The sequence below is a fragment of the Bidens hawaiensis genome, unplaced genomic scaffold (assembly GCF_021521415.1).
Source record: "Bidens hawaiensis isolate Kalapana, Puna unplaced genomic scaffold, B.hawaiensis_p1.1 tig00043665_1, whole genome shotgun sequence".
NCBI lineage: Eukaryota > Viridiplantae > Streptophyta > Magnoliopsida > Asterales > Asteraceae > Bidens > Bidens hawaiensis.
In genome coordinates, this window is record NW_027505856.1 from 56,227 (window position 1) to 128,315 (window position 72,089).

Sequence of the window (72,089 nt, forward strand, 5' to 3'; positions counted from 1 at the left end):
TTCTCCTCCGCGGGTTTCTCAACAATATGGGCTAGAATTGCCGGATGACCCTTTCGTAGATACTTCTGCGCCTTCATGAGGGTGATGACGCTAGTGGTCATGCCGCTCTTCTCGCCCTGGACCGAAAAGATCTCGCCGGAAGGGGTAGTGATGTGGACTATCTTGTCGTGACATATAATCTCCGCTCGGTTCTCAGATAACCAGTCCATGCCGACAACGACATCGAAACTACCAAGCGTAAAAGGTATGAGGTCGATCTCAATAGTATGACCTGACAGTTTCAACTTACATCCCGCAAGTACATGAGTTGTTTCTATAGACTTACCGTCATCTAATTCAACAGGAAACTTAGCATCTAACGGGGTTGGAATTAAGTCTAAGAGTTTACTAAAGGCTTTCGACACAAAACTCCTATCAGCTCCAGTGTCAAACAAAACAGAAGCAAAACAGTCGTTCACAGGAAACTTACCGGTCACCACATACGGGTCGCTGCGGGCTTGGCCCGACCCAATGACGAAGCTCTACCTTTACCATTGCTTCTGCCACTGCTGCTGCCTCCATTGTTCTCATTCTGCTTTAGTTTGGGGCAATCCTTCCTGAAATGACCCTCTTGACCACACTCGAAGCACCCTTTAGTCGCCATGGGTGGTTTAGGAGCACCCTTTGCCGCTAGGTCTCCCCTATATTCCTTGGCCTGATGGCCCATTTTTCCGCATCTCAGAGACTTGACGCGGTCACACGGGCCAGCATGGTGATAGTTGCACCTGTTGCATTTCGGGTGTTTCCCAGCATAGCCGCTCGAACCTTGCCCGCTACCGTTGTTGTTACTGTTGGGACCCTGATTATTGAAGCTCCGAGTGAGTTCGGGCTTACGGTAGTGTTGTTGCTGTGGGGGGTTCGATGATGAGGACCTGGTGTTGTCAAATTTCCTCTTTCCATTGCTCGGGTTGTTGTTGCTGTTGTCAGTGCTCGTGTTATCACGGGTTTTAGAGGTCGAACCTCTAGGTGGTAATGCACCTTGGGTCACTGCCTGATCCGTCAGTTTGTGAGCTAACTGGATCGCTTGTTGAATCGTAGCCGGTTTAGAAGACGTCACCGTACCCTGAATTTATGGTACCAGCCCATCGATGTACATCTCGATCCTCTTACTCGGCGGGTCTACCATCCGTGGACACATTACTGCTAGCTCGTGAGAACGAGTGGTGTAGGCTTCAATCTCGGAACCCACCATTTTCAACGACCAAAACTCAAATTCCAGCTTCGCGATCTCCTCTCTATGGCAATACTCTTCTCGCATCATATTCTTGAACTCCTCCTAGTTCATAGCGTTTGCCAATTCCAATCCCAGAATTTGCACATTTGAATTCCACCAAGTGAGAGCAGAATCTTCCAGTGTTCCAGCAGCAAATTTGACCCTACTGGCAGGTGGACAATTACACATCTCGAAAGCTGATTCGGCCTTCTCAGCCCAACGCAGGAAACCTATGGCTCCCTCCGCGCCCTTAAACGAATTGGGCTTGCAATCCAGGTAGTTCTTGAAAGTACACGTTCAAGTCGGACCTCCAGCTTGATTCTGAACATGTACGGCTAAAGCGGCCGCCGCGTGGTCATTCAGTAAGGTCTGAAGTTCTGCTGCGGTTAAGTTGATGTTACCGCGACCGTGTCCAGCGTTTCTTCCGGCCATTTCCTTGAATCACAGCATAAGATGTCAGACATGAATTTTCGGTTTCATATGCAACACACCATACATGTAATAAAAAGATAGGTAAGAAAGAAATATAAAAGAAGCAAACATCACATCACAACCATATAATAATCCAAATAATAATTCATGATTAAAACCATTGTATTCGCTACAAAGTATTTAAACCAATCCTTAAAATCATAGAAAATAATAGTTTGGATGAGACATCCCCTCCATCTAGGTGTTATCATCCTTAGATGTCATCGTCTGAGGACACCTCTGAGTGTTCCTCCGGCTCAGCCGGTTCTTCCTCTGGTTCCTCTTCGGGATCTTCCTCGGGTTCCTCTTCGGGATCCTCCTCGGCTTCCTCTTCAGGCTCTGCCTCAGGTTCTGCTGCGTTCTGAGCAATTTGCATTTGTAAGCCATCGCAACGCTCTAGAGCTATCTCTGTCCGGGTCCTTGCCACTTGGAGTTGCTCTTGCAAGTCTATCATCTCGGCTTGCATTTTTCTCATAATCTTCATCTGTTGATCGCTAGCATCTTGCATTTCCTTCATAGCTGCTGTCAGGCGGGAGATTTCCTCCTTAGCCTCGGTTCCATCTCTTATCAATCCGGGAATGTCCGCTCTCGCCGAGCGCATAAAACCCACGTCACGCTCTAAACAAGATACAACAACCGCGAGAACTCGCTCCGTTGGTTCGGTTATGGGTGGTAGGGTGTTGGGGTAAGCAGGACGACTCGGGTGGGGTAGCGGGGGAACTTGTTCGCGATAGACCATACGTCTGATCAGACTCGGGTACCAATCCCAGTTAACGTCGTCGTCGTACATGCCTCCAGACAGGCGATACCTCTTCGGTGCAGGGGCTTCTAGTTCCGGGACTACTCGGGGTGGCGATGAGGTAGGTAACTGCGGTTCCTTTCCATGAGCATGAGTCATCTGGTCAGATGATGATGATGGTAGCGTCGACATCCCTACAGGTAAGTCGTGTATGCGCGCGTATGAGTGAATAAGGTAAAGAGATAGAGATAACGAAAGACTACACAAAACATATGCAGTGCGTATAATTATAACTAATGGGTCGTTGCGGTTATAGTCTAGTATGCATGCAATTTCTAGTTCACTATAACCAATGGCTCTGATACCAATCAGTCACACCCTCAAAATCCACTAACGGAGTTTTACCGTCAGAGGGTGTGAACTAACAGGATCGAAATCATTAGTTATAATAAAACCATAAATAAAGTTTTCAAACCACGAAAACGTTTAAGTGTAAATAAATGCGGAAGCGTAAAACCTTTAACCAAAAGTTGCGTCACGCAGGACGACTTAAAAACCCAAATAATAATAGTTTAAAACAAGTTTGCATAAACAATAGCGTTTAAAGTAATGCATGATCCTATACCGCGCGCCCGCCTCGGCTACCTGAGAATAACATACTAAAAGTGTCAACACGAGGTTGGTGAGTTCACAAGTTTATATAAAATAAAGCGTTTAGCGTTTTGCGTTACCAAATAGTGTTAAATCAATTATATATCTATAGGTAGCTAGCCAATAAAGCAAGTATTACTAAGTGTTCGACACCGAAGCTGACTGTTTATCATGTGCCTTGCCACCAGGTCTATCCCGACCATGGTAATGTGTTAGCCAAAATTACACCCACTCGACCTCCAGTCAAGCTTAGCGTTGGGTGGGGTTTGTTAAACCCAGTAGTACTACTCAACAGTGACTTGCTATTATCCAATACTAAACGGTTCGATGTGTAGGACTTCATTTGTTTCGTTTGCCACTTAGCCTTTACAAGTGATATATAATCTAATAACAAAATCTAAAAGCGTTTCGGAGTATGTATTCTCCCCCAAGTGAAAAACGTTTAAAAGAGTTAAAAGGGGAAACGTGAAACTCACTGTTTGCGAAGAATTCCAAAAACAAGTCACCCAAGTGATGCGCGTCACAGAAAACCCTCACTAGAGTTCTAAAACAACAAGGAGATTTTCTAACTGTTGGAACTATTATCGAGTCTCTAGACTCGGCACATAATTCCTGTGCATAAAATACGTTTCGTGTTTCGTTTGTGAATTGCATGTGTCTCAACAAGCACATTGATGATACGTTACATGTGTGAACAACTATTTACATATCATGTATTAATATTGTACATTACTAGCAATTATCCCCACAAGGGCAATTTGGTCATAAACGTAGCAATTATTTAACAACAAGCATGTTTCATGTATTTTCACATAGTTCAGCAGCTAGTTTTATCAAGACAGAATCCTACTTGAAAGATTACTATATTCAATAGATCACAACATATCAAATAATTCACCAAAAATCGTCACAAAAACATACATGAGTTAGGTTTCCAGAACATATTTTATTGTATTTTTATTCCACATAGATTTCTCACAATGACCAAAACATTACAGCAAACTCACAGCAGTCAAAATCATGCGCAACAGAATGTTATTTGTTATTACCGTTAAATGAAAAATCCAATTAATGCAAGACCAATTGGGTAAGGTTCTTAACTCAACAAGTTAACTTCCTGAAGTGGAACCAACCCATTTGGTCTTGTAGTTCATGAGATATGATAATTACAAAACAACCTAACAGCAGGTCTCACAATTCAGATTTGCACTTCAGTTTTGTAAAATAATAAAAGTTAACTTTTGCTCGTCCAAAAATTACAATTTTGGACTTCATAGAAACTAGACTCAAAATAGTACCCTGTAGTGTTAACAACCTCGACTAATTTCCACATTAACATTTAGTTACAGTTGTCTAAACATAACTTACAATCTGTCCAGTACCAGTTTAGACCTTTAATCACATTTAAATCGTTTGAACAACCAAAACACCTCCAAATTAGGCGTGGTTGGGTTTTCTGGAAACTAGACTCAAAGTACTACCTTTTAGACTCATAAATAGCTCAGTTTGCTTTTATATTTAACAAGTTACATGTCGTTCAAGTTTAACAATCTCTGCTGTCACAACTCAGCAAGCACGAACAATCGTCTAACATGCATCCTAAGCATACGGCATAACTCCAACATGCAATAAACATCATTAAACATAAAAATCAGTAGTAACCCTCTAGGGTTTACAAACAATCAATGATTTAACAATCTTTCACCGTTCAAAATCACATGTGATTATCTAAACCAATAACCAACGCATAATCAATCATCCTCAAATCAAAATCAAGCATATAAACCCTTAATACATAATTTACAAAGTTAGGGTTTCATGTTTATACCTTAAAAACACAGAAACAACCAAGAGAAACGTGAGAGATGCTTAGAAACGAGTGTGGGATGCTCCGATTATGAAGAACAAGATCAAACGAAGGTGATATGGTGGTGGGTGGTGGCTGCCGATCGCAAGAGAGGGGAGGGGGGCTGCCGATCGGGTGTGAGGGAGAGAAAGAGAGTTAGGGTTTTGATTAATATTATTTAATAATAATATGTTACATCAAGGCCCCTCCACTTCTAAATATTATTTTTCTAGCCTAAATTAACTTGTTTGCATCTTGAGTTAACGTTTCATACAATGTTATCACATAACACATAAGTCTAACACATAATTATCACATAATTATTGTTTTGATGTTTTTTGTTTATTCACCAATGGTTTGCGTCAACTCGTTTGCGTTTCGGTGCAATTCCCGAAAGACTACACATGTAGTAATTGTCAAGCGTCATTTAAAACTCTATTTTAAATGTAATGAGATGTGCGTTATAGATCAAGTGATCTTAAGTTTTAATTGACGGAGTTTGGATTAACGGAGTTAACCTGAAACTGACGAGTGTCACAGACCAATTCCCAACTCTACTCAATAAAAACACAGCTACTATACAGTGGCAGATCCACTGCTTAGGCACAGGGGTCCGCCGACCCCGATGAGAAGAAAATTGATGATATATATATATATATATACACACACACATATATGTTCAAATCACGATCGACCCCATTGAAATTTTGATGTCCACCCCTGTGAAACTTTGAAAAAGAAAATATAAGAGTTGTGTTAGGAGATTTGTGGGAGACTTCCACTAAAAGTTCTTCTTATTGCTGTAAATTATTCATAAGAAGAAGAAGATGATAATGATGATGATGATGATGATGGAAAAACAATTTATTAATAAAATAAATGGTTAAAGTGAGATTTTTAATGTGAAATACTATTTATATTAATAAAATATAAGTTGGTTGTGACTCAATGGTAGAGCACTCACTTTACAAGTGAGGGGTAGGGGGATCAAACCTCACTACCACCAACTTATATGGGAGATATGGGGGATGACCCTCACTTGCCAGGGTTCGAGTCCTGATCTCACCCGGTTTTACCGGCTCCTCGCTGTCGTGACGTTTGGCGGGCGTGGGGGTCGGGTTTTATCCGGTGAATCCCTCAACAGGTGGACCGCTAGGGGCTCCGTCCATCCGGACTAGTGGCCGGCTTGGGCTACCTTTAGCCAATAGAGGCCGCGTACGGGGTACCCGACGTTACTTAGTTGTCCGTTCAAAAAAAAATATATTAATAAAATATTGCATAACTTTTTGTTAGTCACCTCACTTGCTTTCCCTCACTCGACCTTTCAATAATTCAACGTGCATTATGAAAAGTGAAATATTATCAATATTGTTTTAAATAACAATTTTACATTAAGTTTATTTCAATTTTAAGCAATAATTAAAATAGAGAAGAAGATATGAATTTATGTATTGTATATATTAATATTAGATAAATCAATATGTGTTTTCTTTTTATCTTTTTTTTTATTATTATTTGTATTACTATAATAACTTGACAATTAACAATTATAGATTTAGAATGACGATTTTTTTCAAAGAAAAAATTGCTTTGAAGTGTTAAACTAGATAATGTTATAGTTAAATTTAAAAAAATGAAAGAAAACATATAGATAACAACTGTGTATATATTGTAATTTCAATTATGCATTTTTATGGCGTTTTAGGTGTTTTTTTTGTTATTTGATATTTTGTTGATTATCAAACAAGAATGGCCGAACTAGACCAAAAAATATTGTGTACATTTTTAACCAGACCCAAAGGACCAAACTAGACCGAAAAAATTTATATATCGATAGTCAACTGAGTACCGACCAAAAAAATTCCGACCACTGTGAAAAAAATTTCTGAATTCGCCAGTGCTACTATATGGAATCCTTATATTCCTTCTTTTAAACGCCTTCTGGATTAGTATTTTATTCATATCAATCCTCCAAACATAAATCTTTCACTACACATGGTCTAAAAAACTTTGTAAAAAGATCAAAATATATCCAACACAATATTTTAATATAAAAAGTGTAATTCAAGTTTCAAATCAAATTCATTTAAAAAATACATAAACCGGGAGATCCTTAAATCACAGTAACTTAAAAGTGGTACAAATAGCAAAGACATCCCAAACTAAACTAAAAAAAAAATTTGCAAAATAACATATTTAAATTAAAAAACAAAACAACAAATTAAATGGGTAAACCCTAGCCTTGTGGCCTCTAGACGATGCGAACTTGGTTTATAGCAGTTAAACTCGTTATGGTATCGTAAATAAAACAAAAATAATTTTGTAAAATAAAAATATCTAAAATAAATAAATAAAAACCAAAAGAAAAGATATATTAAATAAAAAGAATTCAAATAAAATATTACAAAATATCTTATAATGCAACAAAATGTAGGGGCTTTAAGGTAAAAAGGTACTAAAATTTCGAACACGTGACCTTTTAGTAAATATCGTTAAATAACCTGAGACCAAAGTTAAGTGTGCCTTTAATATATCTAAGAACACCTTTCGAATATTGGTAATGGTCGATGGTGGGTTGTTGTAAAAACTGACTGACTTGATTTACTGCATAAGATATGTCTGGCCTAGTAATTGTCAGGTATTGTAAGGCACCAACAAGATACGATAATGTGTAGGATCAGTGTACAGTTTGCCATCCAAATGTAAGGATTCATTGGCAGCCAAGGGTGTGTGAACTGGATTACAATCAAGAAGTGTGGTTCTCTCGAATATGTCACGCGCATATTAAGATTGACTCAAGAATAGCCCATCATTAGTGTGAGAGATTTCCAAACCGAGGAAGTAGTTAAGGCTGTCAATGTCTTTGATGGCAAATTCCTTGTGCAACTGAGTAATAAATGAGGTCATAACCGTGTCGTCATTTCCAGTTAAAATTAAGTCATCAACATAGACCAACAAATACATGATACATGTGCCATGTTTGAACACAAATAGAGAAGTGTCTGCGTTACTACTTGTAAAACCATTGTGAATAAGGAATGAGTTCAGCTTATGAAACCAAGCACGAGGAGCTTGCTTTAGCCCATAGAGAGCTTTGTTGAGAAGACACACATGATTAGGAAATCGGTGGTCAACGAAGCCAGACGGTTGTTCCATAAACACAGCCTCAACTAGTTTGCCATGAAGAAATGCATTGTTTACGTCAAGTTGATGCAAATGCCAACTGTGTATAACGGCCAAGGAAAGAACTACACGAATAATGGAAGCTTTCACAATGGGACAAAACTCGTGAGAGTAGTCCAAACCGGGTATTTGGCTAAAACCTTGTGCAATAAGTCGGGCCTTATGATGTCAATCGTACCATTCGCACGATACTTAGTTCGAAATAGCCATTTAGAACCAACAACATAATGTGTTTTGGGGCGAGGAACTGAGTGAACCTTATATGAGCCAAAATCTAGCCGCTAACCCGATATATCAAATCAATACAATTAACACGAGATCGATACGTTAAATAAATGCTTTACTTATAACTTAGAAATGAATACATTATGGTGGATAATAACTTATAGATGATAAATTATGGCTTAGATCTCTCTCTAATTATGAACATGAGCTGCCTATTTATATGCCAAAGCTTACATTCGTTAAGTTAGTATCATTCGTTATACTGTAATAACAAATGAGACACCATTAGTAATGCCTCCATAACGAATGGGTAATAACTTAATGAATAAGTCATCATTCGTCGTGCCTTCATAAGGAATGGGGCCTCCATTCGTTATATTACATAACGAATGGGCATATAACTTAACGATTAGTCTACTTAACTAATGAATGTACCTCATTCGCTATACACCTCATAGCGAATGGGCCATTTTACAATAAATATTCAACCTAGACTATCTATAACTTATTCGATCGCTACGGACACCAAAACTGTGCACTAACATGAACCAACGTCCCTGTATTGTTTTTTAGTAAGGCCGCGAGTTCTTTGTCCATAACTTCAATCCACTGGGGGTGTTTGGCAGCAGATTTAATCACTTTAGGTTTGGTAGCGGAGGATAGAGCGGAAAAGAATACATTATTCTTGGTGTGGGCAAGGTTGGCTTGGTGCTTTGGTTTAAATATGCTCGTCTTAGAACAAGTTACCATTTGGTGAGTGGAGGACCCCGTTGGTTGAACCGGTGGGGCAACAAGTTCGGAAGTGAGCACATCAGTGGCATTGGGCTCAGGTTGAGTATGAGATTGATTTGGTATTGGAGCATTTTGTGAAGTAGGAGATCTTGGTGATCAGTGGCACCAGAATCAGCACACCAGTCGGGTCCGGAGGATGTAACGTGGCATTGAGCAAGGATAGATTGGCCAAATCAGATTCTGAAAGTATAGATCGAGAGGCATAGCTTGGAAGAGTTGGACATGCATTAGCAAGATGAGCATTTTTTTGACACAGTTGAGAAGGAGGAGTCCTTCGACCCCTGCCAGGAGCATTGGAATAATTCCCACGGTTGAACCGACCACCACGACCCCTAGAGTTGGAGAACTTAGAACGTTGAGAGTTGAAAGCTACAGTGGGTGTGCTAGACCCATGAAGAGAGCAGAGGAAGAGTTCATGACTCTCCGCTAGAACTAGAAGATCACGAAAGGGGGTGGTGGCTGGATTACACGAGTAGAAGTCAAAAAATTCTCAAATTGAGCACCGAGACCGCATAAAAACCAATGGAGTTTGTCATGCTCTTCGACTAGACGATCAACTGCAGCCAACTGGTCACACAAAGATTTAAACTTCTGGTCATAATCAGCAACCGAAAGGGTTCCTTTAACTGTTTTCCGAAGTTGATCACGGAGGTTTTGAAACCGTTCAATCGAGGCATTACTATAAGGCCATTTGAGGGCGACCCAGATTCGATGCGCAAAAGTCAGACCTAACACCTCAATTACCACCTCCTTAGAGAGAGAGAGAGAGGAGTTGATGATGATAATGGCCCTCTGATCTTTGGCAAGCCAAGTCGAATAGTCAAGATTGGGAACCGATTTATCCCCCTGTTTAGTTTCAGGAGCTGGAGCAGCAGCAGATCCATCAACATGGGCAATCATATTCTGAAAAGAGAGAAGCGGGATCATTTGGTTCTCCAATAGAGGAAGTTTGGTGAGGTTAATTTGATAGGGAGCATGTGGAAGGTGGTGTTCATGGAGATAGCAAACTCTAAGGAGGAGGAAGATGTTGTGAGACAGAAATAGATGATAGAGGGAGCAGAGTTAAGAAGAGGATCGGGAGGCTAATGATACCATGTGAATAATGAAAAGGCATGCCCCTCACGAAAGGGATCAGAACCATATAAACAAATATAAAAGAGGTTACAAATCATACGAGAATACAAAGAGATGCATATAAATACAAAATAAATATAGGAGAGTTAAATGCATAATTTAATTCTATCTAACATAAACATATTTAAATTAAATAAATAAATAAAAAACCAAAAGAAAAAGTATATTAAATAAAAAGAATTAAAATAAAATATTACAAAATATCTTAGAATGCAACAAAATGTAGGGGCTTCAAGGTAAAAAAGTACTAAAATTTTAAACACGTGACCTTTTAGTAAATATCGTTAAATATTTTATTTTCGAAATAATATTGATACAATCTTTTGTGTGGATTGTATGGATCTTTCTTTATATAGTATCCGAAGGGGAAAGCTTATTGATTATGACATTATGTTTTCTTCTTTAATTTCATAAGTTATTGACGTGTTCTTAAGTGATTACAAAAATTGATAACTATTAATCACTATTACACTTGACATGTATTATAGGTCACTTGCTATGATAAAAAAAAGCATGTGCGCTCATCATATAAATTGTATAGCTTGGGTAAGATACCAAATATCATCTAAGGATATAAAGTTCTCAATAATCGATGTTGGTCATAGTTCAATGAAATCAAATAAGACGCGTGAAGATGCGCAAAGTAACAAGAATCTGTGAAATGTGACAATAATCAATCGCAAAGAATAACTTAGGACTAATTTCATGCTCAATGATATAATCGATTTCTAGTTATGAATTCTCAGAGGATCAATGTTTCAAAAGTAGAAATGGTTGCACTTAAGGTTACCAAATCATACGCCTCTTCAAAAATTTGTTACAGTCAAATCACATGACAACCACCTAAAATTTTAATATGAAGATCAAGTGCTAATGTGTGTTAGTTAATAAGATGAGAATTAAGACCCCAATTACGGGTATCAAATTGGAAAGTTTCCACAGTTTATAAGATAACAACCATCTCAATGTTGGAATTAAGATATCAAGATGGTGGCTTTAGACAAAGGGGTTTAACCTAGTAACCTATGCAGTTAATATAGGCGATATATCGGTTATCGGACCCTAGGAAAAATATCAGTCCAAAATATTGGTCATAATATCGGTCTCGATATTATCGGCGAAATGACCGATATATCGCCGATACTTTGCTTCAGTAATATCGGTTATATCGCCGATTTTCTTGATTTGGCCATTTTTATATCCACAACTTAAAAACACGTTCAAAATCTGATTACTTGGTTGCTTCAAACCTACTTGGCGATCACTTATCGATCAAATAGAGAACTCCGACTGTTAATTACAGCGAATATTATGACGGAAACGAGCAAAAAGGAAGACATCGGCGCCATTTGGAAGCGAGAGAGAACGATGGATGCACTTTTGGACTTTTTAGGTTAAATAAAGTTTAGGTATTTTATCATTTGACCCTCTCTTTTTCACTAGTTTACATTTAATATCTAAACTTTACAAAATTTTACATTATAAGTGTAAAATTAGTTTGTATAGTTTAACAATTAACCCCCTTTATCTTCATTAGTTTACATTTGGTCCTTAAACTTATAAATTTATACATAAAAAAGTATAGAAATAACATTATATATATATATATATATATATATATATATATATATATATATATCTCACAGATATATCACTGCGAAAACCGATATCTCAGATATCGGTCCTTGACTGATATCCGACATTTTTTTACATTAACTACATAGCCACTAATAACCATGGACCTTTGGTTTGGTGCTCTCTCTTCAAAAGGTAAAACCGAGTATTTGCACCAAAAGTATATATTACCTCTTAATGGAAAGCAAGAACTTTAAAATCAAATTCACAAATCACAACTTCTAACCACTATTTATGTTATGGTAACAAGTTAAAAGTTTAATTTCAATGAAGATAGATCATCACTTGAAGTCACTAATACAAACAAAATCAAATCTATATATGAAATTAGTATCATCTTCCCAGAGTAATCAAAGAATTTAATCTAAGATTGCAAATTGATCAACAATTTCATTCTTTATACACTCATAATTAAAATTTATAAGAAATGACTAAACCTACGAATCAGTCAGCAAACATTTTACTCATTAAACTTCAAAATAAAGCTGACTGAGAATTTTACCAATTGATTGTCCCTTCAACCTCGGTATGCCACTCACGCATCACCTTCTCGACCCACCACCACCTCCTACACGACCAATCACCACTACGCCGACGTACTCAACACTGACTTAAAGTCTATTAACCATTCAGACCTCTAAATAATTTAGAATTTTCTGATATAAAGGTTTACCAAACAGCCCTTCAAACACACGAAAATGATAATTACAATATAATAACAAAGACCGCTATATATCTCATTTGGTTCACTTAATTTTATAATATATTAGCTTTATAGAAAAATTACATTGAATTAAGACAACTGAATTTGAGTTACTTAGAATTTTCTTTTGCTTATCTTCTTTTTATTATTTTTTATTCAGGAGCACAATCAGTAAACATGGTTATTGGTTGGTACCTTACCTTTTATTATTTTATTTATATCAAGTACACTCAAATATTAATTTAATTAAAGTTTTATAAATATCTACCCGACTTCAAAATGTGAAGTACATTTCTATTTATTTTTATTTTTGACATTGATGTATTTTTAAGTCAAAACGTAATAAAGCCATTTACAATTTGGTAACAGTTTTTTCCGTGACGGTTTGATAGAAAAGATTACAATAATTATCCTTATATTTGTATCAAATTCAAGTGATTAGCTTTTATTTTTAAAAAGTGGTTAGCTTTTATTTTTAAAATTGATACGATTTGTATTTTATTAACAATTACATCTATAAGATCATGTGTAGTGTGGCTATAAATGTAGGTGACATGGGCGAGAACACCACTCCCCTAGGTGATAAAAGGGGCGACAATGGGTGGGCGACACAAACATGTCGCAAGCTTGTGTTATGGTGATGATGACGTGGCTATCAGTTATTGGTGGGAGGGGCGATTTTTGGGCTACAACACCGTCCCGGGGCTACATATCGCCCATTTTTGCCACGTGTAAAAAATCGTCTCATTTTGTAGCCCCTCCACTACACATAGCCTAAATGTCACCATCCCACCATCGTCACCATCAACCTCACCACCATCATGGCCATTAACACCCCCGCTACCGGTAACAACTTTGTTCATTCATAATTCGGATGGCTTTGTACACGACACGAAAACTTATCGTGCACATGTAACCCAAACACGAACACGAACATGTTACTACCTGGTATACATGATAATACACGATAATATGCCCGACGACCCGATTATAGTACACGATATTTATGGCCAGCTGAAGATGGAATGATGGACATAACTAGCGGCGGAGAGAGAGATGGCCGGAGACTAGAGGAAGGCCGACGATAAGTGGCCGGAGAGAGATATGGTCGGCGACGGTGGAATGGATGATGAGAGGGAAGTAGGTGACGGCTGTGGTTTGGTTTGTAAGAATGATTTGGATGAATTTAGGGTTAGGGATAATTAATATAACTATATATATATATATATATATATAATTTTAAAAATAATCAGGTATTAACAGGTACCTAACAGGTAAACAGGTATTATACCTGTTTAGACACGAAAATTAACAGGTAATTTTGTGTCTACCTGTTTAGTACACGAAGCCTGTTTAGGCTTTACCTGTTACCTGTTAAATTCGTGTAGGTACGTGTCGTGTATTCGCGTCTCATGTATAAATTGTTAGTCCTAGTATTGACTCCAATAAGTTCTCTTTTCTCTACATCCTCGCTTTCTCTCTCTCTCTCTCTCGCTCTCTCTCTCTCGCACGCTCTCTCTATCTCTTATATATATATACTATATTAAAATGTATATAGGAGGGACAAGAAAATAATTTCACACAAAAACTCTTAAATTTAAGAGTTACTACCCTTAAAGCACAATGTACCACATTTGTATACCAGTATGTATATCCTGCTGTTGTTGAGGAGTTTTTTACTAAAATTGGTGGAAGGGAAAAATTATTTACCATAATAGGTGATTTTGAAAGTACTTACCAAAATGAGGTTTTTCTATTTATCACTTATTTACTTTTATTTTTAAGGTTTAAAAGGAGAAAAAAACTACTAATCGGTTATGAGTTTTTCCTCTCTCCCTTGATCAATAATCAGATCTTCTATAGCAGCTCCAATCCACTAGACTTCAATCGTAATTCCCAGGTTCGATTTAATACTTTCGGTTTTTATAATCGATTTTTATGTTCTATTTTTATACACGATTTGATTCAGCTTTTAAATCAATTTTCATAGTTTTCAATCTGCAGGTTGATTTGTATGTCCAATTTTGGCTTTCTATTTGGTATTAAATTTCTCTAAAAATATTGATTTCATTATCGTTATTTTTTATTCTTGTATTTCATTGCTTTTAGAATATGGTTTTCTTACTACCATCTTTAGTGGGTGGAATTATTTTTGTTTGTATTTTGATATTGATTCTTAACTTGTTAAACACTGTTGAGAAATAAAGGATAATTATACAGTAAAAACAATTTTGTGCCATACCAATATGACTACATTTTTAATCGATGTATAATTTGTAACTGGATCCAAATTTATATACAAAGACGATGGATACCATGTTTACAAAAGAAATTGGTTATGGAAAAAAGAAATATAATTAGTTGATTGAAGAAAACAAATTAAAAAAGATGATATAATAGATTAATGGACTAAATAAAAGTTAAATAAACTCTAAAATAGATTATTAGAAAAAGGTATGAATAAAAAACCTTATTTTGGTAAATACTTTGACACAGTTTGCATTTTTCCTTTATTATATATATATATATATATATATATATATATATATATATGTAGTATATCTCACTTAACTAGTGTTTTACTCACTCAACATGTGTTGTTCACAAACTTTTCTATTTTAAACGCATATGCAGTTTATTGTAGAAATTTAATATAAGTTGGTGAATACTTAGTGAAGAATTAAGTTAGAAGAATATTTTAATCAAGATCATTAGAATTAAGCTTACAAATAAAACAACAAATGTTGTTTACAAGGAGATTTCTGGAAACGTAGAATGTTAAATGTTTAAATTTGTTATGTAATTTAAATTGTTATATTCTACAGTAATTGTTATAATGTAATTTATTTTGGTCTGTACTTTAGATTTATGTAGTTAAAAATTGTTTTGAATATTTGTTTGTTATCCTAACTTATAATTTGTTAATTAATTATAAATACCTATTTAATGTTTATATAAACCAAAAATATTCTGGATATAAATCTATATGTTTAAAATTCGTTTTATAAGATACCATTTTTATATTTACTTTTTAACTTAAAGTATTTAAGATATTTATAATACTATCTAATTAAATATTACCAAGTATAGGCTAACTATACATTGTAATTACTAGATAGATTTATTTTTTAACCGCATTGGAAAAATAAAACCGTCACTCATTAATCTGTTTTTTAATTTTCAATTTAAATCTTCTTCTTCTTTTTTAACAATCCAAAGTTTGTGAATATAACTAAATTCCGATAATGGCTACGATTATGAATTGGAGTATCAATTCGTGTTTAGCGATTTACTCACGATAGAAAAAGATAATATTGAATCCGTCATGATGTTCAACAACCTCTTTAAACATCAAATTCATGAGATTGGTTTCAGGAAGAATTTTCCATATCAACAAGAAACAAATCTCATAAATGTTTTACATGATTTCCTTCATGATCTTCAACAAGAGGTTTTACCTTATGAACATGTAAGTGAGTGGTTTTTTTACCCTTATCAAAACAAGGTTGTTATCTGGTTTGAGAATGGAGAGTATTAGAATTTTAAGCCTAAACAACTATTGTCATGTGATGATTTGATCATGTTGAGAGAGCTTGACCTGTTGAAGTTATCTAATGCAAGAAAAGAACTTGCACACCTTAAGTTGAAAACGGAAGTGAGTTTGAAGGTGAAATGGTTAGAAGAATGTGGTAACTATGAAAGTGATTATGAAGATTTTAAAGACAATTTGGAGTCTATTGATGAACCTTAAGGTAAAATATAAATTATTTAGATATTGTTAAATTTAATACAAGTAGTAGATGGTTAACACCTCTTTACACTTTCTAATAACTATAATTTGGAAGTTAATATTTATTGGTTCCATATAACAACTTTAGTAATGTTTTCCATGTTACTAATTACTATACATGTTGTTTTGTTTGGTTATATTTTATATAATATGCTATTGTGTTGTAACAATTTTTAGGTGTGTTAGGAAAAGTGATTTTCTTTTGGTTGAAGTTTTCAAGATGTTGATGATGGTTTAGTAGCAAAGAACATTATTACTAATTTTGTTGATGTGTTTTGAAAGTTTTAATATTAAGACAATGTAAATCTACTAATTTTAGTTTGTATGGTGATATGTTTAGTGACAATGTAAATCTATTAAGTTTGAATAATTAAAGAAATATTATTCATGTTTCTTACCACTACACCAAAACACCATTTTAGTAAGTAATTTTAAACTACACCTTTTTGGTAAATAAGTTTTGTACCTACAACAATTTAACAATTTAGAAAAAAACTTAAACAGGCTGTCTAAACATGTTTGTAATCATGTGGTGTAGAGATTATTGTCGTGGATGAATGGGGTAGATACGAGGGTACAGTAGAAAGGCCCCATAAAAGTAAAATATTGTTTAAATATCATTACCATCTTTTAAATGCAACATATTTTACAATTATATAAAAAGTCATCACGATCGCATCGCCGGACAATAAACGTTAATGTTTAAAATACACAAAATATATTTAAAAAAAATGAAAGAAAGAAAGAAAGAAGTACAAAACTCCCACCTCCCCTCTATATATACAACCAACCTCTATCCTTCTTCCACACCGTCATAACCCTAAAAACACAAGCAACATATTACATATATATTGCATCAAATGGGTTCAATAGCCGAAACAGAAAAGCCACATGCAATATGCATCCCCTACCCAGCCCAAGGCCACATCAACCCCATGATGAAACTAGCCAAACTCCTTCACTGTAAAGGCTTCCACATCTCTTTTGTCAATAACCACTTCAACCACAAACGCTTGCTTCGATCCCGAGGCCCGTCCTCGCTCGACGGCCTGCCCGACTTCTGTTTCTACTCCATAACCGATGGGCTTCCGCCTTCGGAGGCGGAAGCCACTCAGTCGATTCCTGCCTTATGTGAATCGGTTCCTAAGCATAGTTTGGAACCGTTTTGTGAGTTGATCACTAGACTTAACGGTTCAGATGGGCCACCGGTGAGTTGTATTATTTCGGATGGGTGCATGAGCTTTACGCTTGAAGCGGCCGAGAGGTTCGGGTTGCCGGAAGTTTTGTTCTGGACTCCGAGTGGGTGTGGGGTGTTGGCTTATACTCACTATCGTGATCTTGTTAACAAGAAGTATGTTCCCCTCAAAGGTAAAAATGTTCAAATCCTGTTCTTAAAGTTAAACCTTACTCTCTTTTTCTTTTGCAATGTTTTTAACTCTGCACTAAATTATTAGGCCTACTAATTACGAATGTTTAAGAATCATTCATCATTAATTTGACGCTGTAAGATTCGAACCTCAAGACAAATTAAATATTGCTAGTTAATTTACCCAAATTAAATATTGCTAGTTAATTTGCAATGTGTTTATAAATAGATGTATGGGAGTTTCCCATTCATTAATTAATCACTAGAGTTTTTATAATTTTTTTTTATTTTCTGAAGTTACGTTTAGCTTATTTTAAATTAGTTATTACTTATTACAATAAATTCGAGATTTTCGATGGTATATTTAGATAGAGACAGATTTCTGAAGTAAACAGTTATCATTAGATCCATTCGGCAACACCCATATTTTTCGGTCAGAAATTAGTCAGATATCTTTTAGATCCATACGGCAATACCCATATTTTTCGTTATGTATACTTATTTTGATAAAATCTAATATGTAGAATATGAAATAAACAACAGATGTTCTAGTTTAATAACGACAAATGAAAGAAAAAGAAGTTTCAAGGTATCTAATTTTAGGAGACAACGTAAGACGACAATTTCCAACGAGACTATGCACATGGCCGTGGAATTACATTGATAGGCTCTTAGGTGCGGTCGCGTATGAAGAGTGCGCATGTGAAGAGTAAACCCTTTGTGGGGGGCTCGGACGAGTATTGTGAGAGGGAGTGCCGTGGGTTAAGGTTGTAAACAAACCGAGCTCGAGTAACTTATTAGAGTTTCAGCTCAGGTTTTGAGTAGTTTCTAAGATCGAGCACGGCTTAGGCTCGACATATTTATTTTTTATTAATTATTTTATTAAATTTTCTTTTCTACCATCAATAGTTATTTTTTATATATTTATATTTAAAATTATGGCTTTTGTATTTAGCATAATATATAGGGCTACTAGGATAGTACCCGTGTTACACACGGGTTGAAAATAGATAAATAACAAAATAAATATAAACAATCATAAAATTTTATAAATAGACAACCATATATTAACATTAGGATGGTCTAAACAAAATATTAGACAGTAACATTGTCAAATAAAAAGTTAATAGTTAAACAAACTTGTCTATATTAGCAAAGTTATGAAAATATTTAAATCGTATTATTCCAGTATGAACTTCAAATTTTCCGTCCAAAAACAAGAACATTTTGCTATAGAACCTGAAAAATAAAACAAACCATGTAACCTGATTAATTAAGTATTAAACTAAAATGTTAATGTATTTCATAATAATTTTATGCTAACATTAACATCTAGAAGATTATGTAAAACTAAAAACAAAATGTGTGAATGTAATAATTACCATATAAATTAAATAGACAATCATAAAATTTCACAAGAAAACATTTAGAAAATCATAAAATTTAACATAACTTTATAAACACAATCTTATAGTAACTGTAATATTTATTACTCTAAGATAGTACCCGTGTTTATTTGCCCATCAATTTAAAACATTTATTATAAACCATGTTTGAATTAAATATTACCATCTTGAAAACATTTATCACTAACTTTATTTTCTAAATTCAAACGTGTCATTTCTTTTATAACATTAGTAATCTTTAAGTGATCCAAATCTCTTAAAAGAAACAGATCATTAGATTCCAATATTGATTTATAATAGTACCCGTGTTACACACGGTGAAACATATTTAAAAACATGATATATATGTAACATTATATAAATTTAATAAAATGCAAATGTTGTAATTATAAAAAATGATACTTTAACATGAATTATAAGACATCATAACTTATTTGAATCAAATACAAAACATATAAAGACTAACAAAGATAAACAAAAAGTTAAAATATTTTATAACTTTTATCATTAGTACAATAATAAGCAAACCAAAGAAATTAGTCTCCAAAACAATAAAACAATTCTACGTACAATGTCGATTCAACAAAACTTTTATCTCAATGTTGATTTAAAAGATGAACTTTATCTAAGACATTTATTACGCATTAATAACTGTAATATTTACTACTCTAAGATGGTACACGTGTTTATTTGCACATCAATTTAAATCATTTAATACAAACCATGTTTCAATTAAATATTACCATATTGAAAAACATTTATCACTAACTTCATTTTACAAATTCAAATGTGTCATTTCTTTTTAACATTAGCAAACTTTAAGTGATCCAAATCTCTTAAAATAAACAGATAATTGGATTCCAATATTGATTCAGGATAGTACCCGTGTTACACACGGTGCAACATATTTAAAAACATGATATATAAGTAATATCATATAAATTTAATGAAATGCAAATGTTTTACTTATAAATAAATGATACTTTTACATGAATTATAAGACATCATAACTTATTTGAATCAAATACAAAAACATACAAAGACTAACAAAGATAAATGAAAAGTTAAAATATTTATAACTTATAGCATTAGTACAATAATAAGCAAACAAAGGAAATTAGTCTCCAAATCAATAAAACAATTCTACAATGTGGATTCAACAAAACTTTTATCTCAGTGTTGATTTAAAAGATGAACTTTATCTAAAACATTTATTACAAATCAATAACTGTAATATTTATTACTCTAAGATAGTACCCGGGTTTATTTGCCCATCAATTTAAAACATTTATTGTAAACCATGTTTGAATTAAATAATACCATATTGAAAAAATTATAGTTAGTAACCTACCATCTTGAAAAAAAATTTAACAAACCATGTTTGAATTAAAAAGTCTAACTTTTAATTTTAAAATGTTATATTTTGACTTCAAAATGTCAACATAATATATATGCATTTTTTTTAAATCCAAAATGTGTCCACTGTTTTTGCTTTTGCTTGAAGCAAACTTAATACAATTAGTACAAATTAATTATTTGATTTCTGTCAAAACATAATTAAATTTCAAATTATTATTATTGATAAATACACAATTATATGTATAAACATGCATAAATTATGCTTCACTTAAAGAACATTAAAAAATTTACGGTTACTATTTTCATCATTATTAGTAACTCTTATTAACATAATAATGGATTTTAAGAGAATATTTAATTAAAATGATACAATAGTCAAAATAAATGTATGTTAATTTTTATATGGACATAATTTGTGAGTGCAAATCTTAAATTTAAAAGTACTTAAATAATGTTGATACATTTCAAGAAAGTTATATTTAGTATGTAGATGTTATTTAAAATTTAAAACGATTTAATTTGAATGGTAAAAAATGATTTAATGTGAATGGTCAAATATTTAAATCGATCGGAAATTTATTTAATTTATAACTTCTTCATTCGGTTTTTTTAACAAATAAAGAAAGTCAAACAATATAAATTGTAATAATGAGATAATTATGTTATTATTTCGGTCAAACCATATTAAGGAATGAGTTTATAAAAATGGAAAAAATTAAAAACTATATACAATTAGGGTAAACAAAAATATAGAATTGAAGTTCTGAGTTGTTTTAACATTGATTACAAATTTTGAATTTGTAATAGTATGAACGGTAACTTGTAATTTTATAACAAAAATAAAAATAATAATCTGAATTGTAACTTTCTAAGGTAGTACTTTTTGAAATATTTAGAACAAAAAATAGTAAAAGTAATAACATACTTGTAAAATATAATTTTAATATTTTAACATAATCTGAATTATAATTTTTGGTAATTATTAAGATATGGTTATAGTCAATATAATAATGGAAAACATATATAGAAACAATTATGTTTGACAAACAATTATTATGGACATTAAATAGGAATTCAAATTTAAATTATATATCAAAAATGTAGAAAAATACTACAAAGAAAATCGAGACCTTCATTTAATTGTTTACGTAAATTAGTAAACTTATTATTATCTACCCATAATTAAATTCCAATTTATTACTATTGATAAATACACAATTATATGTATAAACATGCATAAATTATGCTTGACTTACAAACCATTAAAAATTTACGGTTACTTTTTTCAACATTATTAGTAACTCTTAATAACATAATAATGGATTGTAAGAGAATATTAACTTGTACAAAAAATATACAAGATTAACTTATTTACTTTCAAAAAATATAAAAATCAACTTTAATATTAACTTAAATATTTTCGAATACCAAATTAACTTAAATATTTGAATTGCTTATCATAATATAAGTCGAAACATTTAGAATTATATTTGAATTTGTTACGTTTGTTGTATTTAAAAAATTATACTTGACTGATATTATTTTTATAACAAAAAGAATATGGTCAAAATAGTAAATGAGGAAAGTTTAGGACCCGTTTAAAAATTTAGAAACAAAATTAAAATTGTAAAGTATATTTTTAATAATTTCTGAATTTAACATAATCTGTGAAAATAAATTTAATATTGATAAATAAAAGGGAAAGTCAAAATAAGCATAAACATTATTTATAAATTCAAATTTAAATTAGTCAAATAATTAGTATGTACATTAATTAGGAAGTCAAATTCACTGATATGGTCAAAATAGTTCTATATATATGTAAATTTTATTGTATAATTAACATTGATATGGTCAAAATAGTAAATGAGGAAACAAATGAACTTAATTTGTAAAATCGGTCTATTAATTTAATAATTAAGGAAACAAATTGTGCATGAAATTTGAATGGAATAAGTTGTATTAAGCAACAAAATTAAGAAATAGTTACTTGAGAAAATCAATGTATATAAAATGGGAATTCCGTTATGACAATAAAGTGTATTTTAATTTGTTACGTTTGTTGTATTTAAAAAATTATATTTGCCTTAACTATTGATATTATTTTTTTAACAAAAATAATATGGTCAAACAATTGATAAATAAAAGGGAAAGTCAAAATAAGCATAAACATTAATTATAAATTCAAATCTAAATTAGTCAAACAATTAGTATTGACATTAATTAGGAAGACAAATTGAAATTTAAATTATAAAGTAGGAAAGTCAATGTATATAATCATGGGAATTCCGTTATGCCCATAAAGTAGGAAAGTCAAAGAAAATAATTGGAATTAATGGAATAGTTAATTGTGTAATTTATTAAGGAGCTGGAAAACAAAATATACATCCAGGTTATGAAGTCTTGATCAATCAGGAAAGAATAATCTATACATGATTATTGACATAGGACATATAATGTACCTATTATATTGAAATATTTAAATACACGATTATTAAAAAAAAATAATCTATACATGATAAAATAATAATAAAAAAATGTTATGAAGTCTTGATCAATCGTGAAAGCCTGCATCTATGAGTCGGACAATAACCTGAAATAATAAAATCGAAAATTAATATTTGATATTATTTTTTTTGAATTATAGTTAATAATCGGTAAAATGATTTGTGACAATGACAATCGGATGTAGAATTTTTGTGTAGAATTGAAGAAGTGAAGATCTGTTACTCTTGGCATTGACATGAAATCAGAAAGTATAATATTAATTTTTATATTATTGAATATTTGATTTTTTATTTGTAACCGGAAAAATTGTTTGTCTTACCGGAAAAAAAACAAATATGGTTTTTAACTATGCAATCTCAGATTTTGATACCGTCGATGGATGAATATAATTTTGATATAGAACATAACATGTCAAACAAAAAAACAGGAAAAATTAAAAAATACAAAAAAATATAAAACAATCATTGTTATAAGTATAACATATAACCGGAAAAACCTACCATTAATACTCACCTGAAAAAACGTAAACACGCCGAAAAATTGTAGACATCGCCTTTCTTTAGTTAAAATGTAAGGCCCTGTTACCGGTGTCTCACATTTGGTCGTTGGATTTACTCATAAACACAGTTCATAATATCAGAGTTAATAAAACATTCGCGGAATCTTAAAACATTCAAACCATCATATTACAAAACCATACTTTGTTGTCTTAAAGGGTATTCAAATTATTTAAAACATAAAACATTGTCTTTAGAATAACATAACATTTCTTGAGATGCCAGCTTCTTGAAGTCCATGCCATGTGCTTCCTCTTATGCAAGCTGCCTCAATCTACTCACCTGCGTGCATACTAAAAGTCAGCTACGCTGAGTGAGTTCTAGTTAATCATACAACATACAATCTGTTCTCATACTTGCACACGTGCCCGAAGGGGTGTACATTATTCATACTTACTTTTCATACATAACTATCCGTTCTATTTAAAGAGCCTTCCGCTCTATAACCTCACAGATATTATAAGGGTCTGGTCCCTAACATCACAGATATTATAAAGGGTCTGGTCCCCAACATCACAGATATTATTAGGGTCTGGTCCCTACCATCACAGATATTATTAGGGTCTGGTCCCTACCATCACATATATTATTAAGGTCTGGTCCCTTTGTTTCGTGTAACTATACCGTACCTGTTCATACATACTTTCCTTGACAATACGTGCAATCTCCGAAGAGCGTTCACGTACCATCATCATAACATACATACATTATGCATACATCATATATTCATACATACATCATATCTTTCATCATACTTATCAATCATGTCTTAACTACCACCTGACGGTACATGCAATATCCGAAGATCGTTCACGCACCGTCAAACAATCATCATACATAAATCATACAAGGCATACACTTACCACTTAAGATAAGTGTATTAACTATCACATCGAGTATGCACACAGCCCCGAAAACATAACAAGGAAGTGGGGCTAGAAACTCACCTTAAGGCGGTTGCGTTCACCGTTTATAGTTAATCCTTTCCTGAGCTGAGCACGACTAACTGTATAATCATACATATATTAAATACGGCTCTAACTCTTCCTATCGTATACTTAATTAATCTTACGTATCTAAGCCGGTTTTACTTCATTGGATTATTACCGGTTAGTTAATCGCTACACTTTAACCCTTGAAGGCATCTTTCATAAATCATCAAAGTCCAAGGGTCAATTTGTAATTATATCATTCTTTTCTAAGTCCAGGGACTGTTCTGTCATTCTTTCAAAGTTCTAATTTGTAACACCCCGACCAAAGGCGGATTATACATCGGGGCGCCACATATTGCTTCATTACTCGCGACACTATTGGTGTCAATATTTATTTATACACATTTTATCGCGCACGCGCAGCGGGGAAAATAAAGAACATAAATCAAACATAAATCAATATATTATAAATTATAACATTCGAACAACATTAACTTGTCTTGATACATTTTAATTCTAAGTCCAAAAGTAAAAACGTCCTACGTGTCCACAAGCTCCAAAACAGCTACTGCAAACCTGAACATGTGTTAAAATAAACGTCAAACACTTGCGTGTTGGTGAGAAATCAAGTTTAATACAATACATAGATAATCATAAATCTGCGCGCAACACGTGTATGTCTGGTGTTTAACAAGGGTGCAATCAGATTGTGATCAAGCCTAGATAGATCATAGCTCATAGTTCATAGTTCAATCCGTGCTCCCAATTGAGCACAAAAACGAGAAAACATCTGTGCAAGTGTAAACAAAGAAAACCGTAAACGATAGGTCTCCCGTGTTCATCTAATGGTACCATGAAAACTTCGGAATAGGCCGAACAAAGCGGTTAATGATACACACATACAAATAAACAGCCAAGTAAACGTCCTCAACACATGGGATACTGCGCGACTAAAGTTCATAAATAGTTTAAGACTCAAGTTTTGTATGAACACATGAACATCCCAAAGCATTTAAAATAAAAAGGGATTAGATACGAGATAACTCACTTGATAATCGGTGCGGTGTAAGATAAAGCAAGAACCAACTTTAAACAAGTACAAGTTAACCTATAAACAAGATTATTGTTTTAATGATTTGTTTTAAGTCTTGATTATAAGTTAGCATAATTAATAAGTAAATTATTATATATATATATATACATTACCGGAAAAGCAGGGCAGAACGGAGGAAGACGGAGGCAGAGAGGGAGGCGGCAGGAGGACAACGGCAGAGAGCAAAAAGGGGGGAAGAGATAATAAGTGTAGTGTGTGAAGTGTTAAGAAAATAGTACTATATATAGGCAAACCCTAGGGGACACAAACCCTAGAAAAGATCTCCAAAAGTAAAAGAAAAGATATCAACAGTAAAAAGTTCTGAAAAGTAAAGATATCAAAAGATATGGTAGCAGGGAAAAAGGGAAAAGGCTGACAGGGAACAGTAAAAAGGCATGGGAGAGGACAGATAAAGTTACTGGTCAAGCATGGAAAAAGCAGATCTCAAAAGATTATGTCAGTCACTTTATCTGCCAACCAATGGGGTTGGCGCGCATGCTGCGCCGAAAGTAACTTTTCAGACATAAAGCAGATTAGGTCAACAGCTCAAAAGATAAGACAACACAAAAGCAAACGGCTAGATTCAACAGAAGAAACTCAAAAGGTTTAGCGCGAGAAGGCTAAGGCGCGAAGGCAGACACAGAAGGTCAAGAGAGCGCGAGCGCGAAGGCAGACAGAACTAACCTTAACGCGTCGCGGAAAGAACTACCATTTCTAAGCGCGCCGCGGGAAGAATCACATTTCTTAGCGCGCCGCGGGAGGAACTAAAATTCCTAGCGCGCCGCGGGAAGAACTATAATTCTTCGCGCGTCGAGGGATGAACTACGATCCTTAGCGCGCTGCGGGAAGAACTACAAATCCTTAGCGCGTCGCGGGAAGAACTACCGTTCTTAGCGCGCTGCGAGAAGAATTACAATTCTTAGCGCGCTGCGAGAAGAGTTCGTCTCGCGTATCGCTGAAACAGGTGGTCTTCACGCAGGATTCCTTGTAAGGGGTCTGGCGCGTGGAGCTGCGCAGACAACCTTAGGCGGGAAGGAACAAAGGACAAGCAAAGAGTTAGAAGAAAAAGAGGAAAACAAGGCTTAAGGGCGGGACGACGACAAAAGGGAAAAGAAGGCGGAAAGAGAGAAGGAGAGGGACGGGTCGGTGGAGAGAGAGAAAGAGGCGGGAAGGAAAAGTATATATTATTATTAAAAGTAAAATATAAGTATAAATAAATATTAAATCATAAAAGAAAGAGATCGGGTCAGAGAAACGGGTACCTGGGTCGGGTCGGATCGGGTCAGATGTCACAGTCTCCCCTACTTTAAGAAATTTCGTCCCGAAATTTATCTCGAAGTAGGTTGCGCAGAGAACAGGTGCGGGTACTTGATCTTCATTTGATCTTCCCTTTCCCATGTAAACTCGGCTCCGCGCTTGGACTCCCAGCGAACTTTCACGATAGGGATACGACTGCGCTTGGTTTGCTTTACCTCGCGATCCATAATCTCAACAGGCTTCTCAACGAAATGCATAGTTTCATCAACTTGAACTTCATCAAGTGGAATGTGAAGGTTCTCGTCGGCTAAACACTTCTTGAGATTGGATACATGGAACGTTGGATGCACATTACTGAGCGCGGGCGGCAGGTCAAGTCTGTAGGCAACTTTTCCCACTCGCGCGAGAATCTTGAATGGACCAACATAACGAGGAGCAAGCTTACCTTTCTTCCCAAAGCGGACAACACCTTTCCAAGGCGACACTTTGAGGAGAACAAGATCACCAACTTGAAATTCGAGAGGCTTTCGCCTACGATCTGCGTAACTCTTCTGTCGGCTTCTGGCAGTCAGCAGATGATCACGGATCTTGGCGATTTTATCGGTTGTCTCTTGAACAAGTTCGGGTCCTGTGATTTGAGCTTCTCCCACCTCGCTCCAACAAATCGGGGAGCGGCACTTACGACCGTAAAGTGCTTCAAATGGGGCCATACCGATACTGGAATGATAGCTGTTGTTATAAGAGAACTCGATCAAAGGCAGGTGCGAATCCCAATTACCTCCAAAATCAAGAACACAAGATCGGAGCATATCCTCAAGAGTTTGAATAGTTCGCTCAGACTGACCGTCAGTCTGAGGATGATATGCCGTGCTCATGTCCAAGCGAGTTCCTAGCGCAAATTGGAGAGATTTCCAAAAGCGAGATATAAAACGGCCATCGCGATCGGATATGATGCTCAAAGGAGTACCATGGCGGCAGACAATTTCCTTGACATAAAGCTGCGCGAGTTGCTCAACACGGTAGTTTTCACGAATGGGCAGGAAGTGAGCAGACTTAGTCAATCGATCCACTATTACCCAAATGCTATCATGTTTGCTTGCTGTCAAAGGTAACTTGGTAATAAAGTCCATCGTTACACATTCCCATTTCCACGTAGGAATTTCTGGTTGTTCGAGCAAACCAGATGGGCGTTGGTGTTCAGCTTTTACTTTAGAACAAGTCAGACATTTAGCTACGAACACAGCAATATCCTTTTTCATACCGGGCCACCAATAAGTTATGCGCAAATCCTTGTACATCTTATCAGCGCCAGGATGAATAGAATACCGAGATATATGCGCTTCACTCAGGATATCAGCGCGAAGATTCTCATCAAAGGGAATCCAGATGCGATTGAGATAGCAGAGAATTCCACTCAGATTGGGCACAAAATGCGCTTCCGCGCCACACGCTAACTCAGCGCGAAGGTTACCATTACTGATGGATGCGCGCTGCGCGTCACGAATACGCGATTCAAGGTTGCTTTGAATCGGCGCAAAGTGAAGATGCGTGCGCGGCAAAATACAGTTAAGCTGGCAGGGTTTTCGGCTGAGCGCATCGGCTACCACATTAGCCTTACCAGGATGATACCGGATCTCACAATCGTAATCGCTGATGAGTTCGTTCCATCGGCGTTGTCTCATGTTAAGTTCCTTTTGATCAAAGATATGCTGAAGGCTTTTATGGTCAGTGTAAAGGATACACTTAGTACCATAAAGGTAGTGTCTCCAGATCTTCAAGGCAAATACGACTGCACCAAGCTCGAGATCGTGAGTTGTATAGTTCTTTTCATGAACCTTGAGTTGCCTTGATGCGTAAGCGATAACCTTGCCTCGTTGCATAAGAACACAACCGAGACCTTGGTTGGAGGCATCGCAGTATACGACAAAATCATCATTACCCTCAGGTAGCGCAAGAACAGGAGCTTCACACAACAATCGCTTGAGCGTTAGAAAGGCTTCTTCTTGCTTCGAGCCCCAAATATACGGTTTACCTTTGTGCGTCAGAGCTGTTAAAGGCAAAGCGATCTTCGAGAAGTTCGAAATGAAGCGCCGGTAATAACCAGCTAAGCCCAGAAAGGAACGGATCTCGGAAGGAGAGGATGGCGTAATCCAGTTCTTGATTGCTTCAATCTTGGATGGGTCGACATGAATACCCATCTTGTTTACAACATGACCAAGAAACTGTACTTCATCAGACCAGAATTCACACTTGGAAAGCTTAGCATAGAGTTGCTCAGCTCTAAGCTTTTGCAATACCAATCGGAGATGTTGCTCATGCTCGGCCTTGGTCTTAGAATACACCAGAACATCATCGATAAACACGATCACGAATTTATCCAAGAAAGGCCTACACACCCGATTCATTAGATCCATGAAAACGGCGGGTGCGTTGGTTAGACCGAAGGACATGACCAAGAATTCAAAATGGCCATAACGAGTTCGAAAAGCAGTCTTCGGAACATCTTCATCGCGGATACGCAACTGATGATAACCAGAACGGAGATCGATCTTGGAGAAACAAGAGGCACCTTGGAGTTGATCGAAGAGGTCGTCAATACGCGGTAAGGGATACCGGTTCTTAATGGTGAGTTTGTTCAACTCGCGGTAATCAATACACATGCGAAACGATCCATCTTTCTTTTTAACGAACAACACCGGAGCACCCCAGGGCGAAGAGCTAGGGCGAATGAATCCTTTAGCAGTCAACTCTTGAAGTTGGCTGGCCAATTCTTGCATCTCAGCGGGCGCAAGACGGTAAGGAGATTTAGCTACGGGGGAAGCACCAGGGACAAGATCAATACGGAACTCGACTTCACGAGCGGGAGGGATACCAGGAAGATCATCAGGAAAAACTTCAGGGAAATCACGCACGACGGGGATATCGCGAAGCTTCTTCTCTTTAGCAGGCTTAACCACATGGGCTAGGAATGCAATACACTTCTTCCGCATGAGTCTTCGGGCTTCGGCGCAAGACATAAGTTTAAGACCGCGGGAGGGTTTTTCGCCGTAGATATGAAGATCACCATTTTCTCGAGGTATGCGAATAAATTTCTTGGCGCAAATAACTTCGGCGCGATTTTTCGAGAGCCAGTCCATACCAATGATAACATCAAAGCTTCCAAGAGGCATGGGGATGAGGTCAATCAGAAAATCGTTTTCGTTAAGGTTAAGCGTGCAATCTTTAATCACAGAGTTAATTAAAACAGTTTCACCGTTAGCCAATTCAACTGAAAAATTATCTTTTAAATCGTTGCGCGGTCGCGCAAGCTTCTGCTCGAAGGCGCGAGAAATAAAACTTCGATCGGCGCCAGTATCAAAAAGTATAGAAGCATAAAATCCGTTAAGCAAAAATGTACCATTAACTACGTCATTATTCGCTTGCGCTTGGTGCGCGGTTATATTAAAAGCTCGTCCACGCGTCACTTGGTTCGAAATCTGGTTCACCGGATTCGCTTGTGTGATTTGCACTTGTAGTCTCGGGCACGCGTTCCGGAAATGACTGGGATCACCGCAGTTATAGCACGACCTGGGTCGTGGATTTTGGTAGGTTGGTTGTGGGTTCTGCGGGTAAACTGGTGGTATTGGCGCAATTGGGTTGGCGGAAGGGACTCTACAGTATTCGGCAGAGTGACCAACGCGGCCACATCGGTTACATTGTCGACACGGGGTTTGGGTTGGGTGGTGAAGTCTACAGGTTGGGCAAAAGGGTTGATTTCCTGTGTAAGATTTCTTAGGTGGCGGGGCAGGGAGTGCGGGATTGGTTAAGGCATAGTTATGGACTACAGGAGGAGTTGGGTAGGCTGACAGAGGGTTAGGCGTGTAAACTGGAGGTTGGTAAATGGGTTGCTGGGCAATGGGCGGGTTGGTAAGCGCATAGGCCTTGCGCCTGCGCTTGAGGTTGTTACGGTTTGAGGGTTCAGGTTTGGTTTCTGTTGGTTCAGGGACAGTCTTGGTGAGTTTGGTCTTCTCAGTTCCCCGCAGGAACAGGGTTCCTGCTCTGACATGGTTGTCGCTGAGCACAGCGGCCAACTCAATGGCGTCAGAGAGGGTAACTGGGTTTCTGGCCCATACAGAATCTTGAATTTCCATGGGGAGACCCCCAAGGAATTTCTCTATGGCTCGGCGGGAAGGGGTAACAAGGTGAGGGACAAGCAGGCTTAGTTCATGGAAGCGCGTCGCGTACTCGCGCGCTTCACCGCTGTACTGCTTAAGATTCCAAAATTCTTCCTCCAGGCGCTTAATTTCGTTGGGAGGGCAGAATTCTCGCGTAAGAATTTCCTTAAATTCCTCCCAGAGCATGCTGGAAGCAGCTTCTGCGCCACGCGCATGAGCTACTCCATTCCACCACGTAAGCGCTCTGGATTCCAGGACACTGGAAGCATACAGGGTTCGTCTGTCTGAGGGGCATTGGGTGTGAAGGAAAGTGTTTTCTATTTTCTCAAGCCACTGGAGCATCACGGTGGCTCCTTCAAGACCTGTGAACTTTGGAGGGTTACCCGCGTTAAAGGACTTAATGTTATAACTGGAGGTATTGTTTTGGCTCAAGGCTTGGGCTATTGCGGCGGCCATTTCCTGGGAACGTTGCTGTCTACGCATGCGCGAGGCTTCTCTTCTCTGAAATCGGCGAGATAGCGGAGGCATTCTATAAAAATTTTAATTTTAGTTAATATCTTGGTTTTAGCGCAAAGTTTTTATCTTATAAAGCTTGGTTTCACGGAGTTAGATGCTATCAAAAGTTAAAAGTAAAATAAATGACCCTAAATGCAGACTTAATAAGGGTAACAAATTCGAATCAAGAATCGACGATTCATGTATCACCATGACTTTCCGAATTCCCAATTTAAAATATACGGGCAAACGAGTATTGGAGATTGGCGATTCATGTATCACCATGACTTTTCAATCTTCAATATGAAATACACAAGAAAATGAGTATTGGAGGTTGACAATTCATGTATCACCATGACTTTTCAATCTTCAATATGAAATACACAAGAAAATGAGTATTGGAGGTTGACAATTCATGTATCACCATGACTTTTCAAGTCTCCAACCTCAGAACATAATCGTAAATGGAAATTGAAAATCAACTATTCATGTATCACCATGACTTTTCGGATTTTCAAATCCCACAAACGAATATGTAAGTAAAATCAATAAAAATCGAAATTCAACAAAAATCGAAATATCGCGAAATAAAACATAAAATCATATACTGCGCAAGCGCGAGCATATTCACAAATAACGAGTAATTAACAATAAGCGCGCAAACATGAGATTTCTCTCATGCGCGAGAAGGGACTCTTAGGTATTCTAGGCCGTTACGTCTAACCACCTATCCTAAAGTCAACGAGCTCTGATACCAATCTGTAACACCCCGACCAAAGGCGGATTATACATCGGGGCGCCACATATTGCTTCATTACTCGCGACACTATTGGTGTCAATATTTATTTATACACATTTTATCGCGCACGCGCAGCGGGGAAAATAAAGAACATAAATCAAACATAAATCAATATATTATAAATTATAACATTCGAACAACATTAACTTGTCTTGATACATTTTAATTCTAAGTCCAAAAGTAAAAACGTCCTACGTGTCCACAAGCTCCAAAACAGCTACTGCAAACCTGAACATGTGTTAAAATAAACGTCAAACACTTGCGTGTTGGTGAGAAATCAAGTTTAATACAATACATAGATAATCATAAATCTGCGCGCAACACGTGTATGTCTGGTGTTTAACAAGGGTGCAATCAGATTGTGATCAAGCCTAGATAGATCATAGCTCATAGTTCATAGTTCAATCCGTGCTCCCAATTGAGCACAAAAACGAGAAAACATCTGTGCAAGTGTAAACAAAGAAAACCGTAAACGATAGGTCTCCCGTGTTCATCTAATGGTACCATGAAAACTTCGGAATAGGCCGAACAAAGCGGTTAATGATACACACATACAAATAAACAGCCAAGTAAACGTCCTCAACACATGGGATACTGCGCGACTAAAGTTCATAAATAGTTTAAGACTCAAGTTTTGTATGAACACATGAACATCCCAAAGCATTTAAAATAAAAAGGGATTAGATACGAGATAACTCACTTGATAATCGGTGCGGTGTAAGATAAAGCAAGAACCAACTTTAAACAAGTACAAGTTAACCTATAAACAAGATTATTGTTTTAATGATTTGTTTTAAGTCTTGATTATAAGTTAGCATAATTAATAAGTAAATTATTATATATATATATATACATTACCGGAAAAGCAGGGCAGAACGGAGGAAGACGGAGGCAGAGAGGGAGGCGGCAGGAGGACAACGGCAGAGAGCAAAAAGGGGGGAAGAGATAATAAGTGTAGTGTGTGAAGTGTTAAGAAAATAGTACTATATATAGGCAAACCCTAGGGGACACAAACCCTAGAAAAGATCTCCAAAAGTAAAAGAAAAGATATCAACAGTAAAAAGTTCTGAAAAGTAAAGATATCAAAAGATATGGTAGCAGGGAAAAAGGGAAAAGGCTGACAGGGAACAGTAAAAAGGCATGGGAGAGGACAGATAAAGTTACTGGTCAAGCATGGAAAAAGCAGATCTCAAAAGATTATGTCAGTCACTTTATCTGCCAACCAATGGGGTTGGCGCGCATGCTGCGCCGAAAGTAACTTTTCAGACATAAAGCAGATTAGGTCAACAGCTCAAAAGATAAGACAACACAAAAGCAAACGGCTAGATTCAACAGAAGAAACTCAAAAGGTTTAGCGCGAGAAGGCTAAGGCGCGAAGGCAGACACAGAAGGTCAAGAGAGCGCGAGCGCGAAGGCAGACAGAACTAACCTTAACGCGTCGCGGAAAGAACTACCATTTCTAAGCGCGCCGCGGGAAGAATCACATTTCTTAGCGCGCCGCGGGAGGAACTAAAATTCCTAGCGCGCCGCGGGAAGAACTATAATTCTTCGCGCGTCGAGGGATGAACTACGATCCTTAGCGCGCTGCGGGAAGAACTACAAATCCTTAGCGCGTCGCGGGAAGAACTACCGTTCTTAGCGCGCTGCGAGAAGAATTACAATTCTTAGCGCGCTGCGAGAAGAGTTCGTCTCGCGTATCGCTGAAACAGGTGGTCTTCACGCAGGATTCCTTGTAAGGGGTCTGGCGCGTGGAGCTGCGCAGACAACCTTAGGCGGGAAGGAACAAAGGACAAGCAAAGAGTTAGAAGAAAAAGAGGAAAACAAGGCTTAAGGGCGGGACGACGACAAAAGGGAAAAGAAGGCGGAAAGAGAGAAGGAGAGGGACGGGTCGGCGGAGAGAGAGAAAGAGGCGGGAAGGAAAAGTATATATTATTATTAAAAGTAAAATATAAGTATAAATAAATATTAAATCATAAAAGAAAGAGATCGGGTCAGAGAAACGGGTACCTGGGTCGGGTCGGATCGGGTCAGATGTCACATAATTCGTCACTCAGTTCTTAACGAATGGGAATTCATAACGAATTAGCCATTATAGCGAATCTGCCTTTGTAACGTATCAGGCATCTTAACGAAATAGTCCTTATAGCGAATTGGACCTTAACGAACTGATCTGGTCAACGAATGAACCCTATAACGAAGGGGGTTCATTCGTCCCTCTCTTAGCGAATGGCCTAGTTCGCCCTTATTTCCTTAACGAATGACATGCTAGTTCGCTAATCTTTCCTTTGCGAATCGGCTGGCGAATCACACCTACTTCGCTAGTTTCCCTTAGCGAATTAGGGTTAGGTCAGGGAATGTCAGAACATTCCCTGACATCGCTAAGCTCGTACCAACCTTTTCCGGCGCCGCCTTTCCGGCGCAACCGCCGGAAAACCGCGGATTCGCCGGAAAATCGTGTTTTAACTCGTTTTTCACCGTTTTTCGTCCCGTTCGATCCAGATCTGAGCTAGGGTGACCCCTAAGCTCATCATAGGTCCGGTTTATACCCGAATCCACCCGGATCTCGTGAATTAAACGGTTTAACGGTGTCGGCTCGTCGTTTCGTCTTCATAACTAACGGTTTTAAGCTCAAACAATAAAATACTATTATTACCTCGGGTCGGTTCTCGGTTTCCTTCTTGATATCGGTTTAGAGAGAGAGAGAACTAGAGAGAGAATCTTAAGTGTGTGTTTTGGATGGTGTAACGGATATGTGTAAATGAATTAAATGGAGGATTAAGGGTATATATATTTTTGATCATGGGCTTAAGCCCATGGTCTTTCCTTCATTCCTCCATAACCCAAGTCCATAACCCATATCCATTTACCCAACACAAGTCAATCTCGTATTCTATTTAACTAAACCGATAACGACCCGCTATAAAATAAACGAACTTTATTTTATTAATATAACCGAAAATAGGATGTTACATAAAACTTAAACTGATATTATTAGAAGAAACATAAAAAGATATGAGGAAACAATAACCGGAAGAAAATATATTATTGCCGGAAATACATAGATCAACAATCGGAATTTAATATATAATAGAAACTTACCGGAATACGATTAATAAAGAGATAGATATGGAGTGGCCGGAATATGGGAGATGATGAAAGATGGTCCGGTTATTATTAGAGAAAGATAGAAAAACATGATTATGGTGAAAAATTAAGAAATGTTATTGTTTAAATATATGTTAGATGATTAGTTGGCATAATTATGAAAGGAATGGGTTAATGGGTTAAATGGATATCCATGACCCGCGAAAAAATAAGCTTAAATGGGTTAATGGGTTAGATATATGTTAGTTGCTGAGTTGGCATGCTTAAGAATGGAAATGGGTGACATGGAGTTGAGGTGGCATTCTATGTGAACAACCTAGAATGGTGACATGTGAAAATTGTTCCTTGCTTTAATAGTATGTATAGATTGGATTTAAAATACTTCAACTTTCACTCAGGTAGAACAATAACAACTAACTATTTTACCACTACTCCCAACTTTCACATTATTTATTTCTGGTACTAAACTATATACGTAATGTTGACCACCACTCACCTAGCCACCTCCAACTAAACCGACTGAACCCACCACCGTCGACCACCATTTGCCACCACCAATCACCATCGCACCTACTGCCGCACCAGTAACAACAAATCTCAGTATTACCTGCAACAATCTTCCCACTAACGACCATCACACCTATTGCCGCCACCATCTGCTACACTTGAGTGGGTTGGAACTGATATATGATCATCATATTCAATTAACTCCAAGAAATGTTCCCACCATCTTTCCTCTAAATTAAGGATAAATTGTATCCACTTCTGATGACAAATTAAGGTTTTACCAACAACAATCATATTGTTCTTCGTTCAAGAAGATCAATGGGCATTTAAGGGCTTCTTTTTCTTCTGAAATCGATTATGGTTCCAAATTATATTAAGGATCTTAAGGGTTGTTTAATTGTCGTTGATACCAACTCTTGGCTTTACAAGGGAGCCCTTTCTTGCGGTAAAGAGGATGAAGAGGTGGTACTAGCCTAACAAGATATCCAAAATACAAACAGATGGTCTCGTAAATAGTACTAATTTGAAGTTGTCATCTCACTTCTCGTCAAACCACAACTAAATTAAGAAACCATCGCCTACACACCACGAAACCACCACCAAGTTCACCAAATGAGATAATCGAACGAAACACCATCGTTGAACAACGTAAACACCCTTGGGTTGCACGTGCCGATGATGGTGGCTATGTCCAGAGTTTGATGGTGTTGAACAACAAGAACACCCTTGGGTTGCTTTTGTAATCCACTTGTCTCCCGGGTCCCACTTTTCAAACTCACTCTTTTAACTTCTTGCAACCTTCACATCTATGAATATAGACATATAAACATATATAAAGAATACTATAACAACAATCTCATTTAGGCTCCCAAGCTTGCTTGAGCTTGATAACTGAATTGGGCTCCGACTCGTTTGTTATGTGAGCTTATTCTTAGGCTTGTTCTTGTTCAAGCTTCACTCGATTCATGCTTTTAGCATGTTGATTTCGATTAAGCTCATTAACAACTTGACTCATTTACATCTTAACCTTTGGTAAAAAAACACGAAAGAGGAGGAGAAAGAGACAAGAGTGAGCCCGTCAATCCAAGTATTGTCCAACTTGGCGCCCCCACCCTTTCTCACTACTATTAGTCCAAATAACAAGTTGGATCGATACTAGCTAGAGGGACCGATTCCTATTCATAGTCGAAACAAATCAATTAACTATTTTTTGTAATCTTCTAATTTCCTCCCGGTCCCACTTTTCAGGCTCACTCTTTTGGCTTCCGATGATCTTTACATCTAGGAAGATACAAATAAATATAAATAATACTATATTCTAAATATTACGTCCTTATAGCATTTGTCGACCTACAATTACTTGGACGGCAAATGAGCGCATATTACATGCAACTGGTAAACCTACACTCACGTATTACAAAGGGGTAATTACATAACTTTATGGATATGGGATCGAGTATGATACTAGTTTTAAAAATTATTATAGATATGAGATGGACATGATATTAAATAAAACCCAACTTGATTACCATCTACTATAACTTTCATGGTTGATTTTCTTAACTTTTGGTCGTTCGGGTTTGAAAATTTAAAACCGTATCAAACGGTTTGGTTTACGATTTATTTCAAAAACCGACAGTTTAAAACCGGACCGGACAATAAGATTTTATAATTTTTATAATTATATATATTGTGCTTTGTTAATTAATTGTAATATATTAACCTAAATTTCCGAGTGGGTTTTTATCAGTTGTGTAAGATTTGTATCAAAGTATGTCGTCTAATAAAACCTTGTCAGTATTGTGTCAATCTTCATTTTTTCATCATCGTACAACACAATCAAACGTTAAGTTATAACCTCAAGTTTATGAAGATCTCCCATCTCTACTACCCTGTTAGATAGTTTGCTATTGTTATATATAATAATTGTAACTTTGTTTTAAGCAAATTTTTTTATATATTTGTCATATTTTGAACATCTTGTATATTAACTATTAAGACTCCACGAGCTCAAATCGCGAAACAATACTGGAACCAAACTGTAAATAACAGTTCGGTTTTAAATTTTAAAAGTTCGGTTTCGTTTACAATAAAAAACCGTTGCTAACGATTTAGTTCACGATATGACCTAAAAACCGTCAAAACCAGACCGCTAATATCCATATTTTAATGTTTTTAGAGATTTATTAGAACTTCATGTAATTTTTTTTTGTCTTCTTTAGTCTGTAATTTATTAGATTTTATAGATGCATCTTTATATTTGATTTTATATGTAATATAATTTATCCAACCTGTGTATTACACGAGTTATAAAATAGACGACCATGAGTCATACCCGTAGAGAGCACATCTCTCTCACTACCATATAACTAACAAGTGGGATCGATACTAGCCAGGAGGAGGGACAAATTCCTAATCATAATCCTTACAAATTCATCAAACTTTTCTCTTATTACTTGGAATCTTCTTCCTTCTCTCCCTCCCAGTCTTCCCACTCTTTAGCTTGTTGCAACAATATAAATATTCATATCTTCAAAGGTACACATGACAACAAATATATAAATGGCATTGTATATGTATTTTAACTTACATCCTTTTCTCATTCATCTTCCACCGATAGTTACAAGGATGGCAAATTAACCCAAATACTATGGTTAAACTAGAAGTCTAGAACTCTTTACATACGATATAGATAATAAGACGAGCTTTTGGATATAAGACTGAATATAATATTAGGTTTAAAAATTACTAAGAAATGAGATTTGTTTCATGAACTCTTTAGCTTGTTGCAACAGTATAATTTTTTTTAAATAAACTCATCGGTAAATAAAAAAATATATATGTTTTACGATGGATCAAAGTGTCAAACCGTGAACTTTCGTAGCATACTTCTTAAATTTCCGACAACTTGTTTGCAGTTGGAAAAATCGTAATAATTCACAAAAAGCAATGATTGAGAATTGATAGTCAATATAAAAAGCAACGATTGAGTAGTACGAGCCAATTATTAACTTGTATATATATAGCAAATAATTCAATTATTTTCAAAATAAGTTATATAAAATATATATTTCAGATATAAAACAAAAAAGAACTATTAAAAATTAATAGATGATAAATCACTCTGTATTAGATCTATTTCACCTTCCTTCTTTGTAAACGTTAGGAGATTCTTTAATGCTTTAAATAGTAAATTTAGATTAAAAAATTAGTTACGCATTTGTAACACCGCTTAATTATTAATTATATCTATTCCACGCAAACGACATGACAACATATAAGTTGTGATACTCTTAACTACAATAAGTTGGTGTTAAAAGAGAAATCAAAGATTTGAGTTGGAGGCTTCAAGGTTTCGAGTTCAAAATCCGATCTCAGTTGGCTTTTATTGCAGTGACCATTTGGGAAGCTAGTTTTCTGGAACCGAAGATGCTGGTTTGTGTTACCCTTCGCTGTTAGCGACGTTGGTGTATAAGGTCGCCATTTATTATAGGGTTTCCTCGAGTAGTCTGGTTTTATTTGTTAGTCGTGCAACAACAATAATAATAATAATAATAATAATAGGATATAACTGAATTTCATTATTCTTTAATTATTTTTTATTTATTATTATATGCAATTTTGAAATGTGTGTCAATCACATGGAATAGTGATTTGAATGACCACCTGCCTGCCCGTTCTTAAAAAATGTGATCTTTTAGATCTGCTTGATTCTTGGAACAAAATCTTGAAATATCGATGATCTCGTGGTGGGTCCAAAAAAACGTGCACGTGGCGATGTTTTAGTTATGGAATATTTGAAAAACTTTTACTCAACGACTATTTTATAAACTGAAGAAGACAAAAAAAAATTACTTGATGTTCTCATAAAATTAAATTTTGTTAAGTCTTTTAAGATTTGATAAAATAACAATAAATTTTGTTATAAATTGATTTTATTGTGTATTGTACTACTAATAGTTAATATTATATGATTAAATGTTACAGATATGAGCGATATGACAAATGGGTATTTAGAGACAAGCCTGGATTGGATTCCTGAAATGAAAAACATCCGATTAAAGGATTTTCCTAACTTCATTCGAACCACAGACATTAACGACGCCATGCTCAACTATCTGACTACGGAAGCAGAAGCTATCCCTCGAGGGTTTGCCGTCATTCTGAACACCTTTGACACGCTAGAACAAGATAGTGTTAAACCGTTACTTGCCTTGAACCCAAACATCTTCACCATAGGTCCACTACACATGATGCAACAATATGTTCACGACGACAGACTTAAAAACATTGGGTCCAACCTTTGGAAGGAAGATACGAGTTGCGTCAATTGGCTTGACACAAAAGACCCTGGCTCGGTTGTTTATGTGAACTTCGGAAGTATTACGATTATGACAAAAGAACAACTAATTGAGTTTGGGTGGGGACTTGCTAATAGCAAGAAGGATTTCTTGTGGATAACGAGGCCGGATATTGTTGGAGGCGATGAGGCCATGATGCCACCAGAGTTTGTCGATGAGACAAGAGGAAGAGGCATGGTCACTAGCTGGTGCCCTCAAGAAGAGGTATGCAATCGATCTGCTTTACATTAGAAAAAAAATTTACAAATAAAAAACTTTTGGATTATTTTTGACAAGACATACAACATGGGGCACTCCTTTAGTATTACTAGTGCTTCATATAAAACCACCAAAACACTTCTAGGTATTTTCGAAACTACATGTAAAACTAGACAGCTTACTGGAGTGGGTAGTGAACTAACTGAATTTTCTAAGAGGGAAGCAAATTGTTGATATTTGTTTTACTTTTTTTTTACATATAGGTTATAAAAATACTCCTCATTGATTCATACTAATTCTGGCATGCAATAAACTAAGCAACAGGAAATGCGTGTTTCCTACTATCAACAACACAAAAAAATTTAGATGGAAACAAATATAATAATATATTGAGTGTAGAGACATCTACTAAGAGCATTCTCATCCCATTCCCTATAATTATGTGAGGAAAGTTTGCAAATTATAGGGTGTGGTGATGAGTGGTTGTGAGTGTAAATTATAGGGTAGAGAGAGAAATATAGTGATTTTCTGTAAATTTGGGGAAACATTGTTTTCCCTATTTATTTTTTAATATTGTTGGATTGGTTGTGAGTAGATGAGAGAGAAAACTGTAATGATAAATGTATAAAAAATATTATTTAATTAAACATGAGAGAGAAATATAGTGTTTTTTAGTGTAATTATAGGGATAGAGATGGGAAACGAGTTATTGTGGTACAATTCACACCATGTCATGATCATATATGTATCATTCAATCTTGTGGACAATTCACACACCATGTCATGATCATGAATATATGACACTAAATTTTTTTTCTATTAATCTATGTGTGTAGGTTATAAAACATCCAGCAATAGGGGTGTTCTTGACTCATAATGGATGGAACTCGACTATAGAAAGTATTAGTAGCGGTGTTCCGATGATCTGTTGGCCATTTTTTGCGGAACAACAAACAAATTGTTGGTATTGTTGTGTAAAATGGGGCATTGGAATGGAAATCGATACCGATGTGAAGAGAGAGGAGGTGGAAGCTCAAGTGAGAGAGATGTTGGATGGGAAGAAAGGGAAGATGATGAAAAACAAGGCTTTGGAGTGGAAGAAAAAGGCCCAGGACGCAATAGCTATTGGTGGATCATCTTATCTCAACTTTGAAAAATTAGTTGATTTTCTCTTAAAAAAGTGAAGCCTATGTATTGGAAATAGTTGTTGTGTGGTTATAGGTTGGTTGTTTTCCTTTTTTACTAATAACTTCTATTCGACAATAAAAGACTATTCAGAATCTTTACGTGATAATACTGTACAAAATTTTTATTTGAATAAAACTAACATGTTAAAAATTAAGTCAATAATAAAAGAGTTCACATAAGTGAAAGTTCCCAACATTTAAAAAAAAATGGATTGAGAATGATGATTGATGAAAGCTTGAAAAGATGTTGACTCGATCAAAATTTGTGGTTGGGATCTCCTCCGAGATGTGTTTTAGTTAACTAACGCATCAACTAACAACATAATAAGACGTATATACTCAAAGGTTCATTGTATGAATGAAGCTTTAACTGTCCAGCTCAGGTTCGAAAGCAAACATACACTCTTTTACATATTGCTTCTATTTGGTGATGTCTAACAACCGTATCACTCAACATAGTAAATCAAATCAACAAAGTCAATAGTCATCCACCATTCTCTTTTAGAATTACTCAATTCCAAATTCAAATTGTATAGTCAATATTTAGTTGTAACTTACCATATTTTTCTCCATGTAACTAGCCTAGTATTATTATTTATAGTGTTGTAAATCATTAATAAAATTAAGAGAGATTTACATTCTTTCATGGTATCACCCTCAAGGTCCTATTCCCTGTAACTCTCAAATCAGCCGATCATCCTCACCCTCACCATCATGACCACCAACGCTTCCTCCTCTTCCTCTACCACCATCGAAACTAAGCTTCCCATGGCCACCATTCTCCACATGCTCTTTATAACGTAAGATATGAAAGTAAGTTAATACAAAAGAAAGTATGAAAGTATGAAAGTATGAATGAAAGAATATAAGTTTATGTGTATTGTATAATGTATGATTAACTAGAACTCACTCAGCGTAGCTGACTTTTAGTATGCACGCAGGTGAGTAGGATGAGGCAGCTCGCTTGAGGAGACACGTGGCACTGAATAAGAGGCTGGCATCGGAAGACTCAAGACGTTTAAGTTTAATGTTTCGTTCATTTTGAAAGACAAAATGATGTTTTAAGACAAGACGTGTTTTGTTATGAAATGTTTTATGAAAGCTTTTATATTCCGCGAATGTTTTAATTAACTCTGATATTTAGAACTGCGTTTATGAGTAAATCCAACACGAAAGTAGGGCTACCGGTAACGGGGCCTTACAAGTTGGTATCAGAGCAAAGTTCGAGAGATTTAAGCATCCTACATGCTTAGACTCGAACAGAGAATGAGATTTAAGTAAGAAAGGAAAGAAGATGCCAGTTCAAGAATGCCATGTGTCGCTCAAGCAAGATAAGTAAAGGTAAAGTGTATGATTAAATGATATATGTTAATGAGAAAGAAAAGATATGTGAACGATAGGGATAGGAATAATTGATTGTTTGATTTGACTAACTGCTTAAGTAGAACCAGCACAAATAGACTCATAAAGGGAAGTGTATAGGACACGGAAAGCAACGTGATCAGCTAGTCACAGCTGGCCACTGTTATTACCTGTTAGCCTTGCTATCCTTGTACTAAATAGTTCCTTGAGTGATGATGTTTGTGTTTTCCCTTTTAGAATACGATGGCTGGAGCTGGAGACATTGTTGGAGCTGGAGGTCGCACTGGACGACGCGGCAGGCCTCGTCGTGTCCAGCAACCTTCGGTTGAGACAGCTTCCAACACCGAAGCTGAAGGAAGCGCAGCTGGAAGAAACCCGGAAAACAATGAAGGAGTTCAACTGGATCCCGCAATTCAAGCAGCTATTGTTCAAAGCTGTAGCCACTGCTGTGAAGAATATTACTCCGGGAGGGTCTGCTGGAAGCCGTGAAAGAACTGTTGAAGGGGCAGGTGGTAATGGTAGGAAAGATGATGAGAGGGAAAAGGGTGATTCAAGTGAGGTAAGGTCTGTGAAAGTTGATGATAGGAAGAGGGGCCGAGGCGGTTGCAACAATAAGTCCTTCAAAGGTTGTGACCCGCCTAAGCTGACTGGTTTAGGAGTCGCAATCGCCACTCTTCAGTGGATAACTGCCATGGATAAAATTATCCGAATCAGCGAGTGTCGTCCTGACCAAGCTGTCGGTTATGCCACCCAATCATTTGAAGATGAGGCTATGTATTGGTGGGAGAGTGTGGAGCAGAGGAAGACCCGTGAAGAGATCAAAGCGATGAAGTGGGAGGATCTGAAGGAATTAGTGATGAAGAAGTTCTGTGCTGACGCCGAGGTTGAAAGGGCGGAGATGAAGTTCCTGAACTTGAAAGCTGGGACAATGACACATCGTGAGTACACCACCGAGTTCAATCGAATGTCTAGGTTGGTACCCGATATGGTCAGCACTGAGACTAAGAGAATCAAGTGTTATGTGAGGGGATTACCACAGAGAGTCCGCATGTTAGTTAGGACAAGTAAACCTGCTACTTTCGATTCTGCTGTCGAACTCGCAGAGATGGTCTATGCAGACCTGGCTGCGGATGATGTGGTGGTGGGAGACGAGAAGAAAGAGAAGAAATGGGTCGCTCCTGCTAAACGACCCGGTACCCAGATGTGGAACCCTAAGAACAAGCAGCCGAGAGTTTGGGAGAACAGGTCGTGCAAGACTTGTGGCAAGGCACACAGTGGTGAGTGTAGGTGGGGAAAGGGTTCGGATACATGTCATAGTGTGGAAAGATGCATGCTGGAGAGTGTAGAGTTGGGTCGAATGTTTGCTACAAGTGTGGGAAGGCTGGTCATTATACTCATGAGTGCAGTTCTAAGCCTGCATGCTACAAGTGTGGTAAGACAGGTCACTTTGCTAGAGAATGCACCGAGGGTGAAGCTGGAGGTAGTGGAAGGAAGGATGCCGATCAAGCTAGGCCAAGAACCAGAGCCTAAATGCTGACCCAGGAACAAGCGAGACAGATTCCTGATGTTGTGACCGGTACGTTCTTAGTAAACGGCATTTCTGCTTCCGTATTATTTGATTCTGGTGCGAATAGAAGTTTTGTAGCTACGACATTTAGTAAACTAGCTAAAATGAAATGTTGCCGAGTGTTTGAGACTCTTATAGTAGAAACCGCTAGTGACACTTCGGTTAAAATAATGAAAATGGTTAAGGACTCTAGGATAGAATTGGAGGGACATGAGTTCCCTGTTACCTTGTATGTTATGACCTTAGGAGGGTTCGATGTGGTTTTGGGGATGGATTGGCTGTCTGAGTTTGAGGCTCAGATAGTATGTAAGAGTAGGATAATAAGGTTAAAGTCCTTGGATGGTAGTGCGGTGACGGTTTATGGTGATAAGGAAAGTTCTGGGCTTAATGTCATTTCGATGATAAAAGCCGAGGGTTTGCTAAGGCGAGGGTGTTGTGCCTACCTGGCGTATGTCGTCAACGCTACGGCCGAGACGAAAGAAATGAAAGATGTTCCTATCGTGTGTGACTACCCAGAAGTATTCCCTGAGGATCTTCCGGGGTTACCACCGGAGCGTGAGATAGAATTTCAGATAGATTTAGTACCAGGAGCCCAGCCCGTCGCGAAAGCGCCTTACCGTCTAGCACCGTCCGAGATGAAAGAATTGATGTCAAACTGCAAGAACTCCTCGACAAAGGTTTCATAAGACCAAGTGTTTCCCCGTGGGGCGCACCAGTATTGTTCGTGAAAAAGAAGGATGGAAGTATGAGAATGTGCATAGACTATCGTGAGTTGAATAAGCTTACGGTAAAGAATAGATATCCTTTTCCAAGGATTGATGATCTGTTTGACCAACTGCAAGGTTCAAGTTGGTTCTCACGAATAGATCTCAGATCAGGCTACCATCAGCTGAAGGTGAAGGAGGTAGACATCCCTAAGACAGCGTTCCGAACGCGGTATGGACACTACGAGTTCCTCGTAATGTCATTCGGTCTAACAAATGCTCCTGCAGCATTTATGGACATGATGAATAGGGTGTGTCGACCGATGTTGGATAAGTCGGTTATCGTCTTCTTTGATGATATATTGATTTATTCAAAGAGCAAGTCTGACCATGCTGAGCACCTGAGAGAGGTATTGGAGACTCTGAAGAAAGAGAAGTTGTATGCCAAGTTTTCGAAGTGCGCGTTCTGGTTAAGAGAAGTGCAATTTTTAGGTCACGTGATTAATCCGGAAGGGATTACCGTGGATCCAGCTAAGATTGAAGCGATAACGAATTGGAAGACTCCGCAGAATCCGACTGATATACGAAGCTTCCTAGGGTTAGCTGGCTACTATAGGAGATTCATCGAAGGTTTCTCCAAGATAGACGCACCGCTGACCGGTATGACCCGAAAGTCGATAGTATTCAGTTGGGGAAAGTTTCAAGAAGAAGCCTTTGAAGAATTAAAGAAGAGACTCACGCAAGCTCCAATCCTTGCTCTACCCGATGGTGACGAGGATTTCGTTGTTTGTGCTGATGCCTCGCATCAAGGGTTAGGTTGCGTGTTGATGCAACGAGGGAAGGTGATAGCTTACGCGTCTAGACAGTTGAAGGTCCATGAGAATACTTATCCGACGCATGATTTGGAGTTAGCAGCTGTAGTGCATGCTCTTAAGATATGGAGGCATTATCTGTACGGTACTAAGTGTACTATCTATACAGATCATAAGAGTTTAAAGTACTTTTTCGAGCAGAAAGAATTGAACATGAGGCAGAGAAGATGGTTAGAATTGATAAAGGATTACAACTGTGAGATTAAGTATTACCCCGGTAAAGCTAACGTGGTCGCTGATGCGCTAAGTCGTAAGAATGAGGAAGTCCTTGCAAAAGTGAAGTCATACCAGCTGATTATGAACTCAAGTCTTTTTGAAGAAATCATCAAGGTGCAGTCAGAGGTGTTAGTAGATGAAGGGTTAGTAAAGAAAGACAGGATGTATGGCCAGCAAAATGAGTTGATGGAAAACACTCATGGAGTTAAGACTAGGTTCGACCGCATGTGGATCCCACGCCAAGGTGATCTTAGAAGTCGAATCTTAGATGAAGCTCATAAGTCAAGGTACTCAATCCATCCTGGAGCTACAAAGATGTACCAAGACTTGAAAAGAGATTACTGGTGGCCAGGAATGAAGAATGATGTAGTGGATTATGTTAGTAAGTGCTTAACTTGCTTACAAGTCAAAGCCGAACACCAAAAGCCTTATGGGAAGATGCAACCGCTAGAGATACCTGAGTGGAAATGGGAACACATCACCATGGATTTCATAACTAAGATACATCGTACAGCTAAGCAACATGATACCATCTGGGTGATTGTGGACCGTTTGACCAAGGGTGCTCACTTTCTGCCCATACGAGAGGCCATCTCGTCAGAAACGTTAGCAAGCTTGTTCATTAAAGAAGTTGTAACCAAGCATGGAGTACCGTTATCGATCGTGTCTGATAGAGATACACGGTTTACTTCGAGGTTCTGGAAGAAATTCCATGAAGCTATGGGGACAAGGTTGAACATCGGTACGGCGTATCATCCTCAAACCGATGGACAGTCTGAAAGGACGATCCAAACCCTTGAGGATATGCTACGTGCTTGTGTTTTAGATTTTGGTGGAAGTTGGGATGATCATCTGCATCTGGCAGAGTTCTCCTATAACAACGGTTACCATTCAAGTATTGGTATGCCACCGTTTGAGATGCTTTACGGTAGACGATGTAGAACCCCGGTGTGTTGGGGTAAGATTGGTCAGAAAGAAATGGGAAGCCTAGAAGTGGTTCAAGAAACGTCTTCAAAGTTCGATCAGATCAAAGCAAGAATGAAAGCCGCTCAAGACAGACAAAAGTCTTATGCAGATAAGCGGCGACGAGCAATTGAGTTTAACGTTGGTGACAATGTGATGCTCAAGGTCTCGCCTTGGAAGGGGATTATCCGTTTTAGGAAAAGAGGAAAGTTGAGTCCGAGGTACATTGGACCGTTCAAGATTGTAGATCGTGTGGGTGAAGTAGCTTATAAACTGGATTTACCCGATGAGTTAGAAGGAATTCATTCAACCTTCCATGTTTCTCATCTGAGGAAGTGTTTAGCTGATGACACGTCTCACGTGCCATTGATGGACATTGAGGTTGATGAACAATTGAACTACATCGAGCAACCGATAGAGATCGTTGATCGCAAGGAGAAGCAGCTTCGTCACAAGGTTATACCTTTGGTAAAAGTGATATGGAAACATCCCAAAGGATCGGATGCTACTTGGGAAGCTGAGGATGAGATGCTCAAGTTCTATTCTAGTTTGTTTAAGTAATAGTTAGGTTTCGGGGACGAAACCTCTTTAAGGAGGGAAGACTTGTAACATCCTAAAATTTATAATGTTGAATAAAGAAAGTTACGTTTAGTGATTTCGCGTTATTAATTAATTAATGTCGAGTAAAGAACGGATCATGGACTTAGATTAATTAAGATGGGTTAAATGAGAATGGGCCTTAGGTCCATGGGCTTTAAGGGATATAAATATCCCCTAAACCAAGCTAAAACCCTAAACCCTCATTTCATTTCCATCATAATCTCTACACGCTCCAAACACACACACACACACACACACACACCATAAACGAGCAAGACCCGAGAGAGAGTAAACGTTAGTTGGTATTAGATCTTATTACACGAGATCTAGAGTGCATAAACAAGCTAACCAAGATCGAACGAGCGCTAAAGGTATGTTCTTGACCTTTAAAGTTTACGTAGTATTGAACGTTTTTACTTAAAGGTCCAAGCTTTATAGTATATACGGGATATATATACGACCGAAAACGGTTAGGGAACGTAGTGGGTGATGTCGAACCATAGCAAGGGTATTAAAATCGCCAAAATGCTTGATAAAAACTAAACCTGTAGCTGAACTGGGCAACTTCGCCTGCAAAACCACAACTTCGCCTGCAAAAGCTTAACTTCTCCTTCCAAGCTTAACTTCGTCTACGGCCAAGTTCTCCTAGCTGGTAACTTCGCCTAAGGCCAAGTTCGCCTAATTGATAACTTCGCCTACGGCCAAGATCGCCTAACTGATAACTTCGCCTAAGGCCAAGTTCGCCTAACTGATAACTTCGCCTAAAGCTAAGTTCGCTTAAGGTTTAACTTTGCCTAAAGTTAAGTTCGCTTAGAAAATAAATTAAAAACATAATTGAAAATGTGTTAAGACAGTTAATGTAAATAAAATTTTTCCAAGCTGACCTGGCAGCTCGACCCCAGCCAGGGGCTCTGCCCCTTGGACCCTGCTAGGGGCTGCCGCTAGAGGTGCACAAACCGGTTTTTTTAAAAAAACCGGTTCGGTTATTAACCGGACCGGTTTTTTTTGGCCCGGAAAAAAACCGGTTCGGTTAATAACCGGACCGGTTAATAACCGGTTTTTTGCTGTCAAAACCCTAACCGGTCTAACCGGTTAGGACCGGTTTAGAAACCGGTTAGAACCGGTTAATAAACCGGTTTTTTTATTAACCGGTTTTTTTTATTAACCGGTTTTTTTTTTTTTTTTTTTTTAAATTTCGCGGTTTCAAATACGAATATATGTTTTTTATATTTTGTACTTAATGAAGACCATTATTTTTTCACAGTATAAACAAACCGGTAACTACAAGGCAAAACGGTAACTACAAGGCAAAACGGACTGACCGAAGCCATTCTTTGCTTTCGTTGTTAGGGTTCTTTGCTTGGAAGATGAGTATGAGTGTGTGTTGGTGAATGTGTTTTCAACAAACCAAAGATTAAAAACACATAACTTTCATTTATAGTTTTTACATTAAAAATACAAACATTAAATCGTTATCGCATATTCGTAACTCAAAAATACAAACATTAAATCATTAACACTGAAGAAATCTCTGCCAAGAACTGTTGTTCATGATTTGACTCAAAAATACAAACATTAAATCGTGAACTTGCAGATGCTCCTGTTGTTCCCAATCGCAGTTTGTTCATGATTTGCCTCCATGTTTGCTGTTTCTTTAACTAAATTAGAAAAATCCAAATCAACAAGTAAATAAGAGCACATATTAGGAAAAAGAATGCTTAGACACGATTACATGAACAACTTGCTGTTTCTTACTCATTATTTGCCTCCATGTTTGCTGTTTCTTTAACTAATTTTCTTCGCTACCCGATCCCGAGCTATTTCTTAGGTAATCGTCGTACGCGGCTTCTTCATCGGTCATTGGTTGAGTGTGTCCTTCATTGACCTCGTCTTCATACAAGCCCGCTTCATACTCCATTTCCCCCTCGAGTGAGCGTTGATGTTGTGCCCTATCTAAAGAGTCCAAGTAATCCTTGTAGCAAATCAACATCTCTATAGCTGGTGCAGTGAGTCGAGTCCTCCTAATCGATATAACCCAGTTTGTAAGTTTGAAAAGTATGAAATTAGTTCGGATTTAGCGTTTTTCCATGCTTTAAGACAATCTCTTCTAAAGGGTCGAACGACTTACGTGTTGGTAGCGTGGTTGAATATAGTTTCGCATCATCTCCGTGAATTGAGGGTTGTCGAAGTGGTTGAAAGGAAGTGTTTGTTGAATCACAAAGTTTGAAAACTGTTGACGTACCGCTTCAACGTCGTACGTAAACACCGCTCCTTGATTCGTCATCTCCGGCTGCGAACTACTTCCCGATTCGTCCTTCAAGGCCTTGCAAAAGGGCCTTTGTACATGCGCTTTTAAAGTGGAGTTTGCATCTTTGCCATAAAACTTTAAACAATGTTTGCATCGAGTTTTTTGGCTACCGTTAGACATTTCGCATAGGTCGAAATGTTGCCAAACATCATGGTTTCGTTTCGTGGGGATGACCCGAACGACCGTTTCTCCCGTGTTCGAGGCACCCATGTTGACGGATGAAGCAGCACTTTGGGAGGCCATGATAATCGACTACGAAATAAGAGTGGTATACTCGAGTATGAAATAAACGACTACGAAATAAGAGCGTATGGAGTGGTAATGTGGTATAATTGAGCGTGAGATAACAAAATAATTGCGTATGAAATAAACGTTTAGAGCGTTTGGAGTTGTATAATCGAGTGTGATCTAACCAATACCCAACCTAAACTATGTATAGATGTTTGTGGGGGTAAAATGGTAAAAAAAAAAAAAACGGTCCAAAAACAAAAAAAAACGGGCATATAGCCGTTATACAACGTTCAAAAACCGGTTTTTAACCGGTTAACCGGTTATGGAGAAACCGGTTAACCGGTTTTTCCACAACGGTCAAAAACCGGTTTTTTTATAAACCGGTTAACCGGTTTTTTTATAAACCGGTTAATAAAAAAAACCGGTTTTTCCATTAACCGGTTCGTTAACCGGTTTTGGATCTAGAACTTGTAACAGAAAGACGAACCGGCGGTTTGTAAACCGGTCAAACCGGTTTTTAAAAAACCGGTTTTCGTAAAAACCGGTTTCCGGTTTAAACCGGTAAACCGGTTCCCCAACCGGTTTTTTTGGCCATCTCTAGCTGCCGCCCCTAGACCCCGCTGCCAGGGGCGCTGCCCCCGGACCCCCGTTCGTTGTGGGTATTAGTTAAGACTAGACAGATGATATGAGTAGTGATAGTTAATTGATACGTATACTTGTTATACAGTCAGCCGTGCACAACTGAAGAAAGGGATTACGATTAACGGTGAACGTAACCGTGTTCAGGTGAGTTTCTAGCCCCATTTATGTGTTATGTTTTCGGGGCTGTGTGCATACTCGATATGTTTGTTAATACGCTTATCCTAAGAGATAAGTGTATGCCTTATGTAAATAATGTGAAATATATGAATGATTGCTTGATGGTACGTGAACGATCTTCGGATATTGCACGTACTGTCAGGTTGTAACGCTATGTATAAGGTAAGTATGATATGTATGCTTATGTGTATGAATATGATAAAGTTAATAAAAGAAGGAAAGGATGGTTGTATGGTTGTATGGTTACGAAGAGGGTACCGGGCCCTAATAATACTCGAGGTATGATGTATGGTTGTATGTTAACGAAGAAGGAATCGAACCCTACTAATATTCGAGAACTAGGGAATCGAACCCTACTAATATTCGAGGAAAGAGGGTACCGAGCTCTAATAATACTCGAGGAAAGAGGGTACCGAGCCCTAATAATACTCGAGGAAGGAGGGTACCGTGCCCTAATAATACTCGAGGAAGGAGGGTACCGAGCCCTAATAATACTCGAGGAATGTAGGGCGTAATGCTCTTTATAACGTAAGATATGAAAATAAGTTAATACAAAAGAAAGTATGAAAGTATGAATGAAAGAATATAAGTTTATGTGTATTGTATAATGTATGATTAACTAGAACTCACTCAGCGTAGCTGACTTTTAGTATGCACGCAGGTGAGTAGGATGAGGCAGCTCGCTTGAGGAGACACGTGGCACTGAATAAGAGGCTGGCATCGGAAGACTCAAGACGTGTTTTGTTATGAAATGTTTTATGAAAGCTTTTATATTCCGCGAATGTTTTAATTAACTCTGATATTTAGAACTGCGTTTATGAGTAAATCCAACACGAAAGTAGGGCTACCGGTAACGGGGCCTTACAAGGTGAAACAAATCAATTAACTATTTTTTGTAATCTTCTAATTTCCTCCCGGTCCCACTTTTCAGGCTCACTCTTTTGGCTTCCGATGATCTTTACATCTAGGAAGATACAAATAAATATAAATAATACTATATTCTAAATATTACGTCCTTATAGCATTTGTCGACCTACAATTACTTGGACGGCAAATGAGCGCATATTACATGCAACTGGTAAACCTACACTCATGTATTACAAAGGGGTAATTACATAACTTTATGGATATGGGATCGAGTATGATACTAGTTTTAAAAATTATTATAGATATGAGATGGACATGATATTAAATAAAACCCAACTTGATTACCATCTACTATAACTTTCATGGTTGATTTTCTTAACTTTTGGTCGTTCGGGTTTGAAAATTTAAAACCGTATCAAACGGTTTGGTTTACGATTTATTTCAAAAACCGACAGTTTAAAACCAGACCGGACAATAAGATTTTATAATTTTTATAATTATATATATTGTGCTTTGTTAATTAATTGTAATATATTAACCTAAATTTCCGAGTGGGTTTTTATCAGTTGTGTAAGATTTGTATCAAAGTATGTCGTCTAATAAAACCTTGTCAGTATTGTGTCAATCTTCATTTTTTCATCATCGTACAACACAATCAAACGTTAAGTTATAACCTCAAGTTTATGAAGATCTCCCATCTCTACTACCCTGTTAGATAGTTTGCTATTGTTATATATAATAATTGTAACTTTGTTTTAAGCAAATTTTTTTATATATTTGTCATATTTTGAACATCTTGTATATTAACTATTAAGACTCCACGAGCTCAAATCGCGAAACAATACTGGAACCAAACTGTAAATAACAGTTCGGTTTTAAATTTTAAAAGTTCGGTTTCGTTTACAATAAAAAACCGTTGCTAACGATTTAGTTCACGATATGACCTAAAAACCGTCAAAACCAGACCGCTAATATCCATATTTTAATGTTTTTAGAGATTTATGAGAAATTCATGTAATTTTTTTTTGTCTTCTTTAGTCTGTAATTTATTAGATTTTATAGATGCATCTTTATATTTGATTTTATATGTAATATAATTTATCCAACCTGTGTATTACACGAGTTATACAATAGACGACCATGAGTCATACCCGTAGAGAGCACATCTCTCTCACTACCATATAACTAACAAGTGGGATCGATACTAGCCAGGAGGAGGGACAAATTCCTAATCATAATCCTTACAAATTCATCAAACTTTTCTCTTATTACTTGGAATCTTCTTCCTTCTCTCCGTCCCAGTCTTCCTACTCTTTAGCTTGTTGCAACAATATAAATATTCATATCTTCAAAGGTACACATGACAACAAATATATAAATGGCATTGTATATGTATTTTAACTTACATCCTTTTCTCATTCATCTTCCACCGATAGTTACAAGGATGGCAAATTAACCCAAATACTATGGTTAAACTAGAAGTCTAGAACTCTTTACATACGATATAGATAATAAGACGAGCTTTTGGATATAAGACTGAATATAATATTAGGTTTAAAAATTACTAAGAAATGAGATTTGTTTCATGAACTCTTTAGCTTGTTGCAACAGTATAATTTTTTTTTAAATAAACTCATCGGTAAATAAAAAAATATATATGTTTTACGATGGATCAAAGTGTCAAACCGTGAACTTTCGTAGCATACTTCTTAAATTTCCGACAACTTGTTTGCAGTTGGAAAAATCGTAATTGAAGAAACGTGGATCTACTCACTGGTAGCAGATCTACTTTCCTCGGGTTTTGATTGTACTATTTCACCGATGGTTCTTCTGGATCCGTGTTCTTCCACCTACAAAATGAACAACGCCGTTAACTTACCCCTCAGAAAGGGACAGAGGGGTCCTCTTTGGGGTAACCCTCCAGTGTGAGAATAAGTATATGTAGGAGAAGATAATAATGTGAGAGTAAGGGAATCTGGAGAGTATTGCTTAATAGCTGAATACTGTATGATTGTGTGACTGTGTGTTTGTATGTAACTGACTGTGAGTGAATGTAATTCAATATGATTGAATGTGATATCACTGCCTGTAACTGTCAATGATTGAGTATGAATGTGTCCATCAAAGTGGAGTTGATGCTGTATTTATAGTGCTAGGGTTTCCACTGATTGGGCTCAGCCTCGTTGGCCTCCTCCAATCGCACTGCGCCACGTGTCCTCTGGGACACCTGGCGCTTTCTCGTTGGTTGTAGTCACGTGGTAGCACATGTGTCATGCTGAGTTGTCGACCTTTCATTTGGCAGCTGTTCAACATCAGCATATTCTTACTCCTTAAAAAGATACCTTCTGGAAGGTTGTCTGACGTGCACAATCAAGGTTGCCCTAATCCTGATTTGGATAAGGACGAGGTCGATTATGTGCATGTGTGATATGCGCCAATCCTGAGGATGCGCGAGGTCTTCTCTTTATTCTCACGCGCAGATGTTTCATGCACAGATGTGATATGCACGAGCATGTGATATGCGCCGCGCGCTGATGCGCCGCGCGCATATGTGATGCGCGAGCATATGTGTGCCTGGGCATATGATGCCTGAGCATGTGTGGTGCCTGGGCATATGATGCCTGAGCATGTTTTGTATGCGCCATGCGCATAGGTTTTGGCTTTGTGCCTTTATAATGTCTTTGTCTTGTGGGTTGACCCGCCTTGCTCGGTGTTGAGGCGGGTGCATACCTCTTCAAGCCCCCCCCAGTCTAATGTGTGTCTTATCTCGCGCTAGCGCGGTAAGATAGATATTAGACTTACTGATTTGGTCTTTTTAATGGGGTTTTGTCGTTTTCTTGGTTGTTTCCATCGTTGCGCGAAGTTCTATCCATTTGGTTGAAACGAAGGGTCCAAACACGTGGTTGGTTGGTGGTGACGTGTGCCGGAAACGTGTCAGACGTTTCGTGTGCTCGAGGTGCTACAGTTGGCTTTCATGTCCCCTCGCACAGCTGTCTGGAACAAGTGTCGCGCTCGCATTGGTTTGCACCTGCGAGTGGGGGCGCGTCTCTGCTCCGTGGCAGTTCCGTTACGTTTTTATGTCCCCTCAACAGTGTTAGGGACACGTGCCGCGCCCTCGTTGGCTTACACCTGCGAGTGGGGGCGCGTGAAATCCGATCAGTTGCCACTTTTCTCTCTCCTGGGCCAATAAAAGCAGGCCCTTAGGAAAAATTTTTATCTTCATCTTCATTGTTGTGTACTCCACAGCTTCTATCTTTCCGATTTTCTGGTTATTGCTTCCAAATACCCTGTTATCTGTTGCTGTTGTTATTGTATGTCTGATAGCTCAGACTCCTCTAACCCCTCAATCACCTCTATTGCCTCTCGAAGACGCCGTGTGAAATCTGTGGTGATGTCGACATTGAAGCAAAAGGGCAAGGGGAAGAGGGTTGTTGAGACCACATCGGAGGAAGTAGGGAGGACCAAGGCCACGAAAAGGTGGAATGAAATCCCCTGCAAACTGAGGCAGGCCGATCTCGACAGCCTCATCTCGTCACAGGGTTTTCTCCCTGTGTTTGGCTGCATGTTGCCTGTGGCCGGGCAAACGGCGGCGGACCCGCCTCCCGGCTATATTTCACTGTACACCCATTTTTTCACCCACTGCAACCTTCGTCTTCCGATGACAAGGTTTGTAGGCGCGGTGTTACGTTTTTTCGGGATTCATATATCCCAAGTCCATCCGTTTGGACTTGTGCGCATGACTCATTTCGAGTTCATGTGCAAATCACAGCGCGAGGAGCCCACCCCTCGGCGCTTTCAATTTTTTTACAAGCCCAAGATCCAAGATTCTTGGATCTCCTTTATTCCTCGCAGTCAAAAGGTTAAGTGCAGAACCGTGTCATTCAAGAGCCTTCATGACTGGTTTGAGAGGTTCTTCTACATCAGGGCTGGTGTAATCCCCATCCGCATGACGATGCGCGCGATCGATTCTGCGCCCGCGGATGCGGATGTTATTAAGAACCCAACCGGCGCCTGGGTTAAGAAACTGACCGCCGAACCATCCCCCGCCAAGAAAATTCGCGAGGAGGCGCTGGTGGGGGTCGGCATGAGTAAGCTGTGGGCCGACAGCGCGGCGGAGCCTGTCATCCAAGTGGATGGCTTGCGTAAGTTATCGCATTGCTTTATTTCCGCGTTAATAAAATTTGCCTTTGCTGATATTATTTGTCTTGTTTTTTGCGCAGTAACCAAGGAGTTTTTCCACGCCGCATACGACGATCAAGTGGAGGGTGGCTCCGTCCCGCTGGGCGCTGGGGAGGTGGGCTTCCCAGATCGCTTCGATGACATGTTCATCCCTGTGGATCTGGAATTTGACTTTGATAGCGACGCGCCTGGTAAGCCTTCGCACTTATGCTTATTCCTTTAGAATACCAAAGTTTATTAACAGTTCTGTTGCTTGTATTTGCAGATGCGCTCGAAAACTACGAGCTGGAGCTCGCGGAAGAGGAGGAGGAGGAAGAGGAGGCGCCCCTACTAAAGCGCAAAGCTAAGGGGAAATCTGGCGCAGGGGGCAGTAAGAAACAGAAGAAAGATGACACCCCTGTCGCTCATCCCCATGCTCAAACGAAGGGACCTGAGGAAACCCAGGTGTTTACCACCAAGGTTTCTTTAGCTTCCCTACCTGTGAAAGTGGGCAGACCTCCTGTCCACTTGAGGTATGGTGGCGTGACTTCCTCCCTTCGCGCGGCTGAAGAGAGAAGCAGTGTCGCGCCTGCGAAAGGTATACTTTGCTTACCCATAATGGTTCAATGAGGGCGATTCTGATTGAATTATTATTAAATCTTTTCGCATTTGAATGTTTGCAGGACCGGCGACGGTAGCAGATCAGCCGCAGGCGCCACAAGGTGCTGAGGCTGCGCCGGGGGCTGCTTCGAAGTCCCCTGTTCTACCCTCAGAGAAGGGTAGAATGAACTTTATGGCGATGTTCGCCGCGCGAACTGAATTGCGCGAAGGTATGTTTTGCGCCATTGTCTTCTGAATTTTTTGTTTTGATCAAATCATAAACCATTTTTTGTTGTTGATTTGTTCATAGGAGTTGTAGCTGGCGTAGAAGCTGCTGGTGACACTCCTGGCGCCGTTGCCGGCGCCGCTGGTTTTGCTCCTGCTCCTGCTAGTGCTGAGTCTCCCCTTATTGGGATTACAAAGGAGCAGGAAGCCGTATTTCGCGCCGAACTGGCGGCGTCGAGACCTCCCTCGCCTCCTCCTATGCGCAGCCCTCTCCGCGAGACTGGTTTGGAGCCCTCCAGGTCGCAGGAGAAGAGGCCGATTGATGAAGATGAGGAGGATGAGGGAGCTCAAGCTGAAGACTCCTTCGGAGTCCGTGCCAGCCCTGCGATGCGACAAGACTTCGCAGCGCAGACTTCTGGTGAGGCTGGCGCTGACTTTTCTGCTTCATCCCCGCAGGTATGTTTTAATTTGTTGCTCCGCTGCGCGTACTTCCATATAAGTATGTTTTTATGACTTAGAACATTTCTTGTGTTTTGCAGGAAGGTGACCACGTTTACCACCCGAGATGGAATATTAACGAAGACAGTTCCTTCCAATCCATGGGTGTATGCGAGGACTTCTGGGCTCATGCCGTGCCTCCTACTGAAAGGAGGTATCAGGAGGGGCGCACCCGCGCTGTCTTGCTCAACGATCACATTTTCGCTGGGTCGGCTTTCTTTGCTGCCTCCCAAGAGCTTCATCGTGATTATATTAAAGTACGCGATGCTCTTGTGGAAGCCCAGCAAGAGGCTAAGGTGGCTGCCTGGAACCTTTCTGATGCTCGCGCACGAGCTGAGAAACTCCAGGCGGAGCTCAGCGAAAACCGAGCAAGTGCCAACACCGCCTTTATTAAGCGCGGGCATGAGCTCCAAGCTGCGCGGGAGAAACAGCAGGTGGCGGAGGCCGAAGTTGCCAAGTACGCGCGGAGAGCGCGTGACTTGGAACTGGAGGCGGAGGCGCGTGACCAAGCTATCGTCCAGAGTATCACTGAGAAATCATCACTGGAGAGTGAGGTTGCGCGCCTGAAGAAAGAGTTGGCGGCCGCGCAGGCCGATAGAGATGAGGCCTTGGCGACGGCAGCGTCTAGCCAGGAAGCACTTGATGCTGCGCAGGTGGAGAAAGAAAAAATTTTGGCGGCAGCAGCGTCTGATAAAGAGGAGCTAAAAAAGACCAAGGAAACTGTTGAGTTATTAAACTCCCAGGTTCCTGCCCTCGAGACGTCTGTTGCTGGCCTCGCGCAGGATCGCCAATGGCTGGTGTCACAGGGCATGACTCGTTGCGCTTTGGCGATGAAATATTCTGGCGAGTTTCAGGCCCTTGTGATGGACTGCAATGCTGCCGCGCGCCTGGTGGGTCGAGCTGAAGGGTTCACGGATGGCTATGAATATGGCATGTTGAAGAAGAACCCATCCGAGTACCCTTACAAGAGCGACGCGGCCTGCGCGGACATGGCCGCGGTGCGGGAGAAGTATATGAATACTCCCATCCCCATCCTTGTGCAGGTACCTTGACCTTAATGAGTTTTTCTTGATTAATTTTCCAAGTGTTTTGTACTCAATACTTTTCTAATGATTTGCAGATAGCTGCGCTTGCTGACCAGCCCGACCTCGGCGCGCTAAAGAAGTTGCTCGATGAATGCGAGGGGGCTGGTGGCGATGATGGTGGCGCGGGGGATGTTGCCCCTGCCAGCGGCTCTGGCGTGGCGAAAGAATCTGCTCCTGACACCGTCGTGATAGAAGACTCCATTGAGGAGGAAGAACTTGACTATGGTCAGTTTGGAGATGAGGAGCGGGCCGCGCCAGATGCTGCGGGAGATGATGAGGGTGATGAAGTGGCTGACGTCGACGTGGAGACTTGAGAAGCCCTTTATATTTTTTTAATTTTTTTTTTTTTGTTTTTTGTTATACTTGTAATTTGTAACTCATCACACTTGTAAATTTCAATGCTATGGAATGAAATTTGTTTTCCCTTTTTCACATCTTGCGCATTTCCATTCATCTCTTCATGTTTGCTTGTATAGATATAAGATATGCTTGCACGTTAAAATAAGAACAAGGTTGTAAGGAAATTATTTACTTAACCATAGTCCTATTTTGTAAGTGGTTTCGCAGTATCTTGTTTATGCTGACACGCGCGATGACTTTTCACTATTCCTTTTTTGCGCGTTGTTGTCGCGCGTTTTTTATATGGAATTATGAGTTTTAGCCATTACATGTCAGCATGTGTTACTCAGATATCCACTATGATTCCGCGCGCGACCTCGACCTGAGACCCTAACAACTATGATTTGGCATGTACTTTGCCTTAGTTGTGTTTAGGGATTTTTATGATCAGGCTGCGCGGGATGTAAGATGGATGTTTGTGAATGTTTTGAGCTAAGGCTCGTAGGTTTGGGCTAAGGCCCTGACGTTTTAGAGTTAAGACTCGTTAACGCGTTTGAGCTAAGGCTCGCGCATGTATGTTTTACTTCGTTTTATTTTGTTTTGAAGTCAATATAGTGTTGTCATATTGCTCCAAATTAATAAAGGAAGTGTGAAACATGTATGCAAAGGTAATAGAACAAATATTGAAGGATAGCGCGAATCATCATTCATGATGGCTTAAAAGCCTTGATTACATATTTGAATTTTTACATGAAGCATTTTCTAAGCTGTGCTGCGTTCCACGCGCGCGGTATCTTTTTTCCATTCAAATCTTTTAAAGTGTACGCGCCTTTCCCCAATTCTTCTGAGATTTGATAAGGTCCTTCCCAATTGGGGGACATTTTTCCTGGGGGTATTGCGCGGCTAGCTTCATTGTTTCGAAGGACAAAATCATTTTTCTTGAAGTGGCACTCTTTAACGCGCTGATTATAATATTTTTCCAGCTTTTTCTTGTATTTGGCTTCATTGATGATAGCCGCTTCTCTGCGCCCTTCAAGCAAGTTGAGGTCCAATCTTCTTTCGCGCTCGTTATCAGTCTTGCTCATCATGAGTACCCTATGGGATGGGCATCCAATTTCTGCTGGGATCATAGCCTCTGTCCCATAGGTTAGGCTGAACGGGGATTCGCCATTGCTAGTTTTGCTTAATGTCCTGTGCGCCCACAGGACTTTAGGTAACTCTTCGACCCAAGAATGGGATTCTCCCTCCAACCTTTTCTTCAGCCCATTTAACAAACTTTGATTCGCGCGCTCCACTTGGCCATTCCCCTGAGGGTGGTAGACCGAAGTGAAGATTTGGTTGATGTGCAATTCTTTGAGCCAGCTGGATATCTTCCTGTCAGTGAATTGTTTGCCATTGTCGCTCACAATTTCCATAGGAAGGCCAAAACGGCAAATGATGTGGCTCCAGATAAATTGCTTCATCGCCTCAGCTGTGATTTTTGCTAGTGGCTTGGCCTCAACCCATTTTGTGAAATAGTCTACCGCCACTACCAAAAATTTCACTCGCCCTTGCGCTTGCGGCAGGGGCCCCACAATATCAATGGCCCATTTGTGGAAAGGCCATGCGGAGGTCACTGGAATCAAGTTGTTCTTTGGCCGCATGGTGTTTGGCGCGTAGCTCTGACATGCCTTGCATTTTTGGATTTCTTTTAGCGCATCCAAGTACATGCCTGGCCAATAGTAGCCTGAGCTCATTGCCTTGGCAACCACCATGCACGGGCCAGCGTGTATTCCGCAGATTCCTTCGTGAATCTCCCTAATCACATAGCTTGCTTCTTCAGCATCCAGGCATTTCATGAGCGGTCCAAGATAAGAGCGTCGATATAATGTACCATCAAGTAGTTCATAGTTCTGCGCCTTGTGTCTTATCTTTCTCGCCTGTGCGCGATCGTCCGGTAACTTCCCCTCCTTCAGGAATTCCACTATTGGAGTTATCCAGGATGAAGGGGTTGTATGAATTACAAGGACAGATTGCGTTTGCACTGACGGGTTGCTCATCACTTCCACCCTGACATCTTTGCCAAAGTGATCAAAATTAGTTGATGCCATCTTACTCAACGCGTCAGCGGCCTTGTTTTCGCTGCGCGAGATGTGTATGATTTTGAAGAAGTCAAACTGCTCAACGAGCTTTTTCGCCTGCTCTAGATATAGAGGCATGGTGTTCTCCTTGGCATCATAAAGGCCATTGACCTGTGCAGCTACCAAGTAAGAATCAACATGGGCCTCTAGCCTTTTAACTCCAAACTTGCGCGCAATGCGCAGACCAGCCAGCAGGGCTTCATACTCAGCCTCATTGTTGGTACTCTTGAAGTCCAACCTAATAGCATAAGTATATTCATGATTATCAGGGTCCACCAGTTTGAGGCCTGCGCCGGACCCTTCGCTGTTGGAGGCTCCATCAGTGAATAGCCTCCAAACATCTTCTTCATCATTTGCTCGCGGAGGGTCTACCTCGCGCTGAGCTTCTTCAATCTTTCCCTCTGGGATTTCCGTGATGAAATCCGCTAAAACTTGACCCTTTATTGCTGGACGAGGCTTATAGGTGATCGTGTGTTCACCTAATTCCAGCGCCCACTTTGTCAGCCTTCCGGAGAGCGCGGGGCGTCGCAAGACTTGCTGGATGTTGTAACCTGTCAGAACTTCAATAGGATGACCATTGAAGTATCTATGAAGCTTTCGCGACGCGTGTGTTAGTGACAAAACTAACTTTTCCATGATGGAATAGCGCGTCTCAGGGTCTGTCAGCACCCGACTCACATAGTATATTGGCGTTTGGATCCCCTTGCAATCCACCAATAATACTGCGCCGATGGCGCGGTCTCCAGCTGACAAGTACAATGTAAGGGTTTCGCCAGGAAGTGGAGCTGTGAGCGCGGGCAGCTTTATGAGACATTCTTTTATCTCACTGAAAGCTTGCTCAGCCTCAGGCGTCCACTTGAATTGGCTCTTCTTCAAGCAGTTCCTCAAGGTGTTAACGAATGGAGTAGATTTGCTGGCGTGGTTCGCTAGGAACCTGTTGATTGACACCAATCTACCATTCAGCTTCTGAACCTCTTTCATGGTGGATGGTGAAGGCATGTCAAGGATGGCTTCCACCTTTTCAGGGTTCACCTTGAAACCATCCTTAGTGACCATTACACCAAGAAATTTCCCCTCTTCCGCGCCGAAAGTACATTTGCTCGGGTTGAGCTTCATGTTGACTTCCGTTAAGCGCTGAAGAGTTTCCTCGATGTCTTTGAGCATTTGTCTCTCCTCCCTGCTCTTGATCACCAAATCATCAACGTAGACTTCTAGATTTCTTCCGATTTGTTCACTGAAAACCGAATCCATAAGTCTCTGATAAGTGGCGCCCGCATTCTTTAAACCAAAGGGCATTTTTGTGTAACAAAAAACACCCTTGTCGGTTCTGAAGGCAGTCTTGTCTTCGTCTTGTGGCGCCATTTGAATCTGGTGATAGCCTTTGTAGGCATCCAGGAAACATTTGAGCTTGAATGGCGCCACGGAGTCCACCTTTGCGTCGATGTTTGGGAGGGGGTAACAGTCTTTCGGACATGCTTTGTTGAGGTCCTTGAAGTCAATACACATCCTCCATGACCCGTTGCTTTTCTTTACCATCACAGGATTGGCTACCCACGTCTGGTATCGGATCGGGCGGATGATGTTTGCGCGCAACAGGTCCTCAACTTGCTCATTCATGGCCTTCGCCTTTTCATCCCCCATGATTCTCTTTTTCTGAGCAATTGGCTCCACCGACTTGAACGTGTTAAGAGAATGTTGCGCCAAGTCTCGCGGGACCCCAGTCATATCGGAGTGTTGCCACGCGAAGACCGACGTGTATTTTGTGAGCAACCTTTTCATTCTCAATCTCGTTTCGTCTGAAATGTTAGCGCCAATTGTGACCGTTTGCTCTGGGAATTTTGGGTTTAAAATCCACTTCTCTGGCGCATTGTCCGCCATTGGAAGTTTCATTCTCCCTTCCCGTGGCGTACTTGTCACTGCGCACAAATGATCGCGGTAAACAAATGTTACACCTGTTGGTGTAGGGAACCCCAATGCGCCGTGCGCTGGCGACGGTACAGCATTAAATTGGGCAATCGTTCCCCTACCCAGGATCATATTGTGGCATGACGTGGTGGGCAAGACCAAGAAGTTGACAACTTCGGCTCGCTTGTGCTCATCATCCCCCATAGTTAGTTCAAACTGAAATTGACCTAGGGGATGGATGATTTCATTTGAAACACCACAAATTGGTGCGTTCACCATCTCGAGCCGCGCTTGGTCTGCCGGGTCTAACTTTCTGAAACATTGCTCATACATAATGTCAGATTCGCTTCCAGTGTCCACCAGGACCTTTGACACTTCGTAATGAGCAATGTGTGTGGTGATGACGAGAGGGCTGCTGATTGAAGGGCCTCCCCTGATTCTTGGGAAGATAACTTGCTGCTCGCGCCAATCTCCGTGGATTTGCGCGCTTCTCTTTTTTGACGTCTGCCCTTGTCGTCCCCCCTCAGCCACACAGATTCTTTTATATTTCTTGCTGGCAGAGGCTCCTTCCGGTTGCTCATCCTCTATTCTTGGGTTTTTCACCAAGTGAGCCAGCCTGCCTGATTTTACATCCTTCTCGATCGCATCCTTTAAATGATGGCATGCGTCGGTGTTGTGGCCCGGGGACCTGTGAAATTCACAATATTTGCCACTGTTTTGCGGTCCCTTGTAGTGTAGTTGCTTGGGGGGCTTGAATTGGACATTCTCAGTACTTAACTCCTGTGAAGGTGTTTTAGTGAGGGGAGTCCATATTCTTGGCAGAGGTCTGCTAGGATCTCTGCCGCCCTCCCTCTTGTCACCCTCCCCGCGATTACGAACATCTTTTTGGGGCTGGGGTGAGCTTGGTTGCGTTTGCTTTTCTGCGGAAGAAAAACTTGTTGGTTGCAACCTGGACCATACAGAGTTCTGTTTGGCCCTCTTCTCTTTGCTGCGCGGTGATTCAGCCTGATGCGCTCTTTCTCTTGCCCTATCTTGGGCAATCTGCTTTTCATTTCTCGCGAAGACTCGCGATGCTTCCATTAGTTTTGCCCAAGTGGTGGGCATACCATCTCTGCTTACGAGAGCTCGGCGGAGTTGATCACTGCGCGCGCCTTGTATAAAAGCCACGCGCAGGAGTTGCTCAGTTATACCCCCGATTGCCAGAGACTCCTGATTGAAACGAGTGATGTAGTCCTCAATCGTTTCATCATTCCTGCGCACGCAGTGCATGATGTCATCAGGATCGCGCGTGTGTCTGCGCTGCTGTACGAAGTGGGCTTGGAACTTTTCCAATAGTTCCTTGAACCCATCAATTTGCCCAGTCGGCAAGCTCTCGAACTAGACACGCGCCGCGCCCATAAGGCAGCGGGCAAACATGTGACACCATGTTGGCATCGTCCAGCTCTCTAGGTTTCCCGTGTTATAGAAACCTTGCAAAAAGTCATCTGGATCTGTTGTGCCATCATATTTGCCCAGACCACTTGGCATCTTGGTCTTGTGCTGGATGGGGGCCTTAGCGATGCGCTCAGTAAATTTTGAGTGCTTCACTAAGATGGCCGGCCTGTACGGCGTGGTTACGTCCACTTGCCCCCTCACTGGCGGGCTGTACGGCATGTGCAGATCCAGATCTGCTCTGGCTCCAGGCGCCATGTTCACAGGCGCGCGGAGTTGTGAGCCTCCTGCATGAGTATCTCGCGTCTTCCTCATGCTATGCACTTCCTCATCACTGAACTCAGTGTGTGCAGTGTGAACAGAATGTCCGTCTTCCGGCGCGCGCGGCCTTTTTGTAGTCTGCTTATCAAACGCTTGCCTTTGTGTTTGGTCGGCTAGCTTTTTCTGTTTGACCATTTCATTGTACTTTTCCATTATACGCCGCTGCTCGTTTATGAGCCATTCATTCGGATCATTTGTTTCTTCTTCTGGACCCATTGGTCCTTTCAGTTTAGCGCCGGCAAGATTTTGTAACGTGAGATCGTCTGGAGGAGTTTCAGTCTGGCCGTGAGGGGTTGTGATGAAGGGACGGTTACTGGTGGCGCGCGTAGAATCACGCGGCACCCTCAGAAACTGCTGTCCCTCATTGACACCCTCACGTTCAATATCCTCCAGAGCTTGATCAGCGTTACGAACGCCAGAAACCATGGTGATTGATTTTTTTTATGTAGATCTGATGAGATCTGATTGCCGTTTGTAACAGTGGATGGCGCCAATGAAGAAACGTGGATCTACTCACTGGTAGCAGATCTACTTTCCTCGGGTTTTGATTGTACTATTTCACCGATGGTTCTTCTGGATCCGTGTTCTTCCACCTACAAAATGAACAACGCCGTTAACTTACCCCTCAGAAAGGGACAGAGGGGTCCTCTTTGGGGTAACCCTCCGGCGTGAGAATAAGTATATGTAGGAGAAGATAATAATGTGAGAGTAAGGGAATCTGGAGAGTATTGCTTAATAGCTGAATACTGTATGATTGTGTGACTGTGTGTTTGTATGTAACTGACTGTGAGTGAATGTAATTCAATATGATTGAATGTGATATCACTGCCTGTAACTGTCAATGATTGAGTATGAATGTGTCCATCAAAGTGGAGTGGATGCTGTATTTATAGTGCTAGGGTTTCCACTGATTGGGCTCAGCCTCGTTGGCCTCCTCCAATCGCACTGCGCCACGTGTCCTCTGGGACACCTGGCGCTTTCTCGTTGGTTGTAGTCACGTGGTAGCACATGTGTCATGCTGAGTTGTCGACCTTTCATTTGGCAGCTGTTCAACATCAGCATATTCTTACTCCTTAAAAAGATACCTTCTGGAAGGTTGTCTGACGTGCACAATCAAGGTTGCCCTAATCCTGATTTGGATAAGGACGAGGTCGATTATGTGCATGTGTGATATGCGCCAAACCTTAGGATGCGCGAGGTCTTCTCTTTATTCTCACGCGCAGATGTTTCATGCGCAGATGTGATATGCACGAGCATGTGATATGCGCCGAGCGCTGATGCGCCGCGCGCATATGTGATGCGCGAGCATATGTGTGCCTGGGCATATGATGCCTGAGCATGTGTGGTGCCTGGGCATATGATGCCTGAGCATGTTTTGTATGCGCCGTGCGCATAGGTTTTGGCTTTGTGCCTTTATAATGTCTTTGTCTTGTGGGTTGACCCGCCTTGCTCGGTGTTGAGGCGGGTGCATACCTCTTCAGTAATAATTCACAAAAAGCAATGATTGAGAATTGATAGTCAATATGAAAAGCAACGATTGAGTAGTACGAGCCAATTATTAACTTGTATATATATAGCAAATAATTCAATTATTTTCAAAATAAGTTATATAAAATATATATTTCAGATATAAAACAAAAAAGAACTATTAAAAATTAATAGATGATAAATCACCCTGTTACCGGTGCCTCACATTTGGACGTTGGATTTACTAATAAACACAGTTCATAATATCAGAGTTAATAAAACATTCGCGGAATCTTAAAACATTCAAACCATCATATTACAAAAAAATACTTTGTTGTCTTAACGGACATTCAAATCATTTAAAACATAAAACATTGTCTTTAGAATAACATAACATATCTTGAGATGCCAGCTTCTTCAAGTCCATGCCATGTGCTTCCTCTTATGCAAGCTGCCTCAATCTACTCACCTGCGTGCATACTAAAAGTCAGCTACGCTGAGTGAGTTCTAGTTAATCATACAACATACAATCTGTTCTCATACTTGCACACGTGCCCGAAGGGGTGTACATTATTCATACTTACTTTTCATACATAACTATCCGTTCTATTTAAAGAGCCTTCCGGTCTATAACCTCACAGATATTATAAGGGTCTGGTCCCTAACATCACAGATATTATAAAGGGTCTGGTCCCCAACATCACAGATATTATTAGGGTCTGGTCCCTACCATCACATATATTATTAGAGTCTGGTCCTTACCATCACAGATATTATTAGGGTCTGGTCCCTTTGTTTCGTGTAACTATACCGTACCTGTTCATACATACTTTCCTTGACAATACGTGCAATCTCCGAAGAGCGTTCACGTACCATCATCATAACATACATACATTATGGATACATCATATCTTTCATCATACTTATCAATCATATCTTAACTACCACCTGACGGTACATGCAATATCCGAAGATCGTTCACGCACCGTCAAACAATCATCATACATAAATCATACAAGGCATACACTTACCACTTAAGATAAGTGTATTAACTATCACATCGAGTATGCACACAGCCCCGAAAACATAACAAGGAAGTGGGGCTAGAAACTCACCTCAAGGCGTTTGCATTCACCGTTTATAGTTAATCCTTTTCTGAGCAGAGCACGACTAACTGTATAATCATACATATATTAAATACGGCTCTAACTCTTCCTATCGTATACTTAATTAATCTTACGTATCTAAGCCGATTTTACTTCATTGGATTATTACCGGTTAGTTAATCGCTACACTTTAACCCTTGAAGGCATCTTTCATAAATCATCAAAGTCCAATGGTCACTTTGTAATTATATCATTCTTTTCTAAGTCCAGGGACTGTTCTGTCATTCTTTCAAAGTTCTAATTCGTCACTCAGTTCTTAACTAATGGGAATTCATAACGAATTAGCCATTATAGCGAATCTGCCTTTGTAACGAATCAGGCATCTTAACGAACTGGTCCTTATAGCGAATTGGACCTTAACGAACTGATCTGGTCAACGAATGAACCCTATAACGAAGGGGGTTCATTCGTCCCTCTCTTAGCGAATGGCCTAGTTCGCCCTTATTTCCTTAACGAATGACATGCTAGTTCGCTAATCTTTCCTTAGCGAATCAGCTGGCGAATCACACCTACTTCGCTAGTTACCCTTAGCGAATTAGGGTTAGGTCAGGGAATGTCAGAACATTCCCTGACATCGCTAACCTCGTACCAACCTTTTCTGGCGCCGCCTTTCCGGCGCCACCGCCGGAAAACCGCGGATTCGCCGGAAAAAACGTGTTTTAACTCTTTTTTCACCGTTTTTCGTCCCGTTCGATCCATATCTGAGCTAGGGTGACCCCTAAGCTCATCATAGGTCCGGTTTATACCCGAATCCACCCGGATCTCGTGAATTAAACGGTTTAACGTGTCGGCTCGTCGTTTCGTGTTCATAACTAACGGTTTTAAGCTCAAACAATAAAATACTATTATTACCTCGGGTCGGTTCTCGGTTTCCTTCTTGATATCGGTTTAGAGAGAGAGAGAGAGAATCTTAAGTGTGTGTTTTGGATGGTGTAAGGGATATGTGTAAATGAATTAAATGGAGGATTAAGGGTATATATATTTTTGATCATGGGCTTAAGCCCATGGTCTTTCCTTCATTCCTCCATAACCCAAGTCCATAACCCATATCCATTTACCCAACACAAGTCCATCTCGTATTCTATTTAACTAAACCGATAACGACCCGCTATAAAATAAACGAACTTTATTTTATTAATATAACCGAAAATAGGATGTTACATAAAACTTAAACTGATATTATTAGAAGAAACATAAAAAGATATGAGGAAACAATAACCGGAAGAAAATATATTATTGCCGGAAATACATAGATCAACAATCGGAATTTAATATATAATAGAAACTTACCGGAATACGATTAATAAAGAGATAGATATGGAGTGGCCGGAATATGGGAGATGATGAAAGATGGTCCGGTTATTATTAGAGAAAGATAGAAAAACATGATTATGGTGAAAAATTAAGAAATGTTATTGTTTAAATATATGTTAGATGATTAGTTGGCATAATTATGAAAGGAATGGGTTAATGGGTTAAATGGATATCCATGACCCGCGAGAAAATAAGCTTAAATGGGTTAGATATATGTTAGTTGATGAGTTGGCATGCTTAAGAATGGAAATGGGTGACATGGAGTTGAGGTGGCATTCTATGTGGACACCCTAGAATGGTGACATGTGAAAATTGTTCCTTGTTTTAATAGTATGTATAGATTGGATTTAAAATACTTCAACTTTCACTCAGGTAGACCAATAACAACTAACTATTTTACCACTACTCCCAACTTTCACATTATTGATTTCTGGTACTAAACTATATACGTAATGTTGACCACCACTCACCTAGCCACCTCCAACTAAACCGACTGAACCCACCACCGTCGACCACCATTTGCCACCACCAATCACCATCGCACCTACTGCCGCACCAGTAACAACAAATCTCAGTATTACCTGCAACAATCTTCCCACTAACGACCATCACACCTATTGCCGCCACCATCTGCTACACTTGAGTGGGGTGGAACTGATATATGATCATCATATTCAATTAACTCCAAGAAATGTTCCCACCATCTTTCCTCTAAATTAAGGATAAATTGTATCCACTTCTGATGACAAATTAAGGTTTTACCAACAACAATCATATTGTTCTTCGTTCAAGAAGATCAATGGGCATTCAAGGGCTTCTTTTTCTTCTGAAATCGATTATGGTTCCAAATTATATTAAGGATCTTAAGGGTTGTTTAATTGTCGTTGATACCAACTCTTGGCTTTACAAGGGAGCCCTTTCTTGCGGTAAAGAGGATGAAGAGGTGGTACTAGCCTAACAAGATATCCAAAATACAAACAGATGGTCTCGTAAATAGTACTAATTTGAAGTTGTCATCTCACTTCTCGTCAAACCACAACTAAATTAAGAAACCATCGCCTACACACCACGAAACCACCACCAAGTTCACCAAATGAGATAATCGAACGAAACACCATCGTTGAACAACGCAAACACCCTTGGGTTGCACGTGCCGATGATGGTGGCTATGTCCAGAGTTTGATGGTGTTGAACAACAGAACACCCTTGGGTTGCTTTTGTAATCCACTTGTCTCCCGGGTCCCACTTTTCAAACTCACTCTTTTAACTTCTTGCAACCTTCACATCTATGAATATAGACATATAAACATATATAAAGAATACTATAACAACAATCTCATTTAGGCTCCCAAGCTTGCTTGAGCTTGATAACTGAATTGGGCTCCGACTCGTTTGTTATGTGAGCTTATTCTTAGGCTTGTTCTTGTTCAAGCTTCACTCGATTCATGCTTTTAGCATGTTGATTTAGATTAAGCTCATTAACAACTTGACTCATTTACATCTTAACCTTTGGTAAAAAAACACGAAAGAGGAGGAGAAAGAGACAAGAGTGAGCCCGTCAATCCAAGTATTGTCCAACTTGGCGCCCCCACCCTTTCTCACTACTATTAGTCCAAATAACAAGTTGGATCGATACTAGCTAGAGGGACCGATTCCTATTCATAGTCGAAACAAATCAATTAACTATTTTTTGTAATCTTCTAATTTCCTCCCGGTCCCACTTTTCAGGCTCACTCTTTTGGCTTCCGATGATCTTTACATCTAGGAAGATACAAATAAATATAAATAATACTATATTCTAAATATTACGTCCTTATAGCATTTGTCGACCTACAATTACTTGGACGGCAAATGAGCGCATATTACATGCAACTGGTAAACCTACACTCACGTATTACAAAGGGGTAATTACATAACTTTATGGATATGGGATCGAGTATGATACTAGTTTTAAAAATTATTATAGATATGAGATGGACATGATATTAAATAAAACCCAACTTGATTACCATCTACTATAACTTTCATGGTTGATTTTCTTAACTTTTGGTCGTTCGGGTTTGAAAATTTAAAACCGTATCAAACGGTTTGGTTTACGATTTATTTCAAAAACCGACAGTTTAAAACCGGACCGGACAATAAGATTTTATAATTTTTATAATTATATATATTGTGCTTTGTTAATTAATTGTAATATATTAACCTAAATTTCCGAGTGGGTTTTTATCAGTTGTGTAAGATTTGTATCAAAGTATGTCGTCTAATAAAACCTTGTCAGTATTGTGTCAATCTTCATTTTTTCATCATCGTACAACACAATCAAACGTTAAGTTATAACCTCAAGTTTATGAAGATCTCCCATCTCTACTACCCTGTTAGATAGTTTGCTATTGTTATATATAATAATTGTAACTTTGTTTTAAGCAAATTTTTTTATATATTTGTCATATTTTGAACATCTTGTATATTAACTATTAAGACTCCACGAGCTCAAATCGCGAAACAATACTGGAACCAAACTGTAAATAACAGTTCGGTTTTAAATTTTAAAAGTTTGGTTTCGTTTACAATAAAAAACCGTTGCTAACGATTTAGTTCACGATATGACCTAAAAACCGTCAAAACCAGACCGCTAATATCCATATTTTAATGTTTTTAGAGATTTATGAGAACTTCATGTAATTTTTTTTTGTCTTCTTTAGTTTGTAATTTATTAGATTTTATAGATGCATCTTTATATTTGATTTTATATGTAATATAATTTACCCAACCTGTGTATTACACGAGTTATAAAATAGACGACCATGAGTCATACCCGTAGAGAGCACATCTCTCTCACTACCTGAAGAAACACTAATCGACCCCGGGCAGATTACGGATAACCTGGGGGTTAAATAGATGTTTCCCACGAGGGGTTAGACCCGGCAAAGATGGTTCTTCTGATAACCTGCAAAACAGACACCGTGAGCTCGTCACTGAGAAGGGGGGGGGGTACCTCTTTGTGACCACCCTCCGGCGTGAGAATCAGACTAGATTGCTCTTGAATATAAGTGTATATTAAGAGATTGCTAGAGCAGATATCAGGTATAAGATGTAAGATACGAGATAGTATATGATAAGATGAGGTGATCATACCATTTGGGGTATTTATAGCCGAAGGTAGGTTTCCAAGAAGGTATAGCCGGCTGAATAGTATTCCTATTCTACCAACTGTGGCCTACGCACGTGCCATGCTGGTAGTTGGTG

General features: G+C 39.0%; 1 protein-coding gene across 1 annotated transcript; it reads left to right on the top strand.

Moving 5' to 3' along the window:
• The first annotated feature begins 17,248 nt into the window (after nt 1-17,248).
• On the top strand, nt 17,249-41,733 carry LOC143615646 (UDP-glycosyltransferase 85A8-like). The gene is made up of 3 exons (XM_077088725.1): nt 17,249-17,789; nt 39,947-40,524; nt 41,355-41,733. The coding sequence occupies exons 1-3, from the start codon at nt 17,282-17,284 to the stop codon at nt 41,700-41,702; spliced, it is 1,434 nt and encodes a 477-aa protein (XP_076944840.1). The 5' UTR covers nt 17,249-17,281; the 3' UTR covers nt 41,703-41,733.
• The last annotated feature ends 30,356 nt before the right edge of the window (nt 41,734-72,089 follow it).

Excerpts from the sequence above, each read along its gene's own strand:
- LOC143615646 (XM_077088725.1), top strand. The coding sequence starts at position 17,282 with ATGGGTTCAATAGCCGAAACAGAAAAGCCACATGCAATATGCATCCCC. Across the intron at positions 17,790-39,946 it reads GAAGTATGTTCCCCTCAAAG|ATATGAGCGATATGACAAAT; the intron begins GTAAAAATGTTC and ends TAAATGTTACAG. Across the intron at positions 40,525-41,354 it reads GCTGGTGCCCTCAAGAAGAG|GTTATAAAACATCCAGCAAT; the intron begins GTATGCAATCGA and ends CTATGTGTGTAG.